We start from the raw sequence: 72,089 nt of genomic DNA on the forward strand, positions 1-72,089 counted from the left end.
TGACCAAAAAACTTATCATGCAAAAAATTTGAAATCAAAATCCTTTACTCAAACTCCCCTTTTGTGTGTGCTTTATTCTACAACTTGTTTTGAACTAAAAACTTTGCAACTCGGTTACAACTTTTTTGTTTTTGATTTTTTCAAAATTATTTTTGTTTATTTTCTTTGTACATACCATATCTTTATGTTGTACATATTTCTTCCATTCTATACATATCTCCCTTTTATATGAATATACATTTACTTTCCCCCTTTTTTTCTTACAAATGTCAAAAATTTACAAGGTTATGCCAAAATGAGAGAGGAAATCATGATGTACCTTGAAAATCAAAGACATAGTTTTATCCTACTTATCTTGCAATACCTTTAGTATGTGTAGATCTATTTGAAGCTTGGTGGATAACTCCAACACGTGGTCTATCACTCAAAGGTTTATGTCCTTAACTAGTGTCTTTGCATTATCCATTCTCTTTTGTATAATATCCATATGGGGTAGAATCATACTCTAAATATCTACCAAGGTTGCCCTTATTCTGGCCTCTTCTCTTAATAGTTCTACTTGAAGATCTGTGAAAAACTAACTTTTGCAAAATTATTTGAATTGGAACTCGGGTTAAGTGCCAATTGACTAGCACTAGCCTTAAAGTCCATATCAGTCTTAGCTAGTTTATCCTTGAGTTCCATGGTAAATTTTGTTGAATCACTCAACTTTACAAATAAAGATAGAACATTATTCACAACATTTTTTAATGCATAAATTAAAGTAGACAATTCAACTTGATCTATAGCTATTTTTTGTGCTACATTTTCTAGCACTTTATATTCAAACTTCCTTTTAGCCTTCTCAAGAAGCTTATCATGTCCATCTACATCTTCATTGAGCTTATGTCCAATTTCAACTAGTTTCTCAAGGATAGGAACTTTTTCATTTACCTCTATAGATAGTGCATCCAAAAATATTTCTTCGATATCCTCGAGGAACTTGCTTCTATCCCTTTTTGCCCTTAGCATCTACTACTTGGCTTTTTTCTTCCATAGTTCTCCCAATATGTTCATTTGCTCTGTAGACGGATTAGATTGGTCCCAAAATTGGAACAACAATCTCTTCATCAAGATCAATATCATTAATGATCTTTCCTTTTCCTTTGCACTTGGCTGCTGAAGAAGGTATGACTTCCTTTCCTTTGCCTTTGTCTTCTTTATCAACCAAATCCTTCCTTGGCTGATGCTCATTTGATACCTCTAGAGCTTGATGCTCGGTTACTAGAAGGGAACTCAGAGAAGATATAATAACCTTCACTTCACTACTCGATTGAATTGGGTTCAACTTGGTAGGCTATAGCTTAGGTGATGACTTAGGAGGAGAGGTCAAAAGAGATTCCATGACCTCTATTGCAATTTTCTCAGGATTAGACTCTTTAATAGTCCAAAATCTAGTAGATCTCCCTCTTCTTTAATATCAAAAATAGTTTTCCACATAGTTGATGTGGATTGTACAACATCCTCTATTTTATTTGATAAAATTTGAAAAGCTTTAAATCTATGAGTTTGTCTGCTTTTATGCTTACACATTGCCTCCTTTATTTCCTTCTTAGATAAGTTTGGCATTATTTTCCTTAAAGTCTGCTCTTTGATGTCTTTCTCTGTCTTGACTGCATTTTCTCGATGGTGAGAGATGACCTTCAATATGGCTTCAAGGGCATTCCGTTTGAGTTTATTTGGGTCATACTTACAATTTGCCATCTTCTCAACCAACACATCTTTAATTTCTTTCTTCTCTTCTTTACTTCTAGTTTCATATTTTAGGAATTTGAAATCAGCCATACCACTTCCTGCCCTTACTATTTTCAAACTTTTTTCAAAAGTAGGTGGTGGCTTCTTTAGTGAGATAATTGGAGTGTTATCTATTGTTTAGTGTGGAGCTTGATCAATCCCAAAGTGGAAAATTGTTAGATTGTGGTGACTAATCAAGGAAGTACTCCACATACTCCATAATTACTTGGCAGGGTTTGGGGCCGGGCCAACCCCCAAGTAGGGGTTTGGGGCAGAGCCTCAGAGAAACCTTTTTGGGGCTATTTTATAGGCATTTCATGGCCACCATGTTGTAACTAATTTTAAACCTAAAGCGAAAAAATACTTGTATAAAAGGGCTTAGGGTTAGGGATTGTTTCATAAGTGGTGATGTGAAAATTGCTTCTTGTAGTGATATTGAGCTGTAAGGGATTGTGGATTGTAATCAGGTTGTAATCATTGGATTGTAATAATATTAGACTTGTTATTTGGTGGATGTAGCCTAGGGATTGGATTAACCACATTAAATCTTGATGTCTTGTGTTCTCTTCTGTGTGATCTATTATTTTCTATTATTGTTTATATTTGCATGTAATTATTATTTCTGTCCATGGTTTTATCCTAACAAGTGGTCTTAGAGTGAGGGTTTTTTTTTTTTTTTTTTTCCAGTTTTCCTATGTAGGAAAGTATCATGGTTGAGTGGGAATGACGACAGATGGAGGTAAGCTAAGGGTTGACAGGTTTAATGGGAAAAATATTCAATTATGGAAGATGCAATGGAAGACTATCTTTATCAGAAGGATTTATGGAAGCCATTGGAAGGAAAAACCAAGAATCCAGGATCTATGACAAATGACAACTAGGATCTTTTAGAGAAAAAAAACTTGCAAGAATTTGATTATGCCTGGCAAAGTCAGTTTCATTTAATATTACAAAATTGAAAATGAAGAAAGAGTTGATGGAAACCCTAGCAAAATTGTATGAAAAGCCCTTTGCTTCAAATAAAGTATTTCTCATGAAGCATTTATTTAATATGAAAATGGAAGAAGGTGGATCTATTGTAGATCATTTAAATGAGTTTAATACTATAACTAGTTAATTATCTTCAGTGGGTATTAATGTTGATGAAGAAATTAGGGCTCTCTTGATTTTGTGTTTTTTTCCTAAAAGTTGGAATGGCTTGGTAATGACAGTGAGTAATTCTATTTCTGGATCTAATACTCTAAAATATGATGATGTGATTGGTGTTATTTTGAGTGAGGAAACTCGTAGGAAAACATTAGGTGGATCTACATCTAGAAGTACTTTGAACGTACAAAATCAAGGCAAAATGACTAAGAGAGGAAGTAATTCTAGAAATCATGGGAAATAAAGAGGAAAGTCAAAAGGGAAGAGGTCTCAATCGAGAGGACCAAATGACTGCTGGTACTATGGGAAACTAGGGCATAAGAAGAAAGATTGTTGGACTTGAAAGAAAAATGAAGGGGAAAAGCAAGATGGGGACAAGGAGGCAAATGTAGTAAGTAACAAATCAGATGAGGATGCTTTCCTTCTGTCTTTAGAAAGTATTGATGATTCACGGGTTTTAGATTTTGGTGCCTCATTTCATGCTACATCTCATAGAGGTTATTTTATTGATTATGTCCAAGGGATTTTGGACTTGTTTATTTGGGGGATAATGAATCTTGCCAGATTGTTGGAAAGGAAAAAGTTAAGATTAAGTTGCAGAATGGGAATCATTGGCTACTACATGAGGTAAGACATGTTCCAAGGCTAAGTATGAAGTTAATTTTAGTAGGACAACTCAGTGATGAGGGTTATGTAGTTACTTTTAATAATAAAAATTGGAAGGTTTAAAAAGGTTCCCTTGTAGTAGAAAAAGGTGTAAAAGTAGGCACTTTATATCTTTGTACATGTCATATTGTTCCTTCTACTTTAATTGTTTCAAAGAAAAATGAATGTTCAGGAATAGTTGTTGTAGTTGAGCAGGGAGAATAAATAGTTGCTATAGATTCTGATACCGTGTTGTGGTACAAAAAAATTGGGCACATAAGTGAGAAAGGTATGAAAGTCCTTCATTCAAAGAAAGTTTTACCAGGTTTGAAATGTGTTAATATAGATTTTTGTGAAAGTTGTGTGTATGGAAAACAAAAGAGAGTGAGTTTTGTGAAGATTGGGAAGGAAAATAAAAGTGAGAAATTAGAGCTTGTGCATACAGATGTATGGGGACTAGCTTGGGTATCTTTCCTTGGTGGCTTTCATTATTATGTTACATTTATTAATGATGCAACTAGAAAAGTATGGGTTTATTTCCTTAGATAGAAATCTGATGTATTTCAAACTTTTAAGAAATGGAAATGCTTGGTAGAAAATGAGACTAGTAAGAAATTAAAATGTCTCAGATCTGATAATGGTGGTGAGGACTGCAGTCATGAATTTGAAGATTATTTCTCTACTAATGGTATTCATAGATAGAAAATTGTTTCAAGGACTCCATAGGAAAATGAAGTGGCTGAGCACATGAATAAAACTATAATGGAGTGTGCAAGGAGCACGAGGTTGCATACTGGGTTGCCCTTAAACACGTGGGTGGAGGCTATTAATACTACTATATATTTTATTAATAAAGGTCCCTCTACTCCTTTGGGTTGTGGTATTTCAGAGAAAGCATGGAATGGTAAGAAGGTGAGCTATTCTTTTCTCAAAACCTTCAGTTGTGAAGCATTTACTCATATAGATTCTACAAATAGAACCAAGCTAGAAGCTAAGTTAAAGAAATGTGTATTTGTTGGATATGGCATTGATGAATTTGGTTATAGGCTTTAGGATTTTGAAAATCATAAAATTGTAAGAAGCAGGGATGTCATATTCAATGAGAAAGTGTTGTACAAATATATGTTGTAGCAGCACAAGAAGAAAGAAGATGATTATGTAGTGCTGGATGATACTCCAAAAGCTGATGTTCCAACAATTCCTCATGATCTACAAAAATCACAACAACAAATACCACACACACCAGTGAATGTTAGATGGTCACAAAGTACATTCAGTTGTGGTACCATTTCATTCAGTTAGTTTTGGATGATGGATAGTTAAAGTTGGACAAGATACATACAGATGACAATCCAACAGATATATTTACAAAGATAGTAACAAGGGGGAAGCTAAACTCCTCTTCAAATTTGGTTGGTCTTCTAAACTCAATAAAAATAAAAGAACAACAGAGTCCAGGGTGGTTTGGTTCAGTGGGAGCCTCATGGAGTAGTGGCATAGCTATAAGATTAGTCTCTAAGTGGGAGATTATTGTTTAGTGTGGAGCTTGATTAGTCCCCAAGTGAGAGATTGTTATATTGTGGTGACAAATTAGAGAAGTATTATACATACTCCATAATTCTTCAATGGGGTTCAGGGTCAGGCTAAGCCCCAAGGAAATTTTTGAGGGTGGCATCCCCCAATACAGTTAGGGACATTAGGCCATGACAATTAGGGGTTCACCCCCGAGAAATTTTTTTGATCCTATTTTATCAACATTTAATGGGTAACATGTTGTAACTAATTTTAACCCTAAAGCAAAAAAAATACTTGTGTAAAAGGGCTTAGGGTTAGGGATTGTTTCATAAGTGATGATGTGAAAATTGCTTCTTGTAGTGATATTAAGCTGTAAGGGATTACAGATTGTAATCAGGTTGTAATCATCGGATTGTAATAATATTTTACTTGTTGTTTGGTGGACATAGCCTAGGGATTGGGTGAACTATGTTAAATCTTGGTGTCTTGTGTTCTCTTTTGTGCAATTTATTATTTTCTGTTATTGTTTATGTTTGCATGTAATTGTTATTTATGTCTGTGGTTTTATCCTAACATTATCTTCATCTTCATCATCATCCTCATCCTTAAGCCTTGATTTATTTCTTGGTTTTAGAGGCTTGGTGGCAGTGATCATAGGAGTAGAAGACCTTGCAATTTCCTTGATGGTGTCTTTGTCTTCTTCTTTTGACATAAGGAGGGTAAGAAGAACTAGGGCCAAAGGCACAACCGACAATCCAAACATCCTTGCAAAGTTAACACAATGAAAGAAAACACACAAAAATAACAAAACCATAGAGAGAGAGAAATATTCTTTTATTGATTCATCAAAATATTAGCATAAATGGCTAGTTGTAAGCCTTCAGGTTATGATCAGATACAAAATACATTCAAGATCCACAATCCAACTTCAAATATGCAATTTCGGACACATATGTAAATTTTTTTCCAGTCCTCTAAGTTCTTCCCTAACTAAGCATAAACATGCTATTTATACTTGCCAAAATTGTAAGGAAACTTAGGTGTGGAAACAACTTCCTACACTAATCTCATAAGGAAAGTATGATGCAAATCCTATTAAAATCTTCTACACTTACAGATTCAATATCATGTAAACAACAATATTGCAACCAAACATGCATATAGAAAATAGACAGAGAAAGGAACGCATAACACAAGCATTTGCTGGTGGGGAGAAACCTTTCGGTAAAACAACCCCACCCCTTCAGAACCTCTACAATGTATTATCTTCAACACAAGCTTACAATACACTTGCAATGTAAGATCAACATCAACAACAGAAGACTCCAGTAGCTACTCACAGTACCAACAATACACCTTTTTCACATCGCATCTCTTTGCAACCCTAAAAATGCTTATAACATGCACTTCACTTTACGGTTACTCCCAAAAGGTAAACCATATTAGGGTTTTACCATTCTCCGAGAAAATAGGAACCCCACAAATTTTTTTCGGGCCGATGCCCTGAACCCCACTATTGGGGTAGAGTGTACAGTACTCAAAATATCTTACTTGCCACATGTCTTCACCTGTCATTGAATCTTCCTAACATTGCTCTTACGTGTCATAGGAATCCATCATAACCATTTTAGTCATGATCTCCTTACACACAATTCAAGATGTTGACACATCAACATTATTTGCAAGAAATACATTTTACAAAACAAATAATAAGAATAGGAATTATACAAGGTTGAGACACCTTATTCCTAACAAAAATGGCTTACAAAAGATTCTAGAACATTACATAATAGAAAGTTTGACCTAAAAATGGTATGCACACATCCCAAGACAAGGTCTTATCATAAATGTTGTGATCAAAATTAAACATACAAATCATCTCCCACTAAGAACCAAAACATACATAACTTAGCAAAATAAGGAACCAAAATGCTAGAGCTTGACATCAATAGGTTCACTCAACACATGAAGGAACACTTGGTCAATACTAGATAACTCGACACACACTAGATAGCTTAGCACACATTGTATAACATGACACACACTAGATAGCTCGGCATACACTGCAGGTGAGATGGGATAACACACTAACCCAAATGTTAACATGACTTGGGATAACTGTAACTTGATTGATATTGAAAATTACTATTACTCATTAATTTCTATAACTTGACAATGATTGCAACTCGAAAACAATTGGTAGAATGACCCCAAATGAGCAGATAACATGTCAACCTAGAATGCTCCTACACTAGACAACTAGGGTTGAAAGAAATAATTCTCCTAAATCATGCAATTGTCACAACCTAAGATGAATCCAACTTAGATTGAGAAATCTATGTAGCATCTTCAACTAGCTTGTTCTTCCACTTCACCAAATATTCATGGTTGTATTTTCCTCTTGTGCTTTTACCAATTCTCTGATCCACTATCTATTCAACCTCTTCGATCTATTTCTTAGGATAATCATCAGGTACAAAAAATTCATCATCTAACTCATGATACTTATACAAATCAACAACATTGAATATATGAGATATATCCATGTCATTAGGTAACCCAACTTCATAACAATTTCCACTGTCAAACTTCTTCAAGATCTTACAAGGTCCAAGCTTCTTTATCTTTAGCTTACTATATATTCCAAAAAGAAATCAAAATTTCTTCAAATGTACTATCACCTCATCACCAACTTCAAAAACATGATCTCTTCTAGACTTATCAACATTCTCCTTGTACTTCTAATTACTTTATTCCAACTTCAAATTCACTTATGCAAAGACTCCATAAAATCAACAAATTCTTCTCCTACAACACTTCTCTTCTCTTCACTATCAACATCCCCTAATTATGATATTCCTTTAGGCTGCATTCCAATAACAATCTCAAAAGGTGTCTTCCCTGTACTTCTATTCACATTATTATTAAATGCAAACATAGCTCGTGCCAATACCATCTCCTAATTATGTGATTTATTCCCAACTAAGCATCTCAAAAAATTACCCAAACTTCTATTCACTACATTTGTCTATCCATCTGTTTGCAGATGGAATGTAGAACTAAATTTCAACTCAGTACCTATCTTCCTCCATAAAGTCTTCTAAAAAAAACCACCAAACTTATTGTCTTTATCAGAAATAATATTTCTTGTTAATCCATGAAATCTAACAATCTCTATGAAGAAAAGTTTAGTAACATGCTCAGCATATGATGTCTTGTTACATGGTATAAATGAGCCATTTTAGAAAATCTATCCACAACAACAAATATAGAATCATACCCCCTTTTTGTTTTAGGCAATCCAAGAACAAAATCCATACTGATGTCACTCCAAGGTTTCTCAAGAATAAAAATAGGTGTATACAAACTAGTTTTCTAACTTACTACTTTTGCAACTTGAAAAACTCCAGAACTTTTCAAATTTTTTTGAACATCCTTATACATCTGTGGCCAGTAATATTTCTCCTTTAGCAAATTCAATGTCTTATCAATTCCAAAATGTCCAACCAGTCCTCCACTATGCTTTTCCTTAATTAGATTAACTCTCATAGAACTTCTAGGGATACAAAACTAAATTCCTTTGAACAACATACCTTCTTGAATAAAATGGTCATCATACTTACTCATGTGATCTGATAGATTTGGTGCTCTACACTCTCTCCATGCCTTAGAAAAATTAGGATCAGTATAATACAATTCTTTCATTTCATCAAAACCAAGAACTTCAATCTTCATCTTAGTCAACAAAGAACATCTTCTACTCAATGCATCAACAACTTTGCTATTAACTCCACTCTTATGCTTAATCACAAATGTAAAACTCTACAAATACTCAACCCATGTCATATGTCTTTGATTCAATTTATGCTGACTTCCCAAGTACTATAAAGCTTTATGATCAATATACAACACAAACTCCTTATGAATCAAATAATGTCTCCACTTCTTCAAAGCTTGAACAATAGCATAAAACTCTTGATCATACATTAAATACTTCCTTTTAGCATCATTCAAATTCTCACTAAAGAAAGCAATAGGTTTACCTTTTTGACTCAATACCGCTTCTATGACACTACCACTTGCATCACATTCAACTTGAAATACCTTATTGAAATTAGATAAAGCCAATACAGGTAATTCAACAACCTTAATTTGTTTCAATCTCTCAAAACTCTTATTAGCTTCATGTATCCATTTGAATTCCTTTTCATCTCCTCTCATTGTCTCAGTCATATCATTACAAACATAACTAAAATTCTTTATAAACTTCCCATAAAAACTAGCCGAACCATGAAACGGTCTTACCTCACCCACATTCTTAGGTGCAGGCCATTACAAAATTGCTTTAACCTTCTCAAGATCCATTCTCAAACCATTAGATGAAATCTCAAATCCAAAATCCCAAATACACAATCTCTTCTTGCATAAAAAAACACTTTTTTAGATTAATCATCAACTTCTCCTCTTCAATCTCTGCAATACTTGTCTAACATGCTCAAGATGTTCTTCATTAGTCTTACTAAATATCAAAATGTCATCCAAATAAACAATCACAAACTTACCCAAAAGTCTTTTCAAAACTTCATTCATCAATCTCATGAGAGTACTAGGTGCATTAGTCAAACCAAAAGGCATAACCAACCATTCATACAAACCATCTTTTGTCTTGAAAGCAGTCTTTCATTCATCACCTTCTCTAATTCTAATATGATGATAGGCATTATGCAAATCAATCTTGGTAAAATACTTTACTTCACTCAAAAAATCCATTATGTCATCCATCCTCGGCATAGGAAACCTATATTTCACTATGGTCTTGTTAAAAGCTCTAGAATTAGTACACATTCTCAATTTTCCATTTTTCATTATTTTTAGGTGCTAATATAGCAAGTATAACACATGGACTCAAACTTTCTGTCATTAAACCTTTCTTTAGCAATTCATGCACTTATCTGTTAAGTTCTTCATTCTTTATAGGTGTTAATCTATATGGTGCTTTGCTTGAAAAACTAGCTCCAGGAATCAAATTCATGCAATGAATTATACTTCTTACTAGCCATAAACCATCGAGAATATCATCTACAACAATCTCTTTATACTCCTTCAACAAACTTCCAATTTCTTTTGGTACTTGGACATTATCAACTTCTACTGCTCAGTCATTACTACCAAAACTTGGTCTACTAGGGATTATGGCAGAACTGATTTGATTCTTCTCCACTTCTTTTTCAAATTACTTTTCATTAACCCTAGAAACTTGAATACTAGTACAATTAACCTCATCCAAAACTTTCAATCAAAGGCAACAATATTTTCTTCTTCTCATTCACCCAAAGTGTTAGTTTGTGGTGACTAATCAAGAAAGTACTATACATACTTCATAAATTCTTTGGGGCTCAAGGCATCACCTCGAAAATAAATTTTTGGGCCCTATTTTATCAGCATTTTTGGGTTGACATGTAATTATCAATTGTAACCCTAAATCGGTAAAAATACTTGTATAAAAGGGCTTAGGGTTAGGGATTGTTTAAAAAGCTGATGCAAAAATTGGTTCATGTGGCAGTATTGAGCTGTAAGGGATTATAGATTGTAATTAGGTTGTAATTACTGGATCATAAAAATATTAGACTTGCTATTTGGTGGACATAGCCTAGGGTTTGGGTGAACCACGTTAAATCTTGGTGTCTTGTGTTCTTTTCTTTTCTGTGTGATCTATTATTTTCTAATATTGGTTATATTTGCATGTAGTTGTTATTTCTATCCATGGTTTAATCCTAACACAAAGAGTATATTGATTCAATCTTCCATCATGTACAACATATCTATCATATTGCCAAGGTCTACCCAACAAAATATGAAAACAATCCATAGGCATAATATCACACAAAACTTCATCAAAGTAATGTTCAATCATGAACTACATAATGCATTGCTCACTTACCAATATCTTATACTCATCTTTGATCCATGAAATATGATAGGGTTTAGGATGCTTCAGCCTTTGCAACTTCAATTTTGTAACCAAATCTTCTGATGTCAAATTTGTAGAACTTCCACTATCAATGATCACCTTGCAGTATTTTCTAACCATCTTACATTTGGTCTTGAAAAGATTTCTCCTTAAAGCCGGTTCCTCATCACTTCCCTTATTGCATAAGGTTCTTCTAACCATAAAATTTTCTCCAACCTTAGTCCACTTGGTGAACCCTAAGTGTCTTCTTGAATCACAATATTTCAGTTACCTTGCCCACTTTTAAAGGATCTACATTTAGAAGATCTATGCCCTTCTTTACCACACCTGAAAAAATTACCATTAAAACCACCTCTAGAATAAGAATTACCTCTTCCTCGGTAAGAACTAGTACCTCCTCGGTATGAACCACCTTTCCACTCGATCTTGTCTTTATCATCATTCTTCCATTTAGATTTGCCGTTATCTTGCATGGAACTATCAAATCTGCCACCTTCTCCATAAGATCTACTTCTACCTCTCTAGAATCTACCACCTCTACCTCTTTGTCTTTATTCATGATTCTTTGTTAAGATATTTTTAGCTTTCAAGGCATATTAATATGCTTCTTCTACACTTTCCAATTTCACAAAGCTTATTTAATCTTGAATTCTAGATCTCAATCCATTTAGATATCTTGCAATTTTATCAACATCATCATCCACATATCCAGATCTGATGTCCAATCTATAGAATTCCTTAGTATACTCTTTTATAGTAATGTCTCTTTACCTCAAATTTTGCATCTTTCTCTATAAGCTAACTTGATAATCAATAGTAAGGAATTTTTTTTTTTACCTTGTTCACCATTTTCACCCAAGTTCTGATCTTTTCCTTTCCTCTCCTTCATCTATCAATTTGCAAATGCTCCCACCATAGTGAAGCATGAAATTTCAACCTAATAACTACAAGTTTCACCTTCTTATTATTAGGAATGTTTTCATACTCAAATAACTTTCCATATTAGAGATCCAATCCAACACAACATTGGTGTCCAATTTTCCATCATAAGGAACAACTTCTACAGGAGGCTTCGAATGTGCCTTGGATAATACTCTCAACAATCTTTCCTCATCTTGATCTTCTTCAGGTTCCAGATTAGGGTTTGGTGCCACTGCTTCATCATCACTCACATTATCAAGATGTGCTTCTCTCCTTTAGGTTGTCTCCACAATATTTAATATGGTTGCAATTTGTCTCAATGTATCCAATATGAAATTATCAACATTTCCTCTACCTCAAACCATCTTTACAAATTAGGTTCCTACAAGATCATAACATTCTCAAGTTATAGGTCAAATCTATAGATCTGAAACCTTACAACCAAATTTAAATTAGGTTTCTACATGATCTAATATCCACAAGGATGAACCTCAAGCTTTGATATCACCTAATACAAAGAGTGTAAGAAGAAATAGGGCCAAAGTCACAACTAAAAATCTAAACCACCTTGCAGAGTTAACACAATAGAAGTGAACACACAAAGAGAACAACACCACAGAGAGAAAGAATACGATTTTTTTTATTGATTCATCAAAATATTAGCATACATGCCCAATTGTAAGGCCTTCTGGGTTACGAAAAGATACAAAATACATTCAAGATCTATGATCCAACTTCAAATTCGCACTTCCAGACACATAGAAAATAAATTTTCTAGTCCTCTAATTTCTATCCTAACTCTAAGCCTAAACACCATATTTATAATTGCCAAAATGGCTTACAAAAGATTCTAGAATATTAAATAATAGAAATGTCAACCTAAAAATGGTCTACACACATCCCAAGATAAGATCTTATCATAAAAGTCATAAACATGCAAGTCGGTTCACACTAAGAACCAAAACATAGAAAACTTAGCTAAAGAAGGAACCAAAATGCTGGTGCTCGACATCAATAGGTTCACTCAGCACATGAAGGAACACTCGGCCAATACTAGATAACTTGAGACACACTGGATAGCTCGTTACACACTATATAACTTGACACACATTAGATAGCTCGGCACACACTATAGAGTGAGATGGGATAACATGAAAACTTGAATGTTAACATGACTTGGTATAACTACAAGTTGGTTGATACTACAAAATTATTGGCACTTGACTATTGCTGCAACTCAACAATGATTGTAACTCAACAACAACTGATAGAATGAGCACAAATGAGCTAGATAACATTCCAACCCAAGATGCTCCTTCATCATCTTTGGAGGTTCCTCCACCTCTTCTTATTCATGATCACCTTCCTCTTCTTCTTCCTCTTCTACATCATCACCTTTACATTCAATAACCATGAGAGGGAAGTCAAAGTTTGTAATTTCTTCTCAAGTTTTTTTAACCTTTTCTTTCCTCTCTTGGCTTCTTCATAAGTTCCAAAATATGTATCCTTGGGATCTATAGGCTACAAGGTCTTCAATGATGTCTCTAGTTTCATCAATGTTCACTTCATAGCCCAATGACTTTACCCATGCAATCCTATCTCTAAACTGCTTGACTATGCACTTTATCATAGTCAACTAGGAAATAGATATCTTGCTCATAATCATCAACCAACTATTTGGTGATCCTAAACCTACTTTGCATCCTCTCCTTGAAAATTTCAAAATATGCATCCACGATCCTTCAAAATTATCACCCATTTCATCTATGAAATCATTGATCTAATATAACACGGGGGTGTCCTTCTTCCATACAATAGTCCCTTTTGATGGAAATAATTTTTAAACATGAAATAATAAAAAGGCCAAGAGTGAACCAAACTCACATAAATTAGATGCTCTCCATGTTCTTTCTCAATTGAATGCACTGAAGCTTGACGAGGTCAAATGATAGGTTCTTCTTCACAACTTTATATGCTAGGTTAAGTACTTCACAAGGAATGTTGTTTGGTTGGCTTGAACTATACATCTTGTGAAATATGAAATGAATTCCAAACTTGATTTCCATTTCAATCACATTATTCAACTTCATGCTTTAGTCATCCCCTTTAGCTAGGGTTAGCTTGGCCAGTTGTGCACATACTAGGGTTTTGGTTGCCTTAGATTTCTCCATCATTAGATAAGCAGTGATTGGATGAATCATCTTCTTGGTGATTGGAAATGGTTGCTTAAGCTAGAAGGTCATGTTTTGGACTTGGCACAATACAAACCTAATCCACATTATTCTAAAGTTCCTTGGCATATGAATGATGTGGGTCAAACCCTTAACTTCTAGATGCTTGTGTTTTGGTTTCAACAATTCATTCTCACACAATGCACTATATTCTTGATCCAGCCTAAAATTACCCAATTCTTGAATCGAAAAATGATAAAATGAACTTACATCATATATGAGAAGTACCTTGGGAGGAATGGCTGAGTGTGCTCCTTATGTATCCTTCTCTTTAGAAATTGTGGGATATAGCTTGAAGTTGGGCACTTTGTAATCTATGTTTTTGACCAACATTTTGGAACCATTCTTAGGTTTTGTGTCAATGAAGCTACCATATCACTCAGTTGATGAAGAACTCTAGATAGCAAAATTGCTTGCAATTTAGTTTGTAACCAACTTCACCTAAAATCACTAGGGGCTTAAAGAATGCTCTTTCTTTGTTTGATCTTTGGATACGTGGTCTTCAAAGTTCTTGTTTTATCTGAATTTTAACTTTTAGGGCCTCATTAATGCTCTATACCATGGCAGCTAAAATAAAATTGGTTAAGTCTTCAAACTTGACTACATCGTGAAGCTTAGTTAAAACTAGTTGTCAACTTTACTTGGTTAAGTCATATGACCTGGTTGAGTCATAGAACATGACCTTGCTCAATTATGCTTGAGTAACTCGGTAAGGTCTGACAATTCAGTTATAAATGAGGTTTGACTCGATCAAAACATGATTCTTGCTTATTGTCCTAGTGCATATAATATGCTGATTTGGACTTTCTTGATTGCATGACTAGAACTAATGTAGAATGCCATTTTGTTCACAGCTCTAGTGGTCTCTTTGTATGGTTATACAAAGGTGATTGTGTTGGAAATAACAATGTGAAAGTAAACTCTTAGGGGGGGTGGGGGTGTCAATCAAAACTTCAAAACTTTAACCATAAAAAATTCACCACACATCCATCTCATACTGTAGCATATAAATTGAAATAGCTAACTACACATTTGCATCCATAGCATAAAAAAACACATGCCACAATAGATTTGGTTACCCAGAAACCCTCCAATGAGAAAGTCAAACTAGGGTGGGGATGACACCCAAAAATATTTATTACTGTAGTTGTATAGCCTATTATGGCTACAATGAGTTTGACCATAAACTATGATCTATCCTATGAGGGGTCTGCCCTATTAACATCTTACAAAGTCTGTAAGGTCTCACCTTGTTAGAGGATCTAAACTTACAATAAAGTAAGAACTCAATTAAGAGATTTACAAAAGCATGTTAAGACTGCTTTGTTAGGATATTTTCTCTGTATCTCCTATTAAAATGATTCAACACCATGATCCTTTGGTTAGAACACTATTTCTAGATGTCAGATCTTCTCTTTGCTGATAAATCCTTGATCCTTTTGATCATATATGTCTCCTCTTTCCTATCTTTTATTTCCTCTATTCTCCCTAACTGATTCTCCAATTTAGAACACTATCATAACTTTCATAACTACCATGAATTCTCTCTCTACACCTAGCATTTTTCTCTTTGTGCACTTCACAATTTTTACACAAACTCTTTAGGGTTTGCCTTATTAAATAAACATAGGTGGAGTGGGTTAGGTAAGAATCAATGGTTGTGGTTGATCTACATTGTCGTTTAATGCATCCCTTAATTTGATTGGTTGCACATACTACATAGGGATTCATAATATACCTCCATACTTATCTCTTAGAATTGTAAAAAAGTCATTGTCAGTCCAAAAATGATTTACATAGAAGTTTGTGCCATTACAAAAAACTATGTCAAAGACTATTCACATGACATCCAAAGAATCTGATGCTTGACCTTCACTGTGCTCCTAATACTATAATTTGACTTCTGAATAGCTTACTCTCTATTTACTCAACACCTGAATCACTTAGCATGTATAGACTACTCGACGCATGAGTGAGTCGATAGATACTATCTGCTCGACACATACTAATGCTCGCTTACTAGGTATATTACTTAGCATAACTTATGCACAATATGATTTGATCACTCAACTCACACTAATTGCTCAGCTCACTCTGATCACTCAGCTTGCATTGTAATATTGATAGAGAATGACTACGTGTTTTGTCACTACCTTGTCAAAACCAATATGAAATTAACAATCTCCCCCTTTGACAGGAGTGGCAAAAACACTTTGTCATGGCATATACATTCTTATTTATGCATAAGTTAGATAATATATACTTTGTTACTTGGATCATATACAAAATTTCAAAACTTCAAAATTCTACAAAATGTCAATCAGTCATCCATTTTACTCCATTACTTCCCTTGAGTAAATACTTCATTTCTATTTTTGAATCTGTTCTCATACTCCTGTAGAGTAGATATCTTCCTTGACAAAACATTTTCTCAAAATTTTATATTCCCCCTTTTTTGACACTTATGTCATTTGGGTTGTACACTTAATGCATGTTTGTCCAAAAATGGCTTATATAACTCCATGATTATCTTTAACGTTGCATCCTAGTTGTTGCAAGCTACCTCTATGATTGATATTGAATATCTAGCTGGGAAACAAGGTCAATTAAGCCATCATTAGTTGAAAGATGTGAATCTCTCTTCATCAATGTCTCTGCATAGGCTAGTTCCTTATGCAACACTTCCATGAGCAGAGTAAACATGAATTGGATACTGATCAAGGTAGACCAAATATTAGCATCTTGTGCTTGCAGCTTGGCAAGCCTACATAGTAGCTTCTTGAAATGCACTTGACTTTGACTAGGAGATAACTTTAAAGTATTACCTATGTTCTGTAGATCTCCTTGCAGTTGGTCAAAGGCCTGCGTGTCTCTTTTGCAAAATTATCCACATTGCACAATTTGGTGTATAGAGAGAAGATATTCTCTAATACTATCTTGAAACTTTCCATTTTGGTTGCTAAGTAGACCTGTCTAAGTGCAATATCACTTGATATCTTTTCCAATACCTTTGTATGAACCTTCCTTTCAGACCATTAAAGTAATTTGACATTTGAGTCTAGGTCTTCATCTTTGATCTTGTCCATAATGGTGACAAGTTGCTCTATGATAGGCTTGTTTCCATTTGGTTCTAAGAGGCTGAAAGAATCCATGAATATATCCTTGATATCATGTAGCACTTGTTTTTGCTTGTGTTCCATCCTCAAAATTTCCTACCTCTTCTTTCTGATTATCTTGCAGTATACTCATCTCTTCTATAGTGATTGTATTAAGATCAAACTTAGGTAGCTCAATCACTTCATCAAGACTTACATCACTATGTGATGTAGTATCAACACTAAGTGGTGTGCTAGAGCTTGACCTTGATATCTGTAGTGAATTTTCTTGTATACTCGGCCTTTGAAGAGTTTGGCTACTAATAGGAGATGTAGCTACTGGCAGTGTGACTAGTGTTTGTATTGTTATATGCTCCTCTAGCATAGTATCTAACCATGACTCTTTAGTGTTGGTATCCCCCATTTGGGCTTCACCTTGTAAATGTGTTTTAGGTAGAGGACTTGTTTCCCAACTTGTTTTCACTTTAGTTCCATCTTCCTCAATAGTTTGTAATGCTAGCAAACCTAAACTATTTAGGCTAGGCAATGATATTTCTATTTGTTGTTCCTTTATCTCTTTCATTTGAAATACAATTATGGACATTGTAGATGGTGTATCAGGTGTAGCAATTACCTATACCACATTTTCACTTTGATCTCCTTGAAGATCTTGTGTAACTATTTCTTTCACTTCTGTAGATTGAGGGGGCACATTTGATGTTTCTTGTGGTTTCACACCTATAGATGCAAGTTCTACCTTCTCAATCTCATCCACTCTCACTAGTATAGAATTTGTGCATACTTGTGCTATGGTGGTGAAGTCCTTAAGGATTTTCTTCAAATCTGCCTTAGTTAAAGTGTTTATGTTCTATGATGAATTATTAGACACATCCTTGATAATAACCACCGAGTCTTGTTGACTCACCTATTCTATATGTGGTGGATTGACACTTGACACTTGTTCATCTTTAACATCCTATTGCTCATCTTTAGTTGTGACCTCTTCTATGGCTCCTCAAGTCCCTTCCACATCAATTTCTTTCACTAAGACTTCATCCTTTTCTTTCTCACTTTTCTTAGGTTCCTTTATCGCTTGATCTATTTTCTTTGCTATGGCCTTGGTGGATAGACCATAAATGTCCTTCCAAAGAAATGTGCTTTGAGTTATCACTTCTTCTCTCTTATTCCTCAAAATCTTAAAAGTTCTATATTTGGGGGAAAATTTCCTCTTGTATTTGTTCATGACTTTAGCCATCACATTCTTATCCAAATAAGGCATAACTTGGGCTAATTGAGCCTCTCTTATTTTCTTCTCAGTGGTCAAACTAAATTGCCACTTTTTCTCAACTTGGTCATATAGACTTTTAGGTAGGGATTCAACAATATCTAGTGGAGTAGATTTAAATGTAGCCATCATCTCATATATGACTTCTTCAACTTTATTCTTATCTAAACTAATTAGCTTATCAAAATCAACATGTATACAGATAAATTTGCATTTTTAATAATATTTTCACACAAATTATCTATGTTAGAAGAGGGATTGTGGCTTACCACCTTGTATTGGCTCAAGTCATCTGACTCGGCCTTCTTCTCATTTGAATCTGGTTGAGTCACTAATTTTTTTAAAAATCTTTTTTTATGTCTTCTTAGCAGGCTCACTTGGCTCTACTATGTCAAGTGTACTCTTGTCCTTAGGCTTCACAATTTATGTAGCCTAAACTATGGCTGCCCTTGTACTTGACCTAGTAATAGGTATAGCTAGCTTATGTTGTGGTTTCTTTATAGGTTTCTTTGTTTTCTCCACAATTTTTTCTTTAGCTTTCCTTTTCTTGGCCTTAGTATCCTTGGTTGTTTCCTCAACTTCTTCTCCGTCAACATCTTTAGCTTCTTCTTCTTGATCCTCACATATGCCTTGAGTTAATTCCTCTTCATCATCATCATCATCTTCTTCTTCACCTCCTTCAACAAATCTCCCCTTCAACTTTTTCACTAGTTTGTTCTTCTTTCTAAGAACTATAGCTATCTTTAGGTCAATTTTGATCCTTGATTTGGCTTCTTCATAATTACCAAATGAGGTGGCACTCTTGTCAATATCTTCTGCTAGTAGAGTTCTAATAGCTGTAGAGGCCTCATCTACATTGATCTCATATGGAAAGGGTTTTAGCCATCTAACTCTTGGTATTGCTGCATGCACATATGTATGGTCTACATCCACTAGGAAACAAACATCACCATAATTTTTTTTCACTAAGAATATAGGGAACCTCAAACCTCTATTTCATCGATTTCTTAAAATCCTCAAAATAACTAGTCATCATTGATTCAAAATTATCTCCTAGCTGCTCAATAAATTCTAAAATCTATTGTGCAATTGGCCTATTGGTCTTACAAGCAACTTGACCAAAGGTAGGGAAGGTGTTCTAAACATAAAATAATATGCAAATAAGTAAAGAATCAAATTTTCATGATGCACTTTTAGCTTTCTTGATGGCCTCCAAGTTCTCTGATAGTTGCTATAGTTTCAACTCGACAAGGTCATAGGAATGGTCTCTCTTTACTATCCTGTAACCCAAATCAACATCAACACATGATATACAACTCAATTGGCTAGACTAAAATAATTTGTGACCAATCACTCTCACTAAAAAGGCAATTAGGGGATTATATATAGTGTTAATAGAAATCCCTCTTTTGTTCCACACATCACCTATATTCTTTTCAATGGTTTCCTTTGCATCACTTTCACATGCTCTTAGGTCAATTAAGGGTAGGATAACTTGATACTCAATTTATAATCCTCTTAGTGATCTTTATTGGTCGACCTTCCAACCAAATATAATTATCATGTATGCAGCTTAGGACAATTTGAATCCATTTGGTCTTAAATGCTTGGCTAAAATCTAGGGCATGGTTTAACCCTTTTTGTTCAACAATTTTATATTCTTCCCTCAAGACTCATTATCACATAGCTTGCTATATGCATATCTTATCTCAATATCTCCTACTTCTCCATACTTTCCCATATAGCAACATCTAATATCTTGGATCATCAACGATTTTGGTGGTATCACAAATAACGTACCAGATGAATCTCCTTTATATGCTATCTCAGGAATAACTTAGAAAGGTAGCTACCTAACATCTGTAGAAGAGCTAGATGCCATTTGACTACATAGGGTTTTCAAGAAATGAAAAAACAAAACTCGACAATAGATAATACCTTTCAAATTTGATGATTGATAACAAGTAGCAGTTGAATCTAATTCAAAAATACTTGAATGTTCTTTATCAATTTGTCTTCATGCTCTTCATGTGCTCTATAAACTCTGGTAAGTGAAAATGAGTCAAAATTGACTAAATAAACCTTCATATTTGATATTAAGTGCTTAGTTGTTACACAACTATAAGCTAGGCTATCATAGGAATTTCAACATACTTGGTTAACACATTATTTCCAGTATGCTTGGTCGTAACTATAATAACATTCATGCTGGGCAACAACTATGAAACTTTCCATGCTCGAGAACAACATATAAAATAACAAAACTATAGATTTCCTCTAGGTTCTAATCACTACATTACATCTTCATTCATGCATATATGATCTTTTCAAATCTTATATTCTTGGAGCTGATGCGTAATATAAATTTTGAAATATCAATCCCATAGATACCTCTTGATTGCCTGATTGGGGGTGATGTAATCACCTGATCCATTAGATAAGTGACCTCATCTACATTTTATGTGCTAAAATATTCCTTCTTCTTCCATATCTTGTTCATCTACACCTTTACCTTCTCAACATTGACTTTTTCTTTACCTTTTCTAGTTTCATTACTTGGCACTGGTGACCTAGTTGGGCAGTTTTTGCTAACATGACTAGTCTTGAGACAACTAAAGCATGTAGTTTCACTCAAGAATCTATTTTAGATGCCTCTAAAATATGTTCTTATACAATTCTTAGTAATATGTCCATATTATTGACAACAATGACAACAGTGCCTTGTGTTGTAATCCCAATTATAAGATTTTCCATTTTGTTATACCTTTGCTTGCTTGTTTAATGTCTACTTGGTCTTGGATCTACATTCATATGCTTTGTGTCCATACTTCTAACAATTATGGAAATATCCTTCAAATCTTTGAGTGCTTGTGGTCTTGGTATTGCATTCATGTGCCTTATGTCCTTTCTTGTTGCACTTATGATAGTAACCCTTGAACTTCCACTTAGGGTTTTGATTTCCATTATTGCTCCTATAGACATTTATTGTATGACCTAGCTTTCCACAATTATAACAAGTGGGTTTTTAGTTCTTACCTTTTTTATTCAGTTTCTCACCACTTTTAGATGATTCTCCTCCCTTAGTACTGGTGTATACCAATCCAACAATATCATTATATATTGAGTATTGGAGATTTCATCATTTTCTCAAAGTATTTAATGCCTTCACTTGGTTCATTAAATCTTTCAATGAATTCCCTTTCTTCTCTGAATTCATTCCTCATTTGATTACTCTATAACTTCAGGGTTGAGATCTCAATGTCCTTTCCATTCAATTCATGGTTTGCAATCATCAGTTGATTCATTGTATCCAGTTGCATGTTAGCAAGCTTTTGCACATCTAATGTCTTCTCTTCCTATCTGTTGGTCACTTTTTTTTTCTCATCTTCATCATGAATTTTTATTCTTTATCTTTCTTTTTCTATTTAGTCACCTCACATAGTAATACTGATTGGACTTCTTGTTCTATCTTAATTTTTTTGACCTCATCTATTATGGTATTGTTCTTTTCCATCAGATCTACAATTGTTGCAACAAATTCACTTGAGTTTACATTCTAGAATAATCAAGTAGCATCTTATTCTTGGTATTGTGAGTCATTTTTCTAAATAGCCAGCTCCTTTCTTCTCTGCAATGAACATTTTACTTCATCTCTTTCCTCCTTGAGTTGGTGTAGGGAAAGTTGTACTTCAATCTTTTGGTTCTCAATGGCCTTTCACAATCATAGACTTCCATCTTCAAGATCTTACCTCCAAAGTTGTAAGACTTCACTTTCTAGAGAACAAGGATATGATAGCAATTGTTGGAAATAACAATGGAAAAGTAAACTCTGAGCGGGGGAGTGTGAACAACCACTTCAAAACTTTAACCATAAAACATTCACCACACATCCATCTCATAATTTAGCATATAAATTGAAATATCTAACTACAAATTTTACTCCATAGGATAACACATAACACATGAAACAATAGATTTGGTTACCTAGAAACCCTCCAATGAGAAGGTAAAACTAGGGTGGGGATGACACCCACAAATCTTCACTATGACAGCTATAAAGTGTAGCCTATTATGGCTACAATAAGTTTGACCATAAACTATGATCTACCATGTGAGGGGTCTGCCTTGTTAAAGGCTTACAAAGATTGTTAGGTCTCACCTTGTTAGAGGATTTAAACTTACAATAAATCAAGCCCTTAGTTAAGAGATTTAAAAAAGCTTGTTAAGACTACTCTGTTAGGAGATTTTCTCTATATCACCCATTAAAATTATTCAACACCATGATCCTTCATTTAGCATATTGTTGCTAGATGTCAACTCTTCTCTTTGTTGATAAATCCTTGATCCTTCTGATAAAATATGTCTCCTTTGTCCTATCTCTACTTTTATTTTTTCTCTCTAACTGATTCTACACTTTAGAACACTATCATAACCTCTATAGCCACCATGAATGCTCTCTCTACACTTAGCATTCATCTCCTTGTGCACTTCACATTTTTTGAACACAAGTTCTCTAGGGTTTTCCTTGTTAAATAAACATAGGTGGAGTGGGTTAGGTAAGAATCAACGACTTTGCTTGATCCATATTACCACTTAATTCATCCCTTAATTTGATTGGTTGCATGTATTGAATAGGGATTCACAATATACCTCCATAATTATCTCTTAGAATCATAGAACAATCATTATGTCAGCCAAAAATGGTTTTACATAAAAGTTTGTGCCATTACAAACAACTATATCAAAGACTATTCACTTGACATTCAAAGAATCTGATGCTTGGCCTTCACTATGCTCCTAATGCTATAATTCAACTTCTGTATAGCTTGACACACTCTATTTACTTAGAACCTAAATTACTCATCATGTATAGATTGCTCGACACATGAGTGACTCGATAAATACTGATGCTCAACACTTACTAGGTATATTGATCGACATGTATTGTCTGAAAACTTATGCATGACATGCTTTGGTCACTTGGCTCACATTGATTTCTTGGCTCACTTTGATCACTCAAATTGCATTGTAATAGTGATAGAGAATGTCTAAGTGTTTTGTCACTACCTTGTCAAAACCAAATTGATATTAACAAATTGAGTCACCCAACTCATTGCTTCGAGTGTTAATGTCTTCACTATTTTGGCTTGAGCTTTATGGAGATTTCCTCACCCATTGTGTCTAACTAATATTTAAACATTATCTAAATTTTATTATTATTATTTAATTTCTATTCAAATAGTTTTAAAAATGTGTGTGTTCTTGCCTGTATTTTGGGCATGACACATTGTTGGTTCATTTGAGTCCTGATCTTATCAGCTTTTGATTTATTTTCATCTTGAATTGTAGCCTAGTTCATACAGTTCTTTGCTAGATGACAAAGTTCTTTACATACAAAATATATTTTGGTAGGATTCCTTTTTCTAAAGTGAGTCTTCATACAATTAGCTCCAATGTGTCCATAATCACCACACAGATAACATTTACACCATCTGTTGTAGTCCCAACCAAAGATAGCTTTAGCAAGCTATTTAGTAGGATTAAATTTCTTGGTTTTGCACTCTAAATATTTATGACCTTATTCATTGTATGTGAAGCATTTTCCTTCAAACTTACTTTTCTTTGTGCATTCACTTGCTCTATGTCCATGTTTTTTACAACTGTAACATTTAACATTAAACTTTGTCTTTCCATTCCTCCAACTTTTTTTTGATGAATGCCCCAAATTTCCACAATGATTACATGTAGGTATTTTATTATTTTGAGCTCATGGCTATGATGATTCTCCTTCTTAAGTGTAGCCTAATCCTGCTTTGTATCTTTTCTGAGATAGATCAACTAATTGATCCATGCTTTCTTATGATCTCATAATTCTTTCATTGGTTTCTTTTTATTCTCTCAGATCATTTATGAGGCTATCATTCTCTATCCTTAGATTGTTGACTTCTTGATTTGAACTATTCAACTAATTTATCATATCTACCTAATGTAGTGAAAGTTGGTATATTTCATTGCTATTTTATTCTAGTTTGGTGTTGAATAATATTATGTCTTTATCTTCCATCTCTTTGTCATTGTCATCTTTTTTTTTCTATTCCATAATCTTCTATAGCTACATCTTCTTCATCTGAACTTCTTTATCTACAAATATCTTCAATTCTTTCTTTTGTGTATAGATTTTCATTAATCTATACTGCTTACTCTTTTCTTCTTTTTAGGGAATGAGAGAGTTGATTCTTCACTTTCTTGATTTGCTCCATGGCCAAGTGTAGATCCAGTTTGTCATTTTCAATGACTTTCTCTAGCATGTACACTTCCATTGCTTCTGATCTTTTCTCTCAAGTTGTTAAACTTATGATAAGAGAAACTTTCTTTGATACCAATTATTTGAAATGTAATGATGAAAAAGTGATTAAGGGGGGGCGATGGGGGGGGGGAGGGAGAATTAGGGAACCACTTAAATCTTCTTTCTCTTAATTCCACTTTATTATATTATCTAATCTACTTGCATGTATGGAACATAAAGCAATAAAGTAAAAACACCATGACACTTTGACACAAGATTGGTAACCCAGAAAACCTCCAAGTAGAAGGTAAAATTGGGGTGGGGATGACACCCACAATACTTCACTATTGTAGTAATAAAAGTTGGCCTATTAGGGCTTACAATTGATCAATTCTAGTGATCTACTCAGTTAAGAGTAAGAAGGACTACTAGGTCCACCTTGTAAAAGGATTTATACAATACAATTAAGTATGTACTCTGTTAGGAGTTTTTGCAAAGGACTGTTAGGTCCACCTTGTTAAAGGATTTGACTGATGCACCTATTAGGATGAATAAATGAATTGATCTTCACTGTGCAACTTGGTTTTCTGAATAAGATCCTTTATTTTGAAATGATCACCTTGTTGGCCCTCAAATTTGTAGCCTGAATTTTGAGCACTATTGAGTGAATCAAACCCTTTAAATGCCATAAATGCATATGTACCCGGCTATACCTTTGAGCCCTGTGAGGTTTTAATGTTTCTAATACTTTTCATTTAGTGTGTCTATGTGTTTCATGATGATAATTTTCCATTTTGAATCATTTTGTGAAGTATTGTTTTGAGCAAGTGTCAGATTTGCATTTTCACCCAAGTGTCAAACAGTGACAGGAGGCAATGTTTGCATCTGAATATCTCGCACCCAAAAATGTTTTGTAATTTTCCACTTTGGGAGTATCTAGTGTCCATACCTAAGAACCTATATTTAAGATTTTGAGTCATTTCAAGTCTGTTTGACTAGGTTTCGAATCCCTCAAAGTTGGTAGTTTACTATTTTCATGCTTTTGCACTTTGCACATAATTCTGGGAAGCCCTGTTTGACAAGTTAAAATTTTGACCTACTTGACCAAAATATTAAAATTCCTTTTGTGTTGCATTGTAGACATCAAAAAATTGTTATGTTTCAAGTTTCAGCTCATGACGAATCTGTTTGATTAGTTTTCAAATGCAATTCCAAACACAATTCCTATCTTTTTACTAGTGTCAACAAATGCAAATTGTTTGGTACCCCTGTTTGTGACGTCAAAACTTGAGATCTGTGATTGGTAAGATTGAATAGATTGTACCACTATGTTTTCCTCCAAAAATAATTTAAGTGTGCCAAGTTTCACATCTTGACAAATCCATTTGCACACTTTTCCAGTTCAATTCCATTTGAAAACAATTGCTTTCTGTCAGTGTTTCTCGTTTACAAATTCTAAGTAGCCCACTTTGACCGCTTGCCAAATGGATCCTGTTATTTTTCATGAGCCCAAATCTTAGATTTATACTCTCCTTGTGACAATAAATCAATGCCCTCATTTTTGTACCCTCAAGTGTCAGTTTACCCAGTTTTCAAAGCTGATTTCGAACCCAATTTATGGCTTTGTGACATGTTTTCTTGCAAGCAGTTCTCAGAGGTCAACTTTGAAAATGAATACATTTTAACTCTGAATTCATCATGAGATTAGATTCGAGATGGTGAAAGAATGCGAAGCATAGAATCAGTGGGTTAGATTTCAGGGCTTGGTCAGAGGTTTGGGTCAATTTTTAAGGCCAGTCAACAGACCTTCTAGCACTAAAGTGATAGGTTGCAAAAAGGGTAAAATGAGTTTTTTAATGATGATTCAATGCTCAAATTTGATTTTAGTCAGTTCAAGGTGATCAATGGATTAATTTTCCATGATAGTTGTTTGAAAATAATTTTTTTTTAGCCGGACCAACTTTCGGGCCCGACTAAATTCATTAGATTAATGACAACTTGAGAGATTAAGCAAAGAAGGCACATCAAAAAATTGAGAAGTGGAATGATTGTGGAAAAGGGGAATTAGGACTAAAATGTAGCCATGACTTATAAAAGGAGACACTAAGCAATTTGGAAGTTGTGGCAAGCAAGAATGAAGCCGGAAGCCAGTAAGATAGTGAATCCACAACATAACATATGGATTGGCATGTGTCTAGAAGTACTCACACCTATAACAATGCAGCCCCATACCAAAGGATAGAATAGAGCTCACGTGAGCAGTGACAGGGGAGTCCCACATGCATTTATAGAAAGGAACAAAAGTTTTTGCTTCAAAGGGAGTAGTCACTGTTAGAAAGGGCAGTCACTGTTAGATAAGAAGGAAGCTTCTGCATTGAAGAATCCATTTGAAGGAAGCATCCACACTGAAGGTCAAAGAGCCCACGTAGGAGGAAAAATTCAGTCCAAGTCATTTTAGGAACAACCCACAGTTAAATGGAGGGAACTTCCAAGCAATCAAAAGAAGATCATGCTAAAAGGAGCAGAGGAGAATTGAAAATTTTAGGTGATCTCTCCAATGTTTCAGTCATTTCAATCCATTGTTTCTTTGAATACTGAACACCCACCATACATCATGGAACTTATGCAAGCCATAAAGGATCTAGCACATCAAAACAAGGGAGCAACATGCGTTGGAAAGGAGAGAGCCAGTAACCTACGTTAAGCAAATCCACACATTAAAAAGAAAGCCATCCACGAACCATGCAAAACATAAAAAAGGGCACCCACATTGAAGAGAACTCTCCATGTATGAACAAAGGTACAGACATCAGTATAAAAAAGGGGAGGCATTTCATGATAATACTCCAATGCAAACAAGGGATGTATGTTGAAGGAAGACATATGGCAGATAAAAGGAGAACCCATGCCATTCATAAAAACCCACACTAAAAGATCCCGTGCATCAAAACAAAAGAGGCCCAGTGTTTGATAAGAGAAGGAGATGCCTTAAAAGATAGGGAAGAAGAGTAAAAAGGAACTTGCAGTCTTTAAAGAAGATGCCATGCAGTCATAAAAGGGGAAAAGCCAATGGAGGCCATTATCCCACATTGCCCATGGGAGGGCCTTGCTAAGCCTTTAAATACAAAATCACACATAAGTTTGAATATCTTAGAAACAAAGGCTTTTGTAAGCTGCATGTTGAAAGAAGGACCCGTAGTCGAGCTGAAGGTGATGTCAGTGTGACATCAAGCATAGTTTTAAATAAAGATGCAAGAAGGGTGATGTGGCAAGTTCAAACCCGGTTGCAATGAGATTTTGACACATGGCTAGATCAGAGGGCTGGCGTACGCCAGCAAAAGCAAAGTGCTCACTAGTTAAAAAGTGCAAGAATGTGAGAGGTTGACATGTGTCACAGATCCTAGCTGGCGGCGAGATGGAAATCAGAGAAAATTCATGCGATAAGCACTCAGATCGTGACACATGTCACGATCTAACGGCTAGCGCACGCCCGCATTAAAAAGATGCAAGCTGGATAAATAATGTGGTAAAGCAAGTGTATGACATGTGGCATCGAGCCTAGAGTAGATGGTGACATGGCATGCACAATGGGCGGGCCAATCAGACAATGACAAGTGGTGCTCGTTAGCAGCAGTAGACCAATCAAAAAATGACAAGTGGCAATCGGTCAAAGACTGTTGACCCAGGTGTCACATTAGGTTGAAATAAAATGATTTTAAATTGTGATTTTAAATTCACTTCAAGTGGGTATACGTGCAGATATTTTAAATTAAAAGAGGCTCATATTCTAAATTTTTGACTTTAGATGATTTTAAATTTTTCAAAATTTTAAATTTTAGAAGTTGCAGATAGACCTGAGTCTTGTACCAGAGGGGGACATTTTCAAATCAACTTTTTGGAGGTTTCCTGTAGACTAACATAGTGATATTATATATCATCAAAATTATGAGAAGATGAACTTTCCAATTATGGGGTTCATTTTTGCATAGGAATTCATTTGCTTAAGTTATAGCCAGAAACGTGAAATTTGGGGCCTTCTCAGTGGACTGAGTTAAAATTCAAAATGTAGTTACAAGATCAATAAAAGACAATGAAAATACAATTTGGGTTGATTCTGATCACATTCATTCAGTAAAAACTCAATTTTCACCAGCATTCTTGATGCATATCAGGTATTTTGGCAAACAAAAGGGTTTTCATCATTGAACAAGAGAATTTTACAAGTTTGTTACAAATTTGTGATGAAACCAAATCAGATCAAAATGGGAGAAGGTAGAGAGAGGTTATTTAGTTGTAGGGGATTGAATTCCAAGTGGACACATGTCAAGCATAGATAAGATCCGAGAATTCATCTTCTTCTATATCTTTCTTTCTTTCTTTCATCGTAAGGGTTGGTAGGTTTCTCTGTGAACCTGTATAGGGTTCCAATTTTTTCACTGTGAGACCATTGTTGGTTGGAATTTTCAGTCCTTCTGTGAGACCACTTTGTGGATCCAGATCTGTGATTCCACCTCCATTCTTCAACAAGTTCTTCTTGTATGAACAATTTTAGAGATAATACAGATGGTTAAGATCCATTAGGTTTTTCATGTTTTTGATTTCATGTATTTGATTGTATTGTTTCAAGGAAATGAATAGAAATGAGCAAGAATTCCATCAGTTTCATTCTAATTCTTGTCTCTTGTCTGAATAACTTGTAGTCTTATGTGGTCTTTGAACAAAGATTTGAGATCCATTTGCATCCCTTTAAAGTTGTATGTCAAATAGGTTTTGCTTTTGGAATAAAGGACCAAGTAAATGCTTGATGTGTTTGACAGGGTTGCTGGTTATTTTGAGAAGGATATTTCATGAGAATGAGGTCTAAATGAACATTGATGTCTAAATCACAAGGTGATTAGATAGATCGGATGTCTGGGTATGTGAAATATGTCCTGATATCATAGATGTATGTATTGAATTCATGGAATTGCCCAATGGATTAGGCACTGATCAGTTATAGGATCATTTGTTATACTGTTGAATATTTGAGGTTGTGTTGAATCAACATCATTAATCAAACTTGTTTTCCCCTTTCATGTTGAAGGACCTAAATATGATGCCTTCCACTCAGCTTATGAACCCCATGGTTTTGCATTTAGCTATTGTAGATTTATGTCATTTCATAAGTCATTAGGAGATATAAGGGCTTTTATCTGCTTTGAATAGATTCAAGAATGTTTTTTTACACTGGTACCATATTGATTGAATCTAAAGTACACCCGCCTAGGTTTTGCAGAGCTTGAAGTGAAGAAGGGTCAAGCCTTATAGTTGGCCCAGTGTCTAAAATAGTATGTTGAAGATGGGAGTTAGCTACCTCTAGATGTACCATATTCTCATTGAGGTAATTAGAAATTGATAACATTTTCAAACACCATCAAAATGGCAACTCTGTTGGGGACTGTAGTGAATCTGTGTGATAGACAAACCTTGATAATTTAAAGAAGATTCAATACATCAAAATAATTTTGCTACAATAGCGGGATTGTGATGTTCTTTTCATATCCTTGCTGAGTTTGTTTTCCCTAGTTAAGCTTTATTCATGGACATCAGTATGTTGCAAAATTGGATGTAAATTGTGTTCTATGACTATTATAGGTCTATCTTCAATCAATTCAGTTTGCAAGTGCTATTGACAAAGTCTAGAGTCAAGAATTGATTTATGAAGTGAATTTTCTTTTCAAGGTGTTAATGATTTGCAAATTTCTCCTACATCAAAAGATCTGGTATAGATCTGTCAAGTGATACATTATGTTTTATTTCTCACAAAGGGTGAGTGGCAACTCTCAAATCTCTGTACCAGTATGTTCCTAGTTTGATTTCATTGCAAAATTTGAATGATTTTCAGTTGTATGGGCAGATAGTATTTTGAAAAGGAAGTTTTAAATTCTTGATAGTTTCTTAAAGTGTTGTTTGCATTCTACTCATATAAAAAATTGAAGTGTGTAAAAGTGAATCATGCTAGTGATTTTTTTTTTTTTTTTTTTTCCTTTTCATTCCTTTTGCAAAGAGGTGGTAGCTCTATGAAGTTTGACCAGTGGTGTAAAAGGATTTTCAGTCTTGCACCTATGCCAAATGAGCAGATCAAAGTTCAACATCAGCACTTGAGGTATTTTGATTTTGATTTTTCTTTTCATGAAGGTCAAGTGTTTAAAAGGCTTGCCTCTATTCAGTGATTTTCAGCACTAGAGAGAAGAGGTAGAAGTTTTACTTTATGATGGAGTTAGATATCAGATTTGAGATTAGTTTTCCAAATTCTGGAAGTTTAGAAACTATGAGTAATAACATTGTTATGTTGAATAAAATGATCTACAAAAGGATTGTTAGTCTTATAGGAATTGAGGTAGGAAGTACTCAAGGTTTACGTGTCGAACAATGGTACTTAAGGTTTAAATCAGTGATTAGCAAGATGTCTTTTCATTGTAGACCCGAGGAATCTTCCTTGCCTAGTGTTTTCCTTGATTTTTCTAGTGCCTGATTCAATCAATTGGCCAACACCTATAAGATTACAAAGGATTTTACAAATTGAAAGATTCATTGAAGAGATGGAAAATAATGATTATAGGTTTCATGTTATCTCTTCTAATGATAATGAGTATGCTGAAAGCCAAGGTAGCAATGAATATAATGAATCTGTATATCAAGGTGATTTGTCTTCTGAGTGTGAAGAGAAGGATTCAGATGTTAATGAATCAGGTAATAGCAATCGGCATGAAGAAGATGGATATAAAAGAGAAAATAAATTTTGTTATAGTAAATACGAAGTCAAAGAAAGTTATAACAATAGTAGATCTATTGATTTCCATGATAAGAAAGAATGTCGTAATAATGTTGATTTTCCATATTGTTACACTAATGATCTTGCTATTGTAAGTTCTTTGTGTTGTCTAGATGATAATCATAGCCAAGAGAAGATTTGCAAGGCAATCTTCTTAAGCTCTGATGAAATCTTAGATTTGTTGGCTCATGAGTTTGAAAAGCACTTAAGTGTTTCTAAGGATCTTCATATTTTCTATCATAATGCTTTCTCATTCAATCAAATCAATTCCCCAAAGTTTGATGTGGAAAAAGAGGTAGAATCTAAAAAATCTTTGTTAGACTTTGGATGTGTATATAAAAGTACCTCACATTTTTAAGCACATGATGATTTGTTGGATGCTAAGAATTTTAGTGAAGGGAAGTTTAATGTTGTTTCAGATTCTTTTCATGTTGGTTATGCTACAATATGTTTTGATGTTTCATGTGATGAAAAGGAAAATAATGAAAATTGTCAATCAGATTATAAGTTCTTTGTATATACTGATAAGTCTTGTAGAGATAAGTTCAAGATTCATTCTAATATTCAATTAGATGAAGAAAATGATTGTAATGAGCATAGCTTAGATCATTACTTTAAGAATGAGTTCTCGTGCTTGGTAACTAATCAGTTGTTGAAGGAATGTAAAGAGGTTTCAGTGAAAGATAAATCTGATGTAATGAATGACATGACTGCAAGTAGGCAACAATCAAATTTCACATACTCTTTGCAGCCAGAGGCACAAGGTGAGTTGCAAGTTTTTGGTATATGTAACTTGGTGAATGGTGTAGAATATGAAGTTCTTGTGTTTCCAATCAGCATGCATGAATCATTATTGGATTTTGATTCTCAATTTAGATTATGTAATTATGGGCATGCTGATTTTTTTTCTCACAATGAGCATGAAGTAAAGGCTAATTCTGATGTATGTATGCATTATGAGAGTGAAGGAAGTTATTTCGTTTTGACAAGTAATTTGTTTCAAGATGCTGATCTGATTGGTAAAACTAATAGAAGAGATTTTTTTAGCTTACCTCATGAGGCTGTAGATGAAAATTAGGTGTATGAAAAAGGTAAGAAGTTGTGAAAAAATTTTGGTGGCTTGGGGCCATCGTTTGTACATAGTAGGTGGTGTATATGAGCAATGTTAGTATGCTAATAGAAACCAAATTTAAATAAAGCTTCTACAAACTAAACAAAATTCATAAACTTCAAGATAGACTAAGATGACCTCTCAATTGAGAATATGAGCCATTAATGGGCTCTCTCAATGAGAAGCTCTCTTGTTGAGTAGCTTTGTCTAAATAGATAGGATGTATGCTCAAGCTTTATGCTTCAAAAAGGGCTTCAAATGGAGTTGGAATTTGGGTGTGAGTGTATGGTTTTGATGTAAAATTGCTTCTCAAAATTGCATTATGACTTTACTTCATGGATTGTGTTATTTTGCAAAGGGGAAGGATCCAATTTATAGGCAAGAGGCTTGAGGGATTGAGGGCTAAGATGCGAGGATGGGAAAAAGCTCATGGAGGGCTCAGATTGCATGAGAGGAGAGCACATGGATTGTGCTTCCTTACAGCCAATCAAGGAGTGACACATGTCATAGGGTGAGAGGATGGAGGAAAGGGGAAGGATGAGTCAAAAAAGGAGGCTCAAGGGATAAAATCTTCATAAAGACCCTCATAATGACTTGTAAGAGCAATAAAAGGGCTTGGAAGAGTCATTTATGGCCTAGTAGGCTTCATAAAGTTTTATGGTTGAGATATTTTTGAGCGAGGGGATACTTCAAAGAGATGTACCACCATGTAGTTGAGCACTAGATTTTCTATAGGACTGTTGGTTAATTGCCAAGGTTACCAAGAACATCAAGGCCTTTTCACCAATTGTCTAGAGGACTGACGGACTGACTCAAAACAAACACGCAAGGATTGCCCCAGCATCACACATGAATCTCAAAAGAATCAGAGTGGAACCGACACTGGGTAACCCACAAGAAGAAAAGAAAAACAAATAAAAGACTTGATTAAGACCTTATGCCCAGATTGCCCCATTCGGAGTATACCATGATATGGAAGATCGTGGCAACTTTGAGGAGGGAACAAAAAGATTGTTTGGAAAAGATACTTCAAGGCCCAAAAGGGAAGATTCCAAATCAAAAGAAAGTGAAAATCCAAAAGAGAACCGTTTGCCAATGAGATGGGTAGGATGAGGTACTAACAAACCAAGATCAGACATGAGGAAAGTTATATCCTACAAGGATCTATCGGAGAGCACCTAAGCTGATGGATCTAGGTGAGTGATGCATCTGGCAAGCTAAACTAAGAAGGATAACACTTTGGTGACAAGAGATCTAGCTAAAGGATGCATTGGAATAGCTAACCAAGATGTGCGATGTGTGCAAGATGCTGATCAAGGAGGAACTGACACAAAAGATAGATAGATACAATGGTACTAAGCTAAAGAGGATGTACAAGCTAACATACCAAGATATTTACAAGCTGAAGCTGACCAAGATAGTTATAAGTAGGAAAAAGCTCAGGATGATAGGATAGCAGGATGGTTCGATGTTGTGCAAGATGTGAAAGCTAAGGGTTGGGTGATAGCGGAAGATATGGATATGGCAGGATGCATCCAATGATGATGAGAGATTTTGTGACCAAGAATAGCTAGAGGAGCAGGATGAGATGGCTGGATAGGATGGTAGATAGCTAGGATTATGATGGATATAAAGAGATGACATTGGGCTTGCATGAGGACAGCCTAGAGCTAGATACCAATGATAAGGGAGGATGGACAAGACAAGATTTCCAAGGAAAATAGTGCCCTAACATGCGAAAGGAGGTCTTATGATGGATGTGATAGGATTGAAGCTAGGATGGAAAAAGCTGAAGGGGCTAGGGAGATGGATGATAGCTGGGATGGTTGGTTGAAGCTGTAGGAGATAAGTGGATGGTGTGAGATGGAAGATGGAGGGTGGAGGATAGGTGGATAGATTGGAAGATGGAGTTGGATGTCAAGAGATGACCAAAATCATGAGGGTGATAGGCTAAGCTGGGGATGGCAGGACTATGCATGACGCTTGTTTGCCAATTTTTCATCATGGTACTTGTCCAAGGCGCTTGAATTGCCAAGTTTTCACCAGTGGATGCTTTATTTTTCTTTATATTTTTTTTTTTGACTTTTTGACTTTTTGACTTTGGACTTAGCTGGAATGATTTTGGCTTTCTTCAGCTATTTTTGGCTCATAGATGTTGGTAGGATGGATGAAAAAGGATTGGATTGAACAAGTGGAATGGTGGGTGGGAGTTTGACAGATAATGGATGCGAAGACATAAGGCTTGTGGGTAAATGGATGAGGAAAATGGAAAGATCATCATTGGCACACACCTTGAGAGGTGATAAAGTAGTGGGAAAGATGGTTTTGAGCGAGGTTGAGGAGAAAATGGAGGAAGAGAAAGATAAGGACTAAAAGTAGAGTTGGAAGATGGAGGATGGGAAATTTAGGATAAGAAGCATATGGACTAAAAGTGGATTGGGGGGATGAAAGATGCTTATATGGGGATTTGGATGAAGGATGGATGGATGAGGCTTTTTGAGTAGCATGAATGGATGCCAATTGAGATTTTTCTTTGAGATGCATTTCTTTTATGAGCATCTTGGGTATCCACATGATTTTTGACTTTTTTACCTTAGGCTTTTGTGGCCTCTTGAGTTTTTCTCTGATTGGGATTAAATTTTTCTTGTTTTGAACATGCATTTTAGAAGGGACACGTTGAGACTTGGATTTTTGTGGATTTTTGGATTTATGCTTTTGTATTTTGGCATCCAATATACTTCTATTAGCCATGGGATGGGAACAAGAGCATGGAGGAGATGGAGGGATAATTGATGGAGTGATAGGGTTTAAAGGTTGGAAGGGATTCAAGGGTGAGTGCCTTTGATGATCTAGCTGGTGGATTTGAGGGGATGGAAGGATAGATTGGAACATAGGATATGGATGGATATAATTGCCCAAAATGGATGGAGGGAAGGAAGGATATGGGACCAAAATAGATGGAAACGGGGAAGGTGTAGGTCCCAAAATAGATGGAGGGGATAAAGGATTCATATTAGGTATGTAAGGACCCAAAATGGATGGAAAGGGTGTGGGATTTAGATAAGGGATATATGGACCCAAAATGGAGGGTTGGAGATAAGGAGTAGGATGAGGGCCCAAAATAGATGTGGAATAAGATGGATGGGAACTTTGGGGTGGAGATGGAAGGACTTGGGACCATGCAGGAATATCAGGGATACCAACATCTAGAAATACATTTTCATTTCTTTTTTCAATATGATGTTCATTATTTGGAACACAAGATGTGAGTCCATTACTAGCTGAAGGAGTTGGAGCTTCAGATATGATAATTAGTTCTTTTTCAATGGATCTATCATCATGGATTATGGGAGATGTATGATCATGAAGTAGAGGAGATGGGAGGATAGGATCTTGAGTTGGGTGGGTTGAGGGAAAGGGATCTTGAGATGGAGTAAGTAAGATGGTAGGATTTAGATATGGAGGGGATGGTAAAAGTGGATCATGTAGGGAAATAAGTGGGATGGCAGGATCTGCTGTTCTGTCGAAAGATATTTCAACATGCTTTTGGACAAGATCTTGATAGGAATGGATGGGAGTGGATGCATGAGATTCATTATATGGGATTTGGATAATGCTTGGAGGAGGAGATGTGGATGGGATTTGGAGCGATTTGATGGGTGGTGGGATTTTGACGCTTGTGGGAAGTGGAAGGATTTTAATCAATTTGATGGATGGTATGGGGATGGTAGCTATGGGAGATGGAGTTGATATTATAGATGGGGAAGCTTCATCACTGACTACTTCACATTGTTGGATTAGATGACATGGCTTATCGACTATTGAAGGTGGCTTTTCTTGTATTTCCTCTAGGAGATTCCTTGGAGACTCATGTGTCAGAGGTGGAGGTGGATTGATAGGAATAGCTAGTGTGATGGGGGTGGAAGATTGGAAACTTGTTTTATTGGGTGATGGAGGAGAAGCTGAGATATCAGATGGCATGACAAGATAGTTTGGAAGAATATGTGGATTTTGGGGGATGCTTGGGGGAATGTTTCTAAGGCTTTCAATATACTCATCATAGTCAACAAGATTTTCATCATCATTGGAATAGGAGGTTGTGGGAGCAAGGACAATACGATCGAACACATCATGATAGGTTTGGGATTTCATGTTTTGATGATGAGTCAGATGGGGATGGGGTCTTGCATATGGATGAACACGAAAGCTCATGGTTGGATTTGGATTAAGCGTAGATTTTGGATTGGCTGATGAAGGATTTCCTAGGGAGAGTCAAAGCTTTATGACAGACCTAAGGAGGATTGGCTGGAGATTTTTGGCTTTCCTGTGGATGGAAGACTTCAAGGGCATGCTGTCAAAAAGTGAGAGTTTTGCTTTCCTATGTGCTGGATTGGTGGAGATTGTATCAACTTAAGGATAGACTAATGATCCTATGGGCATGACACGAGATTGACCACTTGTGGATCCCAACCTTTAGCTCAAGGTGATGAGGGATAACAAGTGACAAAGCTAGATTACCCTAGACAAAGCTTGGTCAAAGGGATAACCTTGGTGAGGCTGGTGGATTGGTCGGATTGATTGGATAGAAAATTCTAGCAGAATGACAACAACTCTCTAAAGGCTCGGGTGTGATTTTGGATTGGGTTGCTAGCTGGCTGGGGGGGATGATTTGGAGAGACTTTGGATTTGGGATTGTTATAAAGCAAGGAACTAGATAGATTCGGTTGCAGCAGGGGAGCTTGGATGATTTTCTGATGAGGCAGTGACTACACTAAGTATGCCTTGAGTTGGGAGATTTTTGCTTTTTTGAGATTTTGACCAAAGTTGGCAAACATTCATTCAAAAGCTATGAACAAACAAGCAGACAAAATTTTGGAGCAAGCACATCAAACACACCAACATCCTAGGAAGCTTTCTACAAGGATGAAATTTATTATAGCTAGGGAGTCCTTGATATACACAAGGTACGTGAGGCCCAAATCCGTAGATGAAACCAAAAAGATGTCACACAGCCGAGAGGAGCGGTAACCCACTTATCCTCTTTCATTTCTCAAGGGTATAAAGTTCCTTGAGGCTTAGCTTGAGTGACAAAATCTTGATCCCAAGAGAGGTGTCTTTTGATTCACCTCTCAATTCTTATACTCTGCCAGAACGCTGAGTTGAGGTCGTCCAAGGGGTGATGAAATCCCCAAGCAGGCCTCCTAAAAAGTGTAAAACAAGACCACATACATGATCTTGGGCTTTAAAAGACACACGTTTATTCTAATTGATGATTTAGATTTTTTAAGCTATGATTGAAGACACTTGTGATTATGGCATACAATGTTCATTCCAATTTGACAACATTGTCAGCATAATGAAAGTCGAGAGATCGTCAACATAAGAAATGCAAGCATCATTGAAACTGCATCCAAACCATGTAATGTTCATTGATTTTTAGGCATTCAAGATTGAGTGTGAGTTTGTTTTAAGCCCAAAACAAAGATGTGTGAAACTCGATTTCCAAGCGCGCGCCTGGAGGCCATCCACGTCAAGATTTGTCCAATTTTTATGCCCAAATGAAGTGTGAGCGAGATTAATGCACATTCAAGGAATTTTCTAACTTAGAAAAACCACTAAAAACCCAAGTGAGTGGAGTTTGATCTTTGTGGAGCACTTAACACCCTCTTAGGTAGACCCATCCCCATAGATGGCATTGAGATTGCAACGAATGGTTAAATTGATGGGTGATTAAAGAGGGTGAGTCCAACTACAAACTTACTCAAAGCATCTTTATTAGTTTTTATAACTTAGAAGATTTCAAAAATGCGGATTCTTTTTATGCCCCAAAAGATGATTATTTGATCTATGGCATTCAAGATTGGATTTGTTGTTTTAATCATGCATTCATAAAATAAAAAAACTTGATTTCAATCCATGGCACTCAAGAGTGATTTTAGCAACATGCATTCAAAGACAAGTGATTAAACATTCAAGTTTTTTCCTTTGAGCATTCAAGATTGAGATTTTGTGTGTTGTTTTAAGAACTTTGAAGTGCTTTGTTTTAACCTTAGATCATTCAAGATTGTTTTGGACTCAAAAGTGAAAATGACTCTTTGGACTTTGGTTTTTATTCAAGATTTTGTGTTCTAGTTTGCATATTTTAAGCCCAAAAATGATATTCCTAGATTGTTTTGATGCATGAAAAACTTAAGAAACATTCAAGATTTTGCAACAAGACATTTGTTTGGAACAAATAACAAAGATTTTAGGACAATTTTTGGTAACCATTTAGGACTCTTAGTTTTCATGATATTTTTAAAAGAACTTTAAAATATTTGCAAATGAGGTTCATTTTATCCTTGATTGATGCTTTGAGTTTGATTTAGATTTTAGTGTGCACTTAGTGTTGATTTTGAACCTTTTGAAATGGAAACTTAAAGTTCTTTTTAAATTCTCAAAAATGAAGTGTTCCTAACTTTGCATGAATGCATCTAAAACCTTGATGTTGCAAGGATGCAAATGATTAGATTGGTTTAGTTTCACTTGTTAAAAGATTTTTTCTTTTTTGCAAATTTTTAATTTTTTAATGGATTTAAGTATGATTTGGGGGTTCATTTTAAGCACTAAAAAGAAAAGTGTATGATTTTGCTTCCTTAAAAAAAAATGGCCAAGATCTCCCACAAGAAGAAGAAGAAGAAGTAGATGGAATAAGAAGAATATAGACAAGAAGAGGAAGAAGAATTCCAAGTGCTTTGTCCACCTATAAGCTTGAAAAATCTGCAAATACTATGAGATAGACTATGAGTTCCTTTGTCTTCTTCATGCTCATGTGGACCTACAAAACCAATTTATAGAATCCTACCAATCACAGAAACAAGCAAAATTAGCCAAAATTAGCAAATGACATACAAAACTTGAATAAAAAAGCTAATGAAGATGACCCATGCGGGGTCCCACCGGGCGTGCCAAAATGTATATGAGAAATGTTAGTATGCTAATAGAAACCAAATTTAAATAAAGCTTCTACAAACTAAACAAAATTCATAAACTTCAAGATAGACTAAAATGAGCTCTCAATTGAGAATATGAGCCATTAATGGGCTCTCTCAATGAGAAGCTCTCTTGTTGAGTATCTTTGTCTAAATAGATAGGATGTATGCTCAAGCTTTATGCTTCAAAAAGGGCTTCAAATGGAGTTGGAATTTGGGTGTGAGTGTATGGTTTTGATGTAAAATGGCTTCTCAAAATAGCATTATGACTTTACTTCATGGATTGTGTTATTTTGCAAAGGGGAACGATCCAATTTATAGGCAAGAGGCTTGAGGGATTAAGGGCTAAGATGCAAGGATGGGAAAAAGCTCATGGAGGGCTCAGATTGCATGAGAGGAGAGCACATGGATTGTGCTTCCTTACAGCCAATCAAGGAGTGACACATGTCATAGGGTGAGAGGATGGAGGAAAGGAGAAGGATGAGTCAACAAAGGAGGCTCAAGGGATAAAATCTTCATAAAGAACCTCATAATGACTTGTAAGAGCAATAAAAGGGCTTGGAAGAGTCATTTATGGCCTAGTGGGCTTCATAAAGTTTTATGGTTGAGATATTTTGAGGGAGATGAGAGAAATTTTGACTTGGACTTGATTAGGAAGGTTTTAAGCTTGCTTAGGTTTGTGCAAATGATTAGAGGATGGATTAGGATGGTTTAGGATTAGCTTAGGGATAGGCAAGTGGATGGCATTTAATGAGGGTGGGTGAAGGAGGAGATATTTGTTAACTTTGGCTTGGGTTAGTAAGTCTTAACCCATTTTTAGGGAATGTGATAAGGTTAGGAGGGGATTAGGATTAGGTTTAAAGACATCTTCTAGAAGAGTCTAGACTTTGGATGAGGATAAAGACTTTCTAGAATAGTCTAGAATTTCGTAGGATGAGGATGAAGACTTTCTAGAAGAGTCTAGAACTTCTTAGGATGAGGATAAATTAGATTTTTAGGAAATAAATAAAGTTTTATTTATTTCAAGGGTTTGGGTTGAGGAGATATTTATTAAAACTTTTTTAATAAACATGAGGATTAATATTTAATCTTAATTAAATATTTTGAGTTGGGATTAGGGGTAGGAAATGATGGGATTAGCCTTTAATCAAAATTAAAGAAGGATTTAGAAGATTTTGGAAGAGGTTAGTGGTCTTAAGGAAATTGGCCAAATTTTGGGCAAAAAATAAATTTTTTATTTATTTTGGGTTTTTTGGTCAATTTATTAATTAAATAATTAATAAATAAGGAAATAATGTTTAAATAAGATTTAAACATTTTTGGGAGGGATTCCTTAATTAAATATTTTTAATTAAGATAAAGGGATTTAATGGCATAAAAATAAATAATTTAATTAATTAATTAATTAATTAATTAATTAATGATGATGTCATCAGGACTTTTTCAGAAAATAAAAATACTTTATTTTCTAAAGGTTTTTAGGTGTCTACAGGTGGTAGTTTCTTTGATTTCAATAAAGCTATTCGAGAGAAGTTTTTGAAGTCAGGTGTGTGGTCTCCTTCCTCCAGAGATCTAAATCCTTGCCATGCCTGCAAGGGACATGCATCCCTAGATAGAGCCACTGTTGGCACTCAAAATTGTAGCCCGAATTTTGAGCACTATTGAGTGAATCAAACCCTTTAAATGCCCATAAATGCATATGTACTCGGCTGTAACTTTGAGCCCCGTGAGGTGTTTAATTTTTCTAACACTTTCCATTTATTGCATCTATGTGTTTCATGATGATAATTTTCCATTTTGAATCATTTCGTGAAGTCTTGTTTTGAGCGAGTATTAGATCTGCATTTTTACCTAAGTGTCAAACAGTGATAGGAGGCCATGTTTGCATCTGAATATCTCACACCCATAAATGTTTTGTAATTTTCCACTTTGGGAGTATCTAGTGTCGATACTTGAGAACCTATGTTTTAGATTTTGAGATGTTTTGAGTCCGTTTGACTAGGTTTCAAATCCCTCAAAGTTGGTAGTTTACTATTTTCACGCTTTTGCACTTTGCACATAATTCTGAGAAGCCCTATTTGACGAGTTATAATTTTGACCTAGTTGACCAAAATGTTAAAATTCCTTTTGCATTGCATTGCAGACACCAGAGATTGTTATGTTTCAAGTTTCAACTCATGACAAATCCGTTTGATTAGTTTTCAAACACGATTCCAAACACAATTTTTATCTTTTTACTGGTGTCAACAAATGTAGATTGTTCGATACCCCTATTCGTGACTTCAAAACTTGAGATTTTTGATTGGTAAGATCGAATGGATTGTACCACTATGTTGTCCTCCAAAAATACTTTAAGTGTTCCAATTTTCACATCTTGACGAATCCATTTGCACACTTTTCCAAGTTAATTCCATTTGCAAAAATCATTTTCTATCAGTGTTTCCCATTTACAAATTCTGAGTAGCCCACTTTGACTGCTTACCAAACGCATCTTGTTATTTCTCATGAGCCCAAATTCCAAATTTATACTCTCCTCATGACAATAAATCAATGTCCCAATTTTTGTACCCTCAAGTGTCAATTTACCCAGTTTTCAAAGCTGATTCTGAACACAATTTATGGTTTTCTAACATGTTTTCTTGTAGGTAGTTCTGAGAGGTCAACTTTGAAAGTGAATATCTTTTGACCCCGAATTCGTCATGAGACGAGATTCAAGAGGGTGAAAGAATGCAGAGCATAGAATTAGTGGGTCAAATTTTAGGGCTTGGTCAGAGGTTTGGGTTAGTTTTTAAGGCCAGTCAACGGACCTTTTGGCACTAAAGTGACAGGTTGCAGAAAGGGTAAAATGAGTTTTTTAACGATGATTCAGTGCTAAAATTTGATTTTAGTCAGTTCAAGGTGATCAATGGATTAATTTGCCATGAAAGTTGTTCGAAAATGAAATTTTTTTTAGTCGAACCCACTTTCAGGCTCGACTAAATTCATCAGATTAATGACAACTTGAGAGATTAAGCAAAGAAGGCACATAAAAAAATTGAGGCAGTGGATTGATTGTGGAAAAGGGGAATTTGGACTAAAATGTAGCCACAACTTATAAAAGGAGACGTCAAGCAATTTGGAAGCCGTGGCAAGCAAAAATGAAGCCGAAAGCTAGTAAGATAGTGAATCTATGGCATAGCATATGGATTGGCATGTGTCTAGAAGCACTCATGCCTATAAAAATGAAGCCCCATGCCAAAGGATAGAATAGAGCCTACGTGAGCAGTGACAGGGGAGTCCCACATGCATTCATTGAAAGGAACAAAGACTACTGCTTCAAAGGGAGTAGTCACTGTTAGAAAGGGCAATCACCATTAGATAAGAAGGAAGCTTCTGCATTGAAGAATCCATTTGAAGGAAGCATCCATGCTAAAGGTGAAAGAGCCCATGTAATAGGAAAAATGCAATCCAAGTCATTTCAGGAACAACCTGCAGTTAAATGGAGGGAACTTCCGGGCAATCAAAAGAAGATCACACTAAAAGGAATAGAGGATAATTGAAAATTTTAGGTGATCTCTCCAACGTTTCAGTCATTTCAATCCATTATTTCTTTGAATATTGAATGCCCACCATACGTCATGAAACTTACACAATCTATAAAGGATCCAACACGTCAAAACAAGGAAGCAACATGTGTTGGAAAGGAGAGAGCCATCCATGAACCATGCGCAGCATAAAAAAGGGCACCCACATTGAAGAGAACTCTCCATGTATGAACAAAGGCAGAGACAAAAATTTCAAAAAGGGGAGGCATTTCATGATAATACCCCAATGCAAAAAGGGGATGTATGTTGAAGGAAGACACATGGCAGATAAAAGGAGAACCCATGCCATTCATAAAAACCCATGCCAAAAGATCTTGTGCATCAAAACAAAAAAGGCCCAGTGTTTGACAAGAGAAGGAAATGCCTTAAAAGATAGGGAACAATAGTAAAAAGGAACTTGTAGTCTTTAAAGAAGATGCCATGCAGTCATAAAAGGGGAAAATCCAATGGAGGCCATTATCCCACATTGCCCGTGGGAGGGCCTTTCTGAGCCTTTAAATACAAAATCACACATAAGTTTGAATGTCTTAGAAACAAAGGCTTTTGTAAGCTGCATGTTGAAAGAAGGACCTGTAGTCAATATGAAGGTGACATCAGCGTATAGTTTTAAATGAAGATGCAAGAAGGATGATGTGGCGAGTTCAAACCCAGTTACAATGAGATTTTGACATGTAGCTAGATCGGAGGGTTGGCGTAAGGTCACAAAACCAAAGTGATCACTAGTTAAAAAGTGCAGGAATGAGAGAGGTTGACATATGGTGTGGGTCCCAACTAGTGCCAAGATGGAAATGAGAGCAAATTCATGCAGGAAGTGCTCAGATCGTGACACATGTCATGATCACACGACCAACGCACACCCACATTACAAAGATGCAAGCTAGATAAATAATGCGATAAAGCGAGTGTGTGACATGTGGCATCAAGCTCAGAGTAGATGGTGACGTGGTAGGCACAATGGGCAGGCCAATTAGACAATGACAAGTGGCACTCGATTGCAGCAGTCGATAGTCAAAAATTGACAAGTGGCAGTCAGTTAAAGACTCTTGACCTAGGTGGCACATTAGGGAGAAATAAAATGATTTTAAATTGTGATTTTAAATTCACTTCAAGTGGGTATACATGCAGACATTTTAAATTAAAAGAGGCTCATATTCTAAAGTTTTGAATCTAGATGATTTTAAGTTTTTTAAAATTTAAAATTTAAGAAGTTGCAGACAGACCTCAGTCTTCTACCAGAGGGGGACATTTTCAAATCAACTTTTTGGAGGTTTCCTGTAGGCTAACATAGCGATATTATATATCACCAAAATCGTGAGAAGATGAACTTTCCAATTATGGGGTTCATTTTTGCACAGGAATTCATTTGCTCAAGTTATAGCCAGAAATGTGAAATTTGGGGCCTTCTCAATGGAATGAGTTAAAATTCAAAATGTAGTTACAGGATCAGTAAAAGATAGTGAAAATACAATTTGGGTTGATTTTGATCACATTCACTCAGTAAAAACTCAATTTTCACCAGCATTCTTGATGCATATAAGGTATTCTGGCAAACAAAAGGGTTTTCATCATTGAATAGGAGAATTTTACAAGTTTGTTACAAATTTGTGATGAAACCAAATAAGATCAAAATGGGAGAAGGTAGAGAGAGGTTATTTAGTTGTAGAGGATTGAATTCCAAGTGGGCACATGTCAGGCATAGATACGATCTGAGAATTCATCTTCTTCTATATATTTCTTTCTTTCTTTCATTGTAAAGGTTGGCAGTTTTCTCTATGAATCAGTAGGGTTCCAATTTTTCACTATGAGACCATTGTTGGTAGGAATTTTCAGTCCTTCTATGAGACCACTTTATGGATCCAGATCTATGATTCCACCTCCATTCTTCAGCAAGTTCTTCTTGTATGAACAGTTGTAGAGATAATATAGATGGTTCAGATCTGTTAGGTTTTTCATGTTTTTGATTTCATGTATTTGATTGTATTTGTTCAAGGAAATGAATACAAGTGAGAAAGAATTCCATTAGTTTCATTCTGATTCTCGTCTCCTATCTCAATAAGTAGTAGTCTTATGTGGTCTTTGAACAAAGATTTGAGATCCATTTGCGTCCCTTTGAAGTTGTATGTCAAATAGGTTTTGTTGTTGGAACAAAGGACCAATTAAATGCTTGATGTGTTTGGAAGGGTTGCTGGTTATTTTGAGAAGGATATTTCATGAGAATGAGGTCTAAATGAACATTGATGTCTAAATCACAAGGTGATTAGATAGATCTGATGTTTGGGTATGTGAAATATGTCCTGATATCATAGATGTATGTATTGAATTCATGGAATTTCCAAAAGGATTAGGCACTGATAAATTATAGGATCATTTGTTATACTGCTACATATTTGAGGTTGTGTTGAATCAACATCATTAATCAAACGTGTTTTCCCCTTTCATGTTGAAGGACCTAAATATGATGCCCTCCACTCAGCTTATGAACTCCATGGTTTTGCATTTAGCTACTATAGATCTATGTCATTTCACAAGTCATTAGGAGATATAAGGGCTTTTATCTACTTTGAATAGATTCAAGAATGCATTTTTGCACTAGTAGCATATTGATTGAATCTAAGGTACACCCACCTAGGTTTTGCAGAGCTTGAAGTGAAGAAGGGTCAAGCCTTATAGTGTGCCCAGTGTCTAAAATAGTATGTTGAAGATGGGAGTTAGCTACTCCTAGATGTACCATATTCTCATCGAGGTAATTGGAAACCAATAACGTTTTCAAACACCAACACACCTGACTATGATAGGCAAGTCTCTGCCTTTCCTTGATATATCTTGTAGCCTTCTAATTACTCCACCCTTTCATATTTGCTTTGTATGTAATGTTCTTCAATTATATACTTCATATTTGGATAAACAAAGTAATTTACATTTTTATCCATCCAAAATAATATTAAAAAGTTAGTTACATAATAGTTTCAAACAATGATTTACCAAGTTGGCTAAATGCTGATACTTAGGTCCAATTATCTACTTGGGTAATATGCTAACATACAGGAAACATAATGGAACTTCACAACTATGGAAGTTGGTTAACATTGTGCACTTGGTTCACATTGATCACTTAGTGAGAAAAGATGACTCAATCAACACTAGTAGCTCGATAGACACTATTTGAAGCCAAACACTCAGTAGATACTATCAACTCAGTCAACATTGCTCACTACTTGCTTGATTAATACTATTAATCTAGTTTAGTGAACACAGTTTTGTTTGGTAGCTCGGTCACTAATGTCTCCTCATGATAACTAATTGTTTTGGCACTAATAGACAATATGTCTTTCCATAAGGTCAACAAAAATCACCATGAATGAAGAACTAGAAAGAAGGGCAAGATGTGCTTAGAGACATTTAGTGTTTTGAACAAAATGTAAATACAAGAATAAGGTATGTAAGATCATTGCTAAAAGAATTTCTTTCGATAACATAGTACCCACAAAGATGGTTAAGAAATTGAACTTATTAAGGGTATCTCATGAAGAACCATATAGAGCATTTGGGTTCAGTAATGAACAATGGGTAGATGTTTTAGAAAAATCATATGTTCCTTTAAATATAGGATCCTACAATAATATTGTTGAGTGTGGTATTATGCCCTTGAGGGATTCTCATTTGATTTTGGGAAGGACATGAAAGTTAGATAATTCAGCCATATATAGTGGTAGGAAAAATACATATGCCTTTAAGCACAATGAAGTAAATTTTGTTTTGAATGTGATACCAGATGATGATGAATCATGGACAAGCATGAGAAGTATAGGTTTGATTGAAATAATTGAATTCTCAATGCATGAAAAACATGGGAATGAAGTTGAAGAGGAAGTAAAATAATGTTTGGTTGAAGTAAATGGAGTTTTAGAACAACCAATCATAAAGAATACAAAGGTATATGAAATTGGGTCAGCAATCCTAGCAAGTGAAGAAGGAATTAGTTCATTGGATGAACTAGAAGATAAATTACAACATGAAGAAAAAGAACCTAATGGGAAAAAAGTTTAAGATCTCAATGAAGACTACCATAGAGCCAAAGAGAGAACTTGAGAAAAATGACACGACTATGGTGTGTCCTTTGGAAATGACAGAGGATACTAGGAGTGAGGCTATCATGACCTCCTTAAGTGTAGATGAAAAGATGAATTGCCAAGGGGAAGGACATGACAAAGAAGTTCAGATTGTTATTCTTGATTTTGTCTCCAGAGAAGAGACTATGGTATATCTAGTGAGAGGCCATGAGAATGCCAAGGAAATCACATTATTTTTGAATATCTAGATATGGTATAAGGATGAAAAAGAGTTGGTAGCGGTAGGTACACAACATAGACTTGATTTATGGGAGAAGTATGAGGCTATTATGAAGGAATGGACTAGAAATGCTAATGTTGAGGCACATCAAGAAGAAGATGCTACAACATGGGCCTATTCTACTAGAATGTAGATTGGATTGGTTGATGAAAGGATGATGGTACATACCTTGAAGGGTCATGATGAACAAGTGAACTACATTTCACCCATGTAATAATCACAACCAACGGTTAAGATGAAAGAGCTCATGGTGTCATGGATCATACAAGTTAATTTGTTCAAGCCATGAGTTAAAATGAAGATTTTTTTCTCTAATTTCTCATTGCAGATATCATTTCCAAGAGACTTGGAAATGTTTCACTGTGGGGAGTTTGGTGCAGGAGCACCAAGAGACCAAATTCAAATTCTAGAGAATATCTACCTATGGTAAATTGATATTGTAATAGGACCATTAATGTCACTATAAGGGATTATGGGATTCAATCTTTATGTGGGCATACAAAATAATAATGTAATTCTCAGGTGATAGATTTATCAACCCAAAAAAACTAATCTACCAATCCTTGATATAGAGAGTTAGTTATTAAGTTAGTTTCTAGTTCAATTTTGTTAGTTATCAAACTATTTTAGGCATGAAGCCTAATATGTAAAGATCAGGCATGATAGTAAGAGTGTGGGTGAGCTTGATAATAGTGGGAGATCAGGTTTAGCTATAGGAGGAACCCAATTATAGTGGCAGTAATCAAGTCTAGCACAATGAGGGAATAAAGACACAATTGTGTGTAATTGATGATTAGGAAATATAAATTATATTTTGTGCATCAATCCCTTCTCTATCAATTTGTTTCATTGACTATGTATCTCTCAAAATCTTGCTATGAATAAAAGTATTTTAGTTTATGCATTCAAATACTATCCATTATCTTAATGATGTTGTGGAAATCAATGGTAAACAAATATAAAATAGAATTCAAGATTAGTGTTTAGGAGTGAGTTGTGTGAGAATGGAGAACCCAATAAGGGTGATGAGAATTGAGTGTCCAAGATAGGGAAATATTTCAATGGTGAATTGAGTATATTCATTTTCTCTAGATGAGAGTACAAGGCATGGTGAATGTCGATAAGTCCAAGAACAAACATGAACAAAACACATTGTGGTATGTATGACAATCAAGTTACATGTACCAATTTTTGGAGTGAAATTCCAACTCATGTTTAGTGACTAAGTTATTGGTTGACCTAAACTAATCCAACATATTTGTAAAAACCCAATTTCATTTAGGGATTTGACTAAATTAGAATCCTTGAACTACTCCATGTGAGTTTCTAGCACATATTTTTTCAAGATTTAGAGTGAATTTTGTTCATCAAACCTTCTCATTAGTTAATTTCTTTGGTATTCCAGTTTTCTCTGCATCAATCAACATTTTATTAATCAGATATAGGTAAACATGATAGCTTGTACTATTTCTTTGGATAAAAACACAAGTTTTAGCTCACATTCTTTTAATAAAATGGAATATGATTAGGGAAGATTAGCTGAATTGATGGCTAAGGACAATAACATTAGACAAACATTGATTTAAATTCAATTCATGCTATTACTTCATTTAGAGATAATTCAGAAGGAACTATCTGCAACTCATAATCTAATAGAGAGAGATCCCCATCTTTCAACACCAGAGAGCTGAATTGATCTAGCTACTTAGCTAAAAATTGAAATTCAAGTCATGGAATCAGTGACATTTAGATGAGATCAAGGACTTGAAGAAATTTTGGCTTCTCACAAATCATTTTTAGATAAATATCAACTAACCACTGCAAACCCCAAGGTATAAGTGCCAAAAGCATGGGGGAAATCTCCTCATACAAGAATAAGGGGAAAATTATTATCATTACAAGGGAAAATGAAAAGTCAAAAGATTAGATCAGAAACAAAGTTATTAGATAAGTGAGCATCAAAGTTCATAGACAATCAAAATCTTAGGAGGAGTGCTACAATTTTTATATTTTGAAATTTTCAATGAATTTCTAAGTCACGATAAAGTGTTTTTTCTACTAATGTCAAAGGGAGAGATTATTGATTTATAAGCCTAAGTTGCTTATTAGTGTCCAACACTAGTCATTCTCTAGGCAATGTTGGTCGGTCATCACTATGACCAAGCCATCTGTAGAGATAAAATATACTTCTATATTGATAATAAGTGATAAATTTAATGAGCTAGTTCATCTTGCATCTAAATGTCAATCCAAGGTCATAAAATGATGAAAGGTATAGTGGTTGTCTTCTCAAGGGATGAAGATAACATGCCAAGTGGGGATGAATGCAGCTAGAATGCACGGAAGTAAACCTACAACAAACCAAAATAAAATTGATGACAAGCACTATCACTTCCTGGCGACAAGATTTTCTCTGCTATGTTCAAGCGACATGAATTATATATAAATTGCAGCAAACTCTAAAACACTAACTTTAACAAATATCATAAAGCTGAATCTAAAACATGGACTCTAATTTAAATTAAATAATATCTACTAAAATTCTCAAACAACAAAGTCTAAAATGAAAAATTTAATATAGCTACCACAATTCTTAATGATCAAGCATGAAGCACATGAATAAATTATGAATAAAAACAATACATGCAATAATAATCTGGAAAGAGACTCAATATAAATAATTAAGACACTAAAATACTAATTTGAAATTATACATAACACAAATAATTAAGGCATACTACTTATAGAAATACATAAAATTTTGTGATATTGCTATCAATATTTAACTGTGTGATTTTGAGTGAAACTCATTGACCCATGTTTCATGAGTAGTGATTCAACATGAATCCATCTCTAATGAAAATAAATGGAACACTTAGCACTCATTGAATCTAGGTGATTCTCACATGGGTGAAGCACTGCGAATTCCTAGGAGGTCACCCATCCTAGTACTACTCTAGCCTAAGCCTTCTTAACTACGAAGTTTCCTCCATGGTTAAACCCAAATATTGCAACCCCATTTGAAAAATATTCACCAAGTCTTGTGCCTTATGAACCATTCATTAGAAAGCTCCTTAATCTTATCAATTGATAAGTAGGAGATAATTTCTACAAGTCAAATTATGCTATTGCTATCAGGATTTAATTGTGTGATTTTGAGTTAAACTCATTGACCCATGTTTCATGAGTAGTGATTCAACATGAATCCATCTCTCATGAGAATAAATAGAACACTTAGAACTCATTGGATCTAGATGATGCTCATAGGGGTGAAGCACTGAGACTTCTTGGGAGGTCACCCATCCCAGTACTAGTCTAGTCACAGGTCTTCTTTATCATCATTTTATACATATGGGAAAGCCACAAGAAAGGGTCATGCATTATATATAACTACTACTCCACATTATTCTATATGGCTATTGGATTCATGTACTTCACACCATATGACATCATCTCAAGATTTGTTCTCTTATTTTGAGGCTTTTTAATGAAGGGTGATCCCTATAATACCACAAAAAACAATAGAAATAGAGAACAAAAAAAATGGAGAGAAAAATATGAGATTCTTATTATCACCACAAATAAAAAATTACAAATTACTATATGTAAACCCACATGGGCACTTTCCTTACAATAATTTGCAAGACAGAGCTGCGACTATCACCTAGATCTACCCTATACAACCTCTTGACCTTCCTTATATAGGCATTTTTAACTACCCAATAAGGTTCTAGATACTAATCCCTAACCCTTGAGGTCAACCAACCTCTTATTATATTATTTCATTACACTTAATTACATAGTACCAAATCAAGACAATTTACAAATTATATTTTTCAATGGATCCACTTTGGGAGATCATACCTAGCAAATAATTGACCCAATGGGACATTATCACTCCATTCTAGAATGGTCGGCTAGTGATATATAATGGTTATTAGTGCAAGCATCCATTAGTCAAGGTTTCACCTCATTTTGGAGCCATTTAGGCCTTAATCTTTGGACCAAAAGTTTGGATAGCTAAAATTCATACCAAAAATCTACAATGAATGCACCAATACACATGATATAAAAATAAATCTCAACTAGCAGGCTGAGATGTCAAAGATGAAGCTCCACATATAAGATTAGAACACTTTGAGGACACAATACCAACTTACTAAAACTAGAAAGCTCCCACATATAGCAACTATGTATAGGAATAACCATTATTAAAAACACAAAAACTAGAAAACTAGAAATAGAAATATTTTTGGGTGATGCAAGATTTCCCTTACACCCATGATGCTCCTGCATCAGAAACCCAAGGTAATTTGAGAAGTGACCCTATCACGTCTCATGTAGTCAAGGGAAAACCAAGATGAGCAACCTCCTCCTATGCTAGCCATGATGAATCCTTGACTAGCCTCCCTTTCCATTTGACCAGATGCACTTCATATGTTCTATTCCATATGCTTCTTCCCTCATGACTATCCTATATCTCCTCAATATCCTACTTAGTTTAAGTAGATGCTGGGATACTCCATAGAGACTCTACAACTTCATCTCCATCACCTCCCTCATAATATTCTGTTAAATCTAAATTGTTAAACACTGGTGAAATATTCAGTTTAGAAGATAACTCTACTCATAAGAATTTCTAGAATCACATGTTTCCACTATCTTGCATGGTCCAAACTTCTCAATTTTGAGTTTATTATATGTACCCATTGGAAATCCCCCTTTCCTCAAATGAACCATGACTTCATCACCGATATGAAATTCCTTATACCTCCTTTTCACATCTTCCTTAGCCTTATACTATGCATTCATCTATGTAATGTGTGTCCTTATGTCCTCATGGATGTTCTTCAAATGTTCAATAAAATCTTCTGCTTCAACGCTACTTATTTATCCTTTATCCAACTATCGTAATTCAGAAGCATTTATGGGACTAATCCCATTTATAATATGGAATGGTGATTTACCAGTACTCCTATTGACATAATTATTGTATGAAAATTTTGGCTGTGGTAAAATCAAATCCCAACATTTTGGCTTATTTCCAACCAAACATCTCAAAAAATTTCCTAATCTCCAATTCACAACTTCTGTTTGTCCATTAGTTTGGATGATGGGACGAAATAAACTTCAAATCCATCTTTAATTTCTTCCATAATGTACATCAGAAATACCCAAAAAACTTGGTATCTTGATCAGATACAATACTTTTTAGAAGATCATGTAGTCTCACCACCTCATTGTAAAAAAACTCCCCCACATAAACAACATCACTAGTCTTCTTACAAGGAATGAAATACACGATTTTTGAAAACCTGTCAACCACCATAAATATCAAATCATTCCCTCATTATGTCAATAGTAAACTAAGAATAAAATCCATGCTGACATCTTCTCATGGCTTCTCAAGTATAAGTAATGACTGATATAACCCCATGTTTTTCTTCACTCCTTTCATCATCTAACGTACTCCACAACACTGCACAAAATTTGTCACATCTTACTACAATCATGGCCAATAGTAATTTACAACAACCAAAGTGATAGGCTTATCTCTACCAAAGTACCCAACCAATCCTCCACTATGCTTCTTCTTGATGAGATTCTCTCTCATGGAAATTCTAGGAATGTACAATTGACTTTCCTTGAACAACATACCACATTGGATCATGAAATCCAACCATTTTATCCTGTCAAGTTTAATAGGTGATATATGAGCTTTCTAAGCCTCACCAAAATTAGGATCCTCCAGATACAAATTCTTGAGTTCCTTGAACCCACTTGATAAAAGGTGCCCCCCTTAATACCATAATAAACAAACAAAAGGGAGAATAAGAGAAATTGAGAGAACAAACTATGGGATTCTTATTATCACCACAAATGTAGAATTCCTTACAAAAATCTACAAAACAAAGCTATGACTATCATCCATAAATTCCCTAGATATATTATAGACATTCCTTAGATAGGTACTTTTAACTGTCCAGGAAGGTTCTAGAAACTAAGCCCTAACCCTTGAGGCCAACCAACCTCAATCTATATTTTTGTCAAAAAAACTTGTCTTCTAGAGCATCTACAACTCTGTTAGACTTCTCACTCTTGTGTTTCAAAATAAATGTATAACTTTGCAAAAACTCAACCCATTTCAAATATTTTTGATTCAATTTTCCTTAACTATTCAAATATTACAATTCTTGGTGACTAATATACAAATCAAACTCCTAGGAAGAAGATAGTGTCTTCACTTCTTCCTTGCTTGAACTATAGCATAAAATTCCGAATCATAAACATAATAATTTCTTTTGGCATCATTCAATTTCTCACTAAAATATGCAATAGGTCTACTTTCTTACTCAAAATAACTCCTATTGTAGTATCGATAGCATCAAAGTCTACTTGAAACACCTTATTAAAATTTGGAAGTGCTAAAAAAAATTCCTCTGTAACTTTATATTTCAACAAATTGAAACTCTTATCTTCTCCTACAACTCACTTAAATTATTTTTTTATCTCTTCTCATTGTTTTAGTCAAAGGTCCGCAAATACTGCTAAAACCTTTGATAAAGTTTCTATAAAAACTAGGTAGTACATGAAAAGATCTTACCTCTATTGCACTCGTTGGAGTAGGCCATTCAAGGTTAGCATTTAATTTCTTAGGGTCCATTTTCATACCTTTTTCTAATACCAAAATCCCAAGTACACCAACTCCTTCACAAAATTGCACTTCCTTAAATTTATCAGCAACTTTTCCTCTCTTGACTTGTAAAAAACCTTATGAATGTACATAAAATGCTTCTCCAATGTCTTACTAAAGATCAAAATATCATCTAGGTAAACAATGAAAAACTTACCTAGAAACTCCTTTAGTACCTCATTCATGAGCCTCATGAAAGTGTTCAGTGCATTGGTTAGCCGAAAAGGCATGACTAACCACTCATACAATCCTTCCCTTGTCTTGAAACCAATCTTCCACTCATCTCCTTCTCTAATGTGAATTTGGTGGTACCCACTCTTTAGATATATATTTTTAAAATACATGACCCCACTCAAATAGTCCATAATATCATCCATTCATGACAATATAAATCTATACTTGATCATGATCTTGTTGATAGCTGAAGAATCTGTAGACATCATCCATTCTCCAATCTTCTTAGGTGCCAATACTGCGAGTACAACATATGGAATTAGACTCTCTTGAATCACTACTACATTTGATCGTATTTTTCAACCAAAAATTTTAACCATAAATTAAAAAGGTTTATGTTGGTTGGATTGGAGAAGGGAAAAATCCTCTTTTTAAAAATCTAAGCCCATGTTGGTTGAAATTTTGACCAACACGGGCTTAACTTCAACATGAAAAAACATTTTTCATTTCATTGATGTTTGAGAGTGCACGAAGGAGCTGGAGCTGTGTAAGGGTTTTCTTCTACATTTTGGTAGGAAAAGATATGAAGTGGTAGTCCATCTTTTCAGATCCCAAATCCCATCCAACAGTTTAAGAAGAGTTTCCCCTACCTCTCATTCCTCCTTTCCTACTCGACAAACTATTTCAATCCTCAATTGGTGCTCATTGTTGATGAGAAGATCGATCAAGGAAGGAGGGAGACAATGATATGATTGGTAGGTAACAAGATTTCTTGTCCCTAGATTGATGTTGCTTGTGCATCTCCACCTGAATCTTGGAGGCGGCCATATTTTGGGAGCCCAAGCATATGGATTGCTGCACTCAAGATTGGTTCATTATTTTTCTTGTTAAACTTTCTTTATGATTTTTTATAGTGCTTATTAATATCATTTTTCAAATATATTAAATTCCTTCATATTTATACAATAGCTAGATCATGTATAGTATGTCAAATGACATTTTGAATATGCCCTTGCATTTTCTTTCAGTCCACATCTTTCATTTTATTTATCTACTGTGTGCAAAGCTCTTCAGATTAAGGAAAATATAGACTTTACAGTATTTTTTTTTTGAAGTAAACCCTCATTTTGGGTTTTATTCAAAATTCGTGTATGAATCCAACCTCCAATATATATTGTGCTATGGAATGATATTTTTTAATGTAGTTAGCATATCGCCTAACGGTTCTGTCTTGTAACGAAAAAAATGATAATCCAAATTGATTTGGGAGCTATAGAGCATAAATTGTGTTATGGAATGACATTTACAATCATAGCAAGATAATTACCTAATGGTTCAATTTTGCACCCAGAAACATGGTACTCCAAACTATTTTGGTAGATCTCAGGCATAGATTTTATGTCATGGAATGGCATTTCCACTTATAGCTAGATTATCTAAGTTCCATCTTGCAACTAGAAACATGACACTCCAAAATGTTTTGGAAGCTGTCATTTGTATGTTTTGTGTTAGGGAATGACATTTCTAATTACAAAAATAGTATCACCTAAAGGCTAATAGCTCTACCTTACAACCAAAAACATGGTAGCCCAAACTGTTTTAGGAACTCACATGCATAAATTGTGCTATGGAACTCTTAACCAGTATGAAGTGGACCACAATCTAGCTAATTAGGATTAGGCCATCAATAGTTCACTTTTTAAAAAGCCATTGGCCTTACTGGCAAGCAAATTCATTGCACATTTGATTCTATAATTAGCTACTAGTTTAAGCCTTTATTTCATTGGATTTCATTTAAAAATTTGGTTGTACTTACAGTGTAAAATCCTCAAATTCACATAATCAAGAATGTCAAAAACATATTTCAATTTTATTTACAAATATGTTGTCCACTAAAAATGTAGCATTATTGAAATTTCCAAATGTAGTTGTCCATACAATCTAAAATGTCAACCATAGCAGCCTTTTATTCTCATTTATATTTGGAGAAGTGATTACTATTCATTATATTAACAATGCATATTTGTTGTTGTAGGTTGATTAGTGAGTTTTTGTTACCACCATCAAACATTTGCCTCATTCGTACTGAGAATTATCTAACATTATGGATTAGATTGGAATGAAGTATCAGACAATACATGCATGTCCCAATGATCACATTCTATATCATAAACAACACGAATTTTCAATAGAATGCCCTGATTGTCATGTTAGTAGATATCGGTCAGATCAAATAACAAAAAAAGTGCCTTACAAGGTTCTTTAGTAAATTCCCATTATTCCACATTTTGAACGGTTATTCAGGTGCGCTAGCTTGGCACAATTTATGGATTACTATGCACGCAATAGAAGTTAGGATGACATTATGTGAATGCCTGCAGATGGTTCTGCATTTAAAGAGATAGAAGAAACATGGTCACACTTTAAAGAAGAACCTCGTAATCTAAAACTCTCATTGGTGGCAGACAGTGTCAATCCATATGGAGATATGAGATCTGTTTACTCAGTATGGCCTATTTTTATTATTAACAATAACATTCTTCCTTGGATGTCCATAAAGAGGGAGCACATAATGTTGTCAATGATTGTGCCAGGTATTTTTTTATTTTATAGTTATCTAAATTAATTTATAAATAGTGCATGAAAATGGTTATAATAATTATGTAATGTTTATGTTCATTCAATTGCTAGCTAAATACCAAGTTAAAGATATGAACGTGTATATTGAGCCCCTAATTGATGAGTTGTTGAAGTTATGGAATGACATCACTATGTATGATATCTCTAGATTGATAGGACATCAACAATTTCAATTCCATGTAATGCTTTTATGGACAATACATGATGCCCTTGGGCTAACTCATTTTTGTGGTATGTTATATTGTTAAGATCACATATTGTTAACTAGAACTGCAACTAACTATCACATTTATCAGTGTTAGTTTCCTTGATATATTTGGAATTCACTTCTTTTTCCTTGTGTAACTTTGTGGTTATGATACGTAGGCATCGACATTGTTGCTATTCAATGCATCCAAAAGGCTAAGTTACTCAGAAGTTAAGACTCGATTGAATTTGATCGATGAAGATATTGTCAGATTGCTACATTCTCTTTCATGTGCAAAACATAAAATTCTCAATAAAGAGCCAAATACAAAAACTATGATACAAACAGATTTCTTTGAAGTCAGTTCAAAATTCACTAATAAGATGAGGAGAATTAAGGTATGAACTTTGATATAACAAATTGTATATTATTTTGCTTGTCTGTTTTTAACAAAAACTAATTCATGTGGAGATCACATGGGAATTGGTTTCTACCTAATTGCAGATTCCACTCCCACTAGTGGATGAGGGAAAAAAAGGTGATTGAGGATGTGGATAAAGATAGATATTATGCAATCGATGCATCAATTGTAAGAATTATGAAGAGTAGAAAAGTTTTAGCACACCAGCAACTTGTTATGGAGTGCATTGAGCAACTTGGATGGATGTTCAAGGTGAATTGCCTAATTGGATGCTAGATACCTTTTTTTGCATCACTAGTACTTTAGATTTGCTTTCTACTTTCCCACAATGAATGGGTTTATACCTGTGTGAATTTGTAAAAAGTGGTCTTTTCTTTTTTCAGTAGATTGTCCTTTATTCGTATGAAAATGATATACCTGGATGAGTAGGCATATTGATATATCTTCATAGGAATATTCATAGGCATATTTGAGACTGTTTGATGTACTTTTTCCTCTTTGTAGTGCGTAGTTTATGTTTGCGATCTTGATGTGATCATATTTGGCATGGTGGTTCTTTGGAAAGGGAGGAGATCCTGGCAGCGGCAAGCCCAAACTTCAGATTGTTGTTCCTTCTACGGCTTTTAGTGGAGCATTAATAAGTTTTGTACTGTGCCCAACAGAGTTGATAAAGATAACAAGAACTAGACTTTTTATCTATTGTATTTATATAAATTGAACTCTAGACTCCATACCATTGACTATTTGCTATTTTGCAGTGTATATTGCAAGTTCAAGAGAATGACAATAGGCAACTAAAAAAGCATCAGTAGAGATATGCTGGGCCTCTGGACTGTGCACTGCAAACTCTTATAAATGAAAGGGTAAGGTGTTAAATTGTTATTACTATTTGGTATGTAGTTGTAGACATGCAATATAAATGCTTCACATGGTATCCTTCATTATACAAGATACTGTTTGATTGTTTCATTGGTGCATAATTTTCTAGGTACAAGGTTTGTTTTGTGGTGGCCTAACTACATTTTTTAGGGAGTCTATTGGAAACACAGTTTTCTTTAGTACTTATGAATTGAATCATTATCATATGCTTTCACTTATTAGTATGCATGATAAGGTGAATCCCCAAATGAATTCCCAATCTTCTCAATTTTTTAGAGTAGATTTACCTGTGGGGTGTAGAGCACATGGAGAGCTTGCCTGCTTATTTAGAGTTTTGTTTCTCATCCTTTTCCCAAAGGAATGTTTGCCTCTACTGCTTTGTTAAATACATCAGAAAGGATTTCACAATGTTCCTTGTAAACTTTTGCTAAATCTAAATTTGATGAATCTTGACGAGTTATGAATTCTCCTTCCAAATTAATTGATTCTAAATCACCATCATTCCTATTTTTTAGGCTCCCATTAGATTGAATGATACATATAATGGTGCTCTCATGTTCTTGCTGCAATGCTCTTTCACAAATTACCCTAGAATTGCAAAGTCAATTTATATCACAGATAAGTTGTATACAAGCTAAAAGTTAGTAATCATTACACCTATATGTAGAATATCAATTAAATATCATTAAGGTGCCTTAGTGTACATAGCCTGTAAGAGGGAGATATCTCATTAGCTAAGAAGAATGTGTTTGCACATTTTTCAAATGCCTGAACTTAACTAAAAACATGTTATGGGGAACCAAATCAAACTATTTCACATCTACCTCAACTATTGCTATTTCTTTAAATGAATGGATGAAGTAGACTCCCATTCTAAGTATTTTTCTTTTGCAAGTTCTTGCCAAATTTCTTCCACCATATAACTTGATGGGTTCACCCCTCTCCCAAGCTCCAATGCCTATTCACATTTAGAGAGAATAAATTTCCATTTAATATTCAAAAAAATAGATTCTCTAATGTCCCCTTTTAATATAATTAAGGGATTAAGATTAAGTTGTTGAAAACTAAATAGATTAAAAGACATGTAGTTTTACTTTTCATTCAAACATATTCATAAAAGACATGCTAGCTAATGTTGATTTTATAGCAGAAATGGCATAATATAAAGAACAGATAACTCAAAACACAAAATATAGCTTGCCTTCTTATTTATAGTTTTGTTTCTCATCCTTTTCCTAAATATCATATCAAAGAAAATACAAAGACCTCGCACAAGTTTGTATGATTCTCTTTCTAATTTTGGCAGATAGAAAACTATTATTGTTTGAGACTATGTTGAACATAATTTACAACCTCAACAAGAGTTGGAACCCCAATTTTATACATATGTGGCATTGGTTGCAATAACAAGAATGTCAGTACAACATCTAGATATATTCAACAATCAATATGCATATCCTGCAATATTGGCTTGCCATTAGATGACATTTCATGGAGGTAATCAATAAAATAGTTCAAACGCCTTACCTATGATTCCACATTTTGCATGCATGTCTACTAGGGCAGTTGCAACTTAAACAAATATATTCTCTCAATATATCTATTTTGTGCATATCCAACAACCATGGCTTTTGATGACCACATTACATTCAGGCATCCTGTCAAATAGTTCACATGACTTATCTATGCTTCCATTTTGCAAGCATGTCTCCCAAGGCAAATGCTACTACTTCATCTACACCATTTGACAAAATCTCATGGACAAATATGATTTGGATTTGGGGTTTAGAATTTATAAATTGGGGGTTTTCATTCATGAGAAATCGTGGGTAATGAGAATTGTAGATTTGAATGTGGTTTTTTTTATATTAAGTTTATTTAAATTTTCATTAAGTTCTTGCTGTTACAAAGAAAAGAAACAATTGCCTAATTTGAATATATCTTTCTTGCAAAAAATAAGAAGATTAAGGATTCAAAAATAGTCCTGATAATTGGAGGGGGGCCAACTGGAGTGGAACTGGTAGGAGAGATAGCGGTAGATTTTTTAGAGAAGAAAGTGGTCCTCATCCATGTTGGCTCTGGGCTTCTTGAATTTGTGGGGGAAAAGGCATCAAGAAAGTCTCTCTTGTGGCTCAAGTCTAAGAGAGTGGAAGTGCACCTCAATGAATGCATTGATTTGAATAGCATTTCTGAGACCACAACAAGCTTTACTACAAGCAGTGGGAAGATCATCAATGCAGATTCCCACTTTGTATGCATTGGTAAGAGAATGGGCACATCTTGGTTCAAGGATTCAACATTTGCGGGTGTTGTAGACGAACATGGATTTGTCAAGGTGGATAGCTCTCTACGTGTGGAGGGGCAGACTAATGTTTTTGATGTAGGGGATATCATCAATGTCAAGGTAAGCATGATAGAATATGCTTGGTTCTAATTCTGTTGATAATGAGGTTTAAATCAAATTAATCTAATTGGTAGGAACAAATTTGAAAAAAAATTAGTTCTCAATTTAGATGTGTCATACTAAATATGGAATAAGTTTTGAATTTTCATTTTGGTTCAAAATGAGGATATGTTAGTCCCATTCAAGAGGTGGAATTGAAATTGTCAATTGGAATCAGAATTGAATCAAATTTTCATTTTCATTTTTCTTGCTCAACAAAATCTAATTCTGAATTATCATATCCAACATCTGGCAAATTCTGGGTATAAGAAAAATGCAACATTTTCTAATGCCAACAACTAAATGGGTTCACTTTTGTTTGTATATCTATTTTTTTGACATTCCCATTGAATTAATTGATATATTATTAATATGTTCAAGAGAGGAAGGAGATACATAAATGTGATCCAAAATGTAGAATCTCCTCATGCAATCAAAATCTAGAAGCAAGTTAAAGATAACCTAATAGTTGTTGATGAGAGATGTTTGGTGATTAGTTTATATGTTGGGTCTCTAAAAGCATGGACACTATTCTTTTTTGTTTTTTTGTGTATGGATATTAAGGGATTTGCATATTTTATTGGTCTTCTGTACAAGTGTGAATGCATTTGGAGCTACCTTTCTACACATCTTGAATATGAAAATGGTATTCTTCTAAGAACTAAAAAATGGTAGGGGATAGACTAAAATCATGTTTAGCTTCTACATTATAGTACTTTTTGATGGGTTATATCTGCCAAATTTTACGAACATTGGATTCCCTATCAGCCAAATTCAATATTCATCAAGTTTTCTTGTAACATATACATATAATTAGAATTGTCAATTTGAATACATTTGAAACAATTTGATAGCCAATCTATCCAATGAACAAGTTCCAACTCCTTAAATTTATCTAGTATGTAATGTAGGTGGTTGGATTGAAGCCCATAGCTGACTCTCATTGGCACTAGAGTCCAAATGGCCTGTTCCTACCTGTTCCTGATGAAAGAACTTGTAATGTACTTATTGGAAGGTTATGCAGTGCACACATGCCTATATAAACTCTTCCTATTATGAACCATGATATGGGTGATGCACAACTACCTCCTGGATTCATGTTCCATCCCACTGATGAAGAGCTCATTACACATTATCTCATTAGAAAGGTTTTAGATGAAAATTTCACAGGAAGGGCCATTGCTTAAGTGGACCTCAATAACTATGAGCCTCAAAATTTTTTTGACCAAACATTGGTCAAAATTTTGACCAATGCCTAACAGTTTTCTACTAAGCATTGGTCAAAATTTCAACCAATGCCCAGTAGTCTACCAAGCATTGGTCAAAATTTTGATCAATTCCCTGCAGTTTTCTTCCAAGCAATGCCCTACAGTTTTCTACCAAGCATTGGTTGAAATTTTGACCAATGACTTGTAGTTTTCTACCAAGCATTGGTCAAAATTTTGACCAATGCTTGGCAAAAAATGTGCTAGCAATTTCAAAAGTTTTCGACCAACGTATTGGTCGAAATTTTGATGATAAAAATTTTGACCAATGTGTTCGTCGAATTTGGTCAAAGTTTGGTTGAAAATTGGGTCAAAATTTTGACCAATAAAGGTCAAAAAATGAGCCCAAATGTACTAGTGAATCAACCCCTTCTGCAACAACTCATGCACTTGTTTGTTCAACTCTTCACTTTGTCTTGGTATCATTTTGTGTGCTACCTTTTTTCATAAACTAGCTCCTTGAATCAAGTCCATATGGTGACTAATCTTTTGCACCTCATCTTGGTAGCTTCCAATCTTGAACTTCACTAAGAATTTCTCATTGACCATGACCTTGTGGTCATCCTACACTTAGAAAATAAAATATGGGCATGGGTATTTCTATCTCTTGAGATTTAACTTTGTGATCATATTTTTTGACACTATATTTTTAGTGATTCAACCATCAATGGTCACATCACAAAACTTATCTTCACATTTGCACTTGGTGTGAAACAAGCTCCTCTTTTTATTAGGTTCAATCTCACCATTCGGCGAGACTCTTTTGTTAACTAGGACTTCTCCTCTTTCAACATCTTCAGAATGTGATGATTTTTCACCTTCATTAACATATGTAACTTTTTCCTAGCCTTTTGTTCTTATATCAGTCCTTCCTTGGCATTGGGAACATTCAAATGCTCTATGCCCTTTTTCTCCATAGCAAGAACATTTTCCATAGAAACCCCCTCTTCTAGATCCTTTCCCTCTTCCTCTTCTTCTCTAATCTCTATTGTTTTGATCATGGAAATGAGTGGAATTATTTCCCCTTTAGCTCCTAATGTTGGTCTCATCCTTATTCTTTTGATCATCATTTTGGCCTCCATAATATTGTGTGCTAGATCTTTTGTTGTGACCTCTTCCACTATTTTTATTATCAAACTTCTTGTTCAACTTGTCCTCAACTCTTAGGGAAAACTAGTATGCCTCTTTGATAATAGTCATTTGAATCATACTTAGCTCCTCCTAAGTGCTTGGCCTCAACCCATTAAGATAACATGCAAATTTCTCCTTGTTAGCTTCCACATGGCTGACCTAATGAGAACTTGGTAGAACTCTTTGGTATACTCTTGAAAAAATATTCCCCCTTTCTTCAACCCTTGCATTTTCTTCAAAAGATCAAGCTCATAATCCACAAGAATGAATTTTTTCTTCAATTTAGCCATCATCTGGTCCCATCTTGTGATTTTTTCCTTCCCTCTTCTATTTCACTCCAATTGAATCTCTTGCCACCAAATCTTCACATGACCCTTTAGTTTGGCTTTTGTAAAATTGACCCTATCTAGATCTTCAATATCTTCATACTCAAAGTATCCCTCTAATTCATTGATCCAATTGATCAACTCCTCAGGGTTAAGATTTCCCAAAACTGTGGGAACCTCAAACTTAGGTCTTTTCCCAATCTTAGAAATGGCTCTAAAAAGCCTCTCTTCTTCTTGGTGTTAACTTGGTGGTCAACACCTCCTTCGGGGTTCATGACATGGCTTAACTGCCTCTTGTAGATTTGGGTAAATCTAGTGTTTGTGACATTTGTTGATAGCTCGAGATTTTGGTACAACAAAAAATATACCAACAATTGGTATTAGAGCCTTGGGTCACAAGTTCAAATCTCAGTAGGTCTCCTTCATTTTGTCAATGTAGAACCCTTAGTTGGTGCTAAGGGGGAGATTGTTGACTTGGTGGTTAGCACCTCCTTCAGGGTTTGCAACATGGCTTAACTGCCTCTCTTGGATTTGGGTAAGTCTGGTGTTTGTGACGTTCGTTGATATTTTGAGCTTTTGGTGCAATAAAAAACATACCAACACTAGGTTCAAAACTATCTCTTCTTCAACATTATTTTCTTCTTCTTCATCATCCTCACTTTCATCTCTTACAATAAGATTTATTCCTCTACACATTTGTTCTTCCAAAGCTTATATCTATCTCTATAGGGATCTAAAACCCTCAGGCATAACACCTATGACTCTTTCACCACACTCTTTTTGAAGAGGTATTTTCGCACTTCCACTAAAACCTTGCTGTAAACTACCTCACAATTGGTGTTTTGTCCACATGCTTGGCCCAAACCATAGTCTTAGTGCAAATTGCTCCCCAATTAAGGATCTATTTACACACTTAGGAACTCCCACTTTGATACCACTTGATGAAGGGTGCTCCCCTCAATACCACAACAAACAATAGAAACAAAGAACAACACAATTGAGAGAGAAAAATATTAGCTTCTTATTATCACCACAAATATAGAATTATAATATGCAAACCCACATGGGCACCTTCCTTGCAACAATTTGCAAGATAGAGCTATAACGATCACCCATAATTGCCTTAGATAACCTACAAACCTTCCTTATATAGGCACTTTAATTGTCTGGTAAGGTTCTAAACACTGAGCCCTAATACTTAAGGTTGACCAACCTCTTATTATATTATTTCATTACACTTTATTACATAGGATTGACTCAAGACAATTCACAAATTATATTTTTGAATGGGTCCACTTTTGGAGACCATAATTAGAAAACCATTGACTCAATGGGCTATTATAATCCCATTCTAGAATCCTTGGTTAGTGATCTATAGTAACTAGTAATGCAAGTGTCCATCAAAAAAAGGTTTTGCCTCATTTTGGACCCATTTAGGCCTTCATTGTTGGACCTGAAGTTTGTGTAGCTAAAATTCATATGAAAAATTTGCAATGACTGCATCAATACACATGATATGGCAATAAAACTCAACTGGTAGGCTGATATGTCAAAGATGAACCTCTACATATAAGATTAGAACAATTTGAGCACACAGTACCAACTTTCTAATACTAACAAGCTCCCACAAATAGTAACTCTATGAGAGAATAACCCTTATTAAAAACACAAAAACTAGAAATAAAAATATTTTTGGGTGATGCAAGATTTCCTTTACACCTAGGATGCTCCTACATCACTTCTCCTACCCCACACATTTTGATGGGGAAGAACACTATTATGACTATATTTGGGAAATATTCTATCAACATTGATGATGGTGCATTTCATGATGTACTGTGTATTCCATCTTTTCCCTCTAAACTTCTCTCTATTTATCAGATAACTCATAGTAGGACATGAAAGATAGTTGAGTTCACATGAAATTTAGTGGACATCAGAGACAATGAAACATGTAATATTATTGCTACATGGATTGTTGATCATTCTTCTTACTTGTATTCTTTCTCTCATGTTAGCCCACCATCTCTACTATCCAAGAATCACTCTCTTTCTTCATGAGATCCTATTAAGGTGAAGTTGGGTCACTTGAACTTATATTTTATTTTTGAGATCAGTGTTGTGATTTATACACCTCCACATCCCATTGAGATCCCATATGTTGTACAAGATTATTCTTCAACATTTCTTGAAATTGTAACTCCATTCATTGAGTGACCTAGTCCAACTATTGAGGATATATCAAAGGATATTCATCTCCTCTCACATGACATATTCAACACACATGTTATCCTACCTCCATTGGAGATTCTATTACAAGATTCTCATGCACTCTCTTTTGAGCATCAGGCAAAATTTCTAGCTTCGTCTTAGATTTAGGGGTTCCATATTTTTCTCCATTACCTTTGTTTCTTCTAGATTGGAGCCACATTGGTTTGATCACTAACATATGAGTTCTACCATTCTGGTGCTTTGGAGTTTTGAGCCTCTATCATGGGGGATTTCATTATACTTATAGTTTTTAGAGAGTCTCTTCAGACATATCATTTGTACATTATTTTTATCTCTTTTTGGAGTAGATTTTTTCCCATGTGAATTTCTTTATTTCTCCTCTTTACAAAGTTTTGGTTGTGATTGGGTACCTCATTAGGCCATGTTGTCAGGACTGAAGTTTGTTTTCAACATTGTAGTTCCTTTCCTATATTTCTTGCATTGTCTATAGCTGCGTTGTTGCTTATCTTAAAGGGGGTGTTAGAGTAAAGTATTAGTTTAATTATATTGATTAAATTAATTTTACTTCTTAAGATTTTCCTTTCAAGCATTATTGGCATTTAATAATTATATTAGTTATTAAATGTTTACCTCTTAGGGTTTCCCTTTTGGGTTTTGATTTCCTTTTATATGGTTTGATGCATTATATATTTTCTCATTCTTTTAGTCTAGTAATATAATTTTGCATTTTTTCAGAGTCAATCCCTTTTCCTTTCTTCTCTTTACTTCTCTATAATAGGTTCTCACATGTAGGTGTTCTTCAGGTTCTGTGAATTTGTGTTGCTAAATTTCTACAATAAGGTCAATTATGAGGCTCAGTTTTTAGATTGTTTGGTTTAAGGCAATTCATCTTGAGATATTACTTTTTGTATTTGACAATGATTGAAGGTTTTCCTCACTGGTTCTTCCCTCTAGGAGCCCTTGAACCAATTATTATTATAAATATAATATTAGCGACTTGCCACTTTCATCAAAAAATAAATAATTAAATCAAATTTCTACCTTATTTCTCTTTTAATATAATTAGAATAACATTAAATTCCATAGCCTAAAATTACATTCTTTTTATAGAAAAAGGCAATATAAGCCTATATATTTATTGATAAATATGGAGAGGAGAGTATATTATATCAGTTATTACAATGCTAAAAATAGGCTAGGAGACCAAATACGATGCTAACTAAGCTGACCTTACAAATACCAGTCATCATAACATACCATCCCCACCTACTAAAGAACAAGACACAAACTACCTAGGCTAAAACTGAGAAAACTACCAATGTGAGAGTCATCATGGACTTTTACAAAATGTAGCAACTATGATCAAACACAAATGAAAAAAACTATAGGCACCCATTAATGCTGGAAAATGGAATGTGGGTATCTAGTGAACTATACCTATATGATCAAATATACACCATTTAAACTAATCCTGCAACAACATAAACATTGCTCCAAAATAAGCACCATTGGATATAGCCTGAACAAACAACAACAAACAACAAACCAAGATTTCTCTCAAAAGAAAAATTTTGAGACTTTAGTCCTCCAACATGTTGATATATTCATCGACAGAGTGATCAAGATCAGATATACCTTGAATTGATGGAATCGGCTCCAGAGTACTCTGGTGTTGTAGAGTAATCTTCTCATTTTCTTTGCCTTCTTATAATCAATTCAATCTATTCTTTCAAATATGTTTCTAGTCATAGAATGTTATTTCTTATTTGATTCAACTTGCCATGAATCATGTTAATTAGGCATTCTATAAGTTACAACTACTTTGCATCCATATTTTGTTAATTAAGTTCTAACTAGTTAAAACTACTTTTCATTTAGAAAATTTGTAAAGATTGTTGATAAATACAAAAAAATAAATGAAATAAATCTCTTATAAGATATGGATAAAAAATAAGACAATTTATTTGTTTAAGACTAAATACCAAATTATTCAAATGATAGACATAAAAGATAAATCTATATGATTTCTTGACATTACTATATGATAAACATAAAAAAATAAAATCATGTGATTTGTTGACATCACTATTGTAATAATTATTTTAATTTTTCAATCATACAAAATACTTCTTTATTTTGAGTGTGTGCATGCCTTAAAATAACATTCTAAATAAAATATTTTCTTATCATATTTTTTATTTTATTTACATTGGCTTTATATTTTCTAAGAAAAAGATTTAAAAATGTACAAATAAATAATAAAGCATATTATTTAATGTATGGATCTAATAATAAAATTTTATTTGTTCATCTAAAAATCTAAAAAATAACCTCAATTTCCTTAATTAGATATAAAAGAGTAATATATTTTGTAATATTATTCTTAAAGAAAAATCTTCATTTTTGCTTGAAATAAAAATCTTAAATAAACAAGTTTTTTTTTTTCTAAACTAAAGAATCAAAATATAAAATTGTTATAAAGATTTTTATCAATTTTTATTTCTATTTACATTTATTTTTACATCTTTCTTACTAATTTGACTATTTAAAAGATAAAAAATAAATTTTATATATATACTTCATTTAGTTATGTAAATATGCTAAATCTATCTCCTTTACATATAAAATATCTGAAATTAAAATTTATACTTTAATACCCAAAGTATAAACTTATAATTTTGAATATGTATTTAAAAATTTGATTCAATTATTTCATATAGATTTAAATTAATATTAATAATTTTTTTTTTCCTTAGAAACAAAATAAACAAATATTAGATGGAGAGAATGAAAGTGAATATGGGAGAGACAAATATATTAAAGGAAAAAGAGAGGTAAATATATATGGGAAGAGAGTGAGAAAAAGAGATGAATGTAGAGTCAAAAGGAAGATAAGTCAACATTTAGAGAGGGAGAAAATTAAATATAAAGTGATGTAAAGGGATTAGGGGAATGTAGAGAGTAGCATCAAAGATAAAGAAATAAAAAAATTGATGCAGGAAAAAAATGCATAGAAAGTGATATAGGAGAAAATGGAAAGAGGAAATAAATATAGATAAAAAATTTAAGTAGGAGAGATTGATTATTATAGTTTGTTGTTGGTGGAGGTATGGGTGATAATAATTTAATAGTTGGAAGTGATGGTTTGGTTAGTTAATGATAATAGGCATGGTTGTGGAGAAATTTGACATTGAACTTATATAACTCCCACGAAATCCTTGCTACTTGTTTTATATCAATTTGAGAATCCCTTTTAAGTTCTACATATCAAACTCTCATCATTGCATGTACAAAAGCCTACATATTCTAAATTTTGTAAGTGCAATTTAGATAAGATAATATACTATTAAAATAATATTTTAAAGATAAAATTAAATTAAATTTTAAATATTAAATTTAAATTATAATAAGATTAGATTTTTTAATAAAATTTTAAATATTATTTAGATTTCAAAAGAAAGTTATAATTTAGATAATAAGCTATAAATATATAAATATAAGACATTAAATATTAAAAATTAGTTAAAATGATTTTAAAAAGCTAATTAGAACACTAAACAACAATCAAATAACGAACACTAGAAGTATTTCTAAGAAGTAAACTAATCAAGACGAAACCCTTTTTTATCAATCCATTAGGGGATTGCAAAATTAGTCAATTAAAAATTGGGACTTTGTAATTAATTTATAAAAAAAAGTAGCAAATTGCATCATAAGAAGCAATGATTTAAAAAAATCAAATTAGACATCAATAGTTAGGCAAGAACAAATTTTGTAGACAAGGCAGAGGATGTAATAAAAATCATTATTTATTAATCACATATTTTTGGCATCATCAAAAATTATTATCCTTGGTCAAAAGCTAGCAACCCATCCAATTTAGAAGGAAGGAATACATTCAAAAAAACATCGCACCGAAGGAATATTCAATAGTTAATCATAAAATCTAATTTTTTTTTTTAGTGGTGGCAAACATTAACATGTGCTAACAAACAATTATTCCATGCACAAAACATTAGAAGAGAAGATACCCTAAGATACAAATAGAAATCTAAAAAGAGTTTCAAATATAATAACCTTAGCCCAGGGCATAAGCAAGAAAAGGAAGAAAGCACAAATGGCAGTAATGTGGGATACACATGATTTTTGAAAGAAGATTAAAAAAAATGGCAAAAACCCTCACCAAAACATACTCGCACAACCAAAGAAACTTTTGAAACCCTAACAAATTGAAGAGATGTTTTTCATTCAATTTGTAAAGAGTTGCAAAATTACTATGGCAGACATATTCATTTTCCAACACACATTGTTATCTTTGGATTTGACCCAAGACCCAACACAATATACAAAAAAAAAAACATCTTTAGTCTACACGATAGATCCACCTAGGTTTTAGTAGTACCTCAACCCTAAGCAACACCCAATTTGAGTTCTTGCATTGTTCGATCTACACAATGCTATATATTTCTCATATTGCTAAGTTAGGACCCACAAAGAAAAATGTTGGAGTCAATCATCATGTAGTCATCCCTGAGCATTTTTTGAGATCACACTCACACAAATCTTGACAACATACCGAGCCACATTCACAGGAATCACATTATCAGTGTTGATTGATTCAAATGTCAAAATCTATGTCAAGATAGAAGTGTCTTGATCAAAGATTTGTTGGGTGAGATCTAAACATGCATTTAAAAAAAATTATAATATTTTCAGAATCAATAGTAATTTAGTTCAATATTTAATTTTTGGTTTAATATTTAATTTTCTCTAGTAAAAATAAGAAAATAAATTTGCACGTTCTAAGTATATTTTAAGCTTCGTATAATATTTTTCAAGTTTTGCTACGATCATCGCTACAAAAGTATTATTTTAGATATAATTTAGCATTAAAAAAAAAAAACCAATTTGGGATATTACAAAAGAATAATTCCTTAGCAAAAATTAATCTTGCTAAATTTGTATTTTACTCGATCTATGTGAACTAGGTAGCTAGGTTGAAATTTGAAAAACAATGTTTTATCTTTTGGCACACTAAAATATGCCCTCCCCTTTTACTACAAATCAATTCCAAACTTGGTTCCCTAGAATCTTTCTAAACAATCAAAGAATGAGTACGATAATGAGGGTTGGATTATTGTAAAATCTAAACGATCCAAATGACCAGGAGCAATGTTTAATCCCCCCAAAACTCAAATTCCTTCCCACCTTTATCCTCAGTACTCACATAGGTCAAAGCCACCCTCTACAAGAAGGCCAAGATCGACTCTGTTCATACATCACTTGGATTCTAATCATTTAATTCCTCTTAAGAGTTTTGGTTCTAAGATCATCCTTGCCTAAACTCAAAATAGATCCCATAGTCAAATTGAGTAGGAAGGTAACCCCAACAAGCCAATAGGAAGTGATTGTCCCTAATCCATTGGGGACTAACAAGGAATAATTCCTCACTCTAGATCTTCAAGGCTATGAAATGGAATATACCCAATGATAATGTCAGAAGTACATAATCTATACCAAATGGATGGGAATAGGTACAAAGGTAGAATCTATTGTGAGATGGTTGAAAGAATCTTATGCACGGTATAATATAGTGGAAAATTTTCATATTTTGGCAAATTTAAGGAGTTCATGGTGTTGTTTTTGGCAATTTATGAGCCATCCCATGGTGGCCCAATTGCTTAGCTTTATCAGGTTGACTAGGTAATTACTCCATCTAATCACCAAGAAAACTTTGCATTTGACTTTTTTCAGGTAGTATTCACCTTTCACGCAACTGACTAGGTAATGGTAACCATTTCCATGTTCACCAAGTTTCAATGCATTACATTTGCATGTGGTATGGGGGAATTTGCAAATAGTTTTTCATTTTGCTATAGAGGAGTTGACTCATTTCACCTTATGGCAAGTGGAGGAGTCAACTTGTTTCGCCTTATGGAAATTGGATTTGATTCGTATAAATTCCAATTGGCAATTATTATTCGCCCAAGCATTGAAAC

This window comes from Cupressus sempervirens, chromosome 1 (assembly GCF_028749045.1).
Source record: "Cupressus sempervirens isolate cs-2001-9-10 chromosome 1, ASM2874904v1, whole genome shotgun sequence".
NCBI lineage: Eukaryota > Viridiplantae > Streptophyta > Pinopsida > Cupressales > Cupressaceae > Cupressus > Cupressus sempervirens.